The 72089-nt window shown below is 35.7% G+C and overlaps 1 protein-coding gene and 2 pseudogenes across 1 annotated transcript; 1 reads left to right on the forward strand and 2 right to left on the reverse strand.

Annotated features, from left to right (window-relative positions):
• Positions 1–8053: 8053 nt before the first annotated feature.
• LOC147908465 (uncharacterized) lies at positions 8054–9750 on the forward strand (annotated as a pseudogene).
• Positions 9751–9868: 118 nt separating this feature from the next.
• LOC147908466 (uncharacterized) lies at positions 9869–51260 on the reverse strand. Its single transcript, XM_087409281.1, has 3 exons — positions 50383–51260; positions 11544–11703; positions 9869–10540 (listed from the first exon to the last, which is right to left on the reverse strand). Exon 1 carries the CDS (start codon positions 50693–50695, stop codon positions 50387–50389), a length of 309 nt encoding a protein of 102 aa, XP_087265407.1. The 5' UTR covers positions 50696–51260; the 3' UTR covers positions 9869–10540; positions 11544–11703; positions 50383–50386.
• Positions 22451–23366, reverse strand: LOC147908467 (uncharacterized; annotated as a pseudogene).
• Positions 51261–72089: the final 20829 nt, after the last annotated feature.

The raw sequence follows: 72089 nt of genomic DNA on the forward strand, positions 1-72089 counted from the left end.
TAGCTCAGAGAAACAATTTCCGGTCGACCTCAGTTGTACAAACATTGGCATGCATTGGTAGAGGTAAGCAACTTTACCTCTAATGAATGCGGAGCAGCTGGGTTTTTCCATGAGAGAATAGGCGAATACTTCCATGCCCATAACATTACGATGCGCAGTTCTGCCTCTCTTCTCAAACATTTTTCAAACGCTGTTCGTTTATAAACATTATTCACATCGTCAAATCTATTCGCGATATAATAACGCGAGGATATAAAATTTACAATAGAATGTAACTTATCTAAATTAGGCAAGTTTCGCAAACAGTTATTCTTATAATCAAATTTCCTTATTATAATTCGAGAGTACTCAGTTTGATACAATATAATATCACAAGCGACGTGCTGTGTAAAGATGAAAAAAAAAATTGAACATCACTATGTGACAAAGAATAAACTCGGGTAAAATTCGGATATGAGATCTTGTTAGCAATGCTCCGATATAATACTGAATGCGGGTGTTTTTCACATCCATTGAAAAAAAAGAGGAGACCAAAAATTGTTTTGTCTGTATTCGTCCTTGCAGTGCACGGTATTTACAAGTAATACCGGAAGGCAAGAAAATCTTATCATCTAATGTACGAGGACAAGTCAATGTTTTTAGAAGACCATACTAAAACACATTTTTTTTGATCGATTCATTTTTATTTTTCAACATAATTCTATTCAGCTCGATACACTTGATTTCAACGATTTTTCAAGCCATCCGAATAATATGATTTGTCCAATCCTTCAAAATCAGCCTCTGTTTCGGCGATGAGCTGCTCTCTGATGGGGAATCTTTTTCCTCCGAACCATTTCTTCAGGTTTGGAAACAGGAAATAGGAATAAATCAAAGAACTAAATCTGGCGAATATGCTGGATGAGGAAGCAATTTGTAGCGGAATTCGTTGAATTTGATCATCAATGCCGGGCACGTGTGAATCCGTGCATTGTCTTGATGAAGAACACTTTGTTCTTCGCCAAATGGGGACGTTTTTTTCTTCAAAATGTTGTTGAAACGGTCCAATAAGGGTACGTAGTAATCGCCATTGATCGTTTGCTTCGACAGAAAGTAATCGATATGAATTATACCGCGTGTATCCCAAAAAACTGTGGCCATCACTTTTCCGGCCGACTTCACGGTTTTCTTCGGAACTGATTTACTCGGTGAAGTCCATTGTTTTGACTGTTCCTTCGTTTCGAGTGTGAAATAATGGATCCATGTTTCGTCCACAATAATGAATCGACGCAGAAATTCATCTGGATTACGTTGAAACATCTCCAAACATTGTTTTGAAATCGTCACACGGTCGCGCTTATGATCCACAATGAGCAAACGCGGCATCTTGCCGATAGTTTTTTCATATCCAATTGTTCGTGCAAAATTGGAATCACTGTGCCATGTGATATGCCTGTGGCCTCAACAAGCTCGCGCGCTTTCACTCGATCAGTCAAAACAATATCGTGGACTTTATCGATGATTTCTGGCGTAGCAGCCTCAATTGGACATCCCGAACGAAGTGCATCACATGTGGATGTACGACCACGTTTAAATTCATTCACCCAATTGTATACAGTCGCAAACGCTAGTGCAGATGTGCTATGAACATTATCCAACTTGGCTTTGATTTTTTTCGGCGTAAACCTTTCATATGTAGATGTTTGATCACTGCACGAAGCTCGTTTTTTTCCATTTTGTAAAAAATACAAAGGTTGTTCACTTTAATCATCTACAGAAATGAAACCACGCAATGAATTCCGCTCAAAATTTAATCAGTTGAAAGATGCTACTTGTCAAAAAGTAATGTGACATGACACTGTGAGTACGCTCTGACAGATTTTCTAAGAACTTATTGACTTGCCCTTAATACGATATCCTTAATTCTTAGATTCATTACTGTGAACGAAACATGGATCCATTATTTCACACTCGAAACGAAGGAATAGTCAAAACAATGGACTTCATCGAGTAAATCAGTTCCGAAGAAAACCGTGAAGTCGGCCGGAAAAGTGATGGCCACAGTTTTTTGGGATACACGCGGTATAATTCATATCGATTACTTTCTGTCGAAGCAAACGATCAATGGCGATTACTACGTAGCCTTATTGGACCGTTTCAACAACATTTTAAAGAAAAAAACGTCCCCATTTGGCGAAGAAGAAAGTGCTCTTCTATCAAGAAAATGCACGGGTTCACACGTGCCCGGCATTGATGACCAAATTCAACGAATTCTGCTACGAATTGCTTCCCCATCCAGCATATTCGCCAGATTTAATTTCCTACTACTATTTCCTGTTTCCAAACCTGAAGAAATGATTCGGAGGAAAGAGATTCACTACCAGAGAACAGCTTATCGCCGAAACAAAGGCTTATTTTGTAGGGTTGGACAAATCATATTATTCAGACGGCTTGAAAAAGTTGGAGAATCGTTGTATCGAGCTGAAAGGAGACTATGTTGAGAAAGAAAAATGAATCGATTTAAAAAAATGTGTTTTACTATGTTTCCCTAAACCCTTATTGACCTGCCCTGTTTATTGTATTAGTGACTAGAGAAATTGCTTTTTCCTTATTATAAGGAATTAGGGTGAGGAGTAGAAAATTGGAATTAGAATTAGTATTAGAAAGCTTAGAAGGATTATAAGAATTGGAAGGCCCTTCGAGGGGATAAGTACTTCCTGTATTAGAGGGGAGCCTCAACGAGGGATGTAAATTAGAAGAATTAGAAGTAATGAAGTTAGTAGGATTGGAAGAAGAAAGCGATTTTTGCTTATTATTTTTTTTAATCATGTTAGTATTTTCAATTGACATTATTAGAGAGTTTGACGTATTTTTTATTGATTGATTAATATTTCCTGGGAAATTTTTTTCAGGAGATCCTACGGAATGACAGGATTCTTTCTTGTTTTCATTAAATTCATAATAGAGAGATTCATGAAAGATTTTACTAACCTCTTGTAATTCAATTGTGGGTATTAGAAGCTCGACTTCCTGGTCGAGAGTATTAATTACTCTAACTTAAGCTTTATTATTAATACAAATAATGAGAGTATCTCCAACGAATACCCTTTCGCAAGAACGTAATAAAGGCAAATAGCCAGTTTTAATTTCTGGATTGGAAACGTATATAACGAAACCGGAATTACATTGTGGCGGAATGACTACAGTTTCTTGGGATTTGAACGGAAAGACGCAATTGCACCAAGCGATACTGTTATCAACATAATTGATACAGGCATTGTGCTCTGTGAAGAAAGTGGTACCTAATACCATATATCATTTTAACATAAGATATTTGTAATTATTTTTCTGATGCCATATAATTACAATAATCATGACATTTTTTTCAATATAAGTGACATCATTTTAACATAATATATTTGTAATTATTATGAAATGCATAAGTGAGAATTTTTAAGTATGGAATCTTTAAGTATGGAAATATTTGAAGTCTACAGAAATCCCATTATTAATTCTACACGTTTATATTAATTTTAAATTTTGCTTACATAAATGCTATATATTATTAACATCATATTTGCAGATTATTTTGAGAGTGATCACATCGTTAATTGGTCAATTTAATATAAAATATTCTCATTGATACACTAAATTTCCGGCTGATGTATGTGTGTTATCGGTATTTAAGTTAATGGGATTGTTTCGATATTTTAATCTTGCGTTAATGTTTACAACAAAGAAAATGCAAATTGTACGCGAATTATTGATGTTGAAAGTAACTTTTACTTTTTTGCAGAATTCATGCTCATTAAATATGGACAAATACATAAGATATATTTGAAAAACAAACTATTTCAAATTTCTGCGTTACGCCAATTACAATGTATTACCTGTCTACCGAACGTATTGTATCATATGGATTTAAAGTAAAAAATTTACCCGAATCCACATTCAATTCACAATTCACATCTTCACTAATTGAAATAAATAATTTAATAATTTATTAGGTGTTGGAATTAATTCGTAGCGTTTTACAAGTGATGGGAAGTACTTTCATTAATGTATTTTTTAATGCTCATGTGAAATAAATAACATTCTTTCATTAAAAAACGCTACGAATTAATTCCAACACCTAATATATAAATAATTCATAAATATACACACATGCCACACTTATAATTTACATACTTTATATTTTTTATTTATTATTTCCTGTAACACCCATGTAATACACATTTATGTATTACATTTATTTATCTGTTTCTCGATTTATTAAACTGTACATTATCTATAAATAGTTGTATTTCATAATAGTATTTTTTATTTTTGTTATATAGCGTTTAAATTCGTATAGTGAAATGGGACGATTTTGATTATTGAGTTTGATGGATTCAACTTGCTCTCACATCATAGATTCATGACGAAAATAATAAATGTTATTGGCTAAGTTACACAAAATAAACCAAGCTATTTATAATGAAGAAGATCTGGGCCTTTCTATGTGGCCATCATATAAGATATTACGAATTTTTAGTACAACAGGTACTATATTTAGATTCAGAATTTAACTTGTTCATTCTAATGCCGAGCATTATTTAAAGGATGAAGAAGCTTAATGTGTTTTAAAAATCAATTTGTCTCAACATTAAGACATGATATATAAATTTCATAGTTTTATATACAAATTTCAAGTTTCAGACAGAAATTTCAGTTTCAGTATTTTTTATGGCATCTTATTTTAGTTTTTTAAATGTACTGATTCCAGGTTAAATCTCTGGGCCAAATTTTAAACATTCGTCCGATAGATATATATATTTTTTTATTTTTATGGATACGTACACGCACTTGGTACATCAGATTGATTTTTTCAGCAAATTCTGAGTCGAAACAGTCTGCTTTCTAAATTCTTTGAAGTGTTATATTTTTTTTTATTTAAAAAGAAAGTAGAAACAATTATAAAATGTTATAAATTTTACTAAAGTTTTAAGTAATTTTTATCGAAACTAAAATTAATTTATTTTTTAATCGATTTCTTACAAAAAATCTTTCAGTACGATAAATAATATTCAATACAAGGAAGAAATTACGTGCTTTATTGAATATCATATTATTTCAGATACATATGCAGAGGGTATGCGAAAATTGAAATTCGCCGAACAATTTTCTGATATTGATAGCACTAAAAAAAAATGATTTTGATAAAAAAACCATCTAAACGTGAGCGAGCAAAAAAAAATATATATACTCTTCTTCAGATTCAAATTCGGATCAAGATTCATGTACAAAAAAGCAAAAAAAAAAACTTGTGAAGAAATACCAATTTTATCTACGGTAAATGAAAAATCTAAAACAATAAGATTGAAAACAAGACCGTTTATGTCAAATAACATTACTTTAAATACGAAGCGCTACTATGATCTGAGTGTTGAGATGTTGAACATTAGTTCAACATCTCAACATATATATATTCATATAAATGAATTAATTTCAGAAATGATAATTACGTGCCGATATGGTTGTCGGATTTTCAACGCAATCAATCTGAAATACTATATGGGCTGAAAAGTCCCGGGATTTTTAATGAAAACAAGCATTTTTTGGGTAAAGTTATATTTATTCCTTAACATAGTTGCCTTCGAGGGCGATACACTTGGTATAGCGATTTTCCAACATTTCGATGTCCTTTCTGTAGTACGAAACGTCCAGGCCTTCGAAATACGCCTCGGTTTCCGCGATGACTTCCTCATTCGATGTGAATCTCTTTCCCTGGAGCCACCGCTTGAGGTTTGGGAACAGATAATAGTCGCTGGGGGCCAAGTCTGGAGAATATGGTGGGTGAACAACTAATTCGAATCGTAATTGGTCCAATTTGACCATCGCTTTCAAGAACGTGTGTGATCGTGCGTTATCGTGATGGTACAGAACTTTTTTCTTCGTCATATGGGGCCGTTTTTTCTTTATTTCGTCGTTCAGTTTGTCCAATAACGCTGCATAATACTCTCCCGTAACTTGTTCTTCCCTTCTGCAGGTAATCGATGAAGATTATGCCATGCGCATCCCAAAAAAACGGAGGCCATAACCTTCCCGACCGAGCGTTGGTCTTTTGGGCGCTTTGGTCGGCTTTCGTGGCTTTTCAGCCACTCTGCAGACTGCCTATTGGACTCAGGCGTTATGGTAATGGACCCACGTCACAAAACGTCGAAAAAAGTCCGCTCGATTACGCTGCAACAACGCCAACCCGGCCGTTGAATCATCAATGCGCTGCTGTTTTTGGTCGATGGTCAGCAAACGCGGCCCATCGTGCCGATAGGTTTTTCATCTCAGTTAACTCGCGCAATTTCACTTTACGATCAAAACAATTCGATGCACTTGCTTTGCGATTTCCGCATTCGTAGCCTCTTTTGGCCTTCCAGAACGAGGTGCGTCTTCGGTGCTTGTACGACCCATTTTAAATTCACTAAACCACCGATAAACTGTTGTTCTCGAAGGAGCAGATGTGGGTTAACATTTCTGCAACCATTTCAATGATTGTTCAGAAGTTTTTCCCATCAAAAAACAATGTTTGATCAAGATACGATATTCCTGTTTTTCCATTTTTTTTACGAAGGCGAAAGTAACGCCACTTAAACGACTGTAGCTTGTAAACGAATGAACAAAATGTCATGAAACTTCATACATAAACTAGTGACAGATGAACCTCTCGAAATGAATCATGTACATTTTCTAGTGGCGCCACCTATTGAAAAATCCCGGGACTTTTCAGTCCATGTAGTACACAGTGCGACAAATATGTTCCCGGACAAGGCCTGAAAATCATAATTGAAACAACAATATGTATATTTTTTTGTTTTATTATTCAAAATATTCTCTTCTGGCTTCAATACACTTGTTACAGCGATTCAATAGTGATTCAAATGCATGTTCTAGCTCAGTTTGCGGAATTGCCTCTAATGCCTGTGTAGAAGCTGATTGGATGGTCGTCAAAAATGTCATCAAAAAAGCGTCCTTTCAATTTCAATTTCAATTTTGGGAATAATGAGAAGTCGCAGGGGGCCAAATCAGGTGAATACAGTGAATGGTTTAACACAGAGATACGATTTCGAGCCAAACATTGACCGACAATCAATGAAGTGTGACTCGGTGCATTATCAACAAAGACCAATTTTCTGGATCACGATATTCGGGGCGAATACGATGAATTCTGCCCATCAATCGCTTTAAAACTTCGAAATAATATTCACCAGTAATTGTTTGGCCAGTTGGAACAAACTCTTTGTGGATAATACTTTTGCTATCAAAGAATGTGATGAGCATTGTCTTGATTTTTGATGGAACTTTTCGTACTTTTTTTGCTTGTGGTGAATTTTTTGACTTCCATTCCGCACTTTGACGCTTAGTTTCTGGATCATATTGAAAGCACCATGTTTCATCACCCGTAACAATTGATTTTAGGAAGTTTGGATTATTTTCTGCGGCTGCAATGATGTCTCTGGAATAATTGATTCTCGCTGATTTTTGATCGCTTTTTAATGTGTGTGGAATAAACTTCGCACAAACCTTCGTTTTACCCAAATCTTCATGTAATATGTTCGAATCGTTTCTCTACTGATATTTAAAGCCTCCTCCATCATTTTTAGTGATTGCGATAGTTTGCAACAAAATCACATACTTTTTCGATCATTTCGGGTGTTCGAACCAAAATTGGCCGTCCTGATTTTTTGTCATCTTCAAGGGTCTCTCTGCCTTCAAAAAACGCTTATGCCACTCAAAAACAGTACGACCTAGATATTGACTGTCGTAAACTTGTTGTATCGATCGGAATGTTTCTGATGCACTTTTACCAAGTTTTGCGTTAAATTTAATCACTGCTCTTTGTTCCATATTAAAATTTCTACCTCGATCAAAATCTTGTTTAATGAACTGTCATATCTTCGTTATATGTCAACCGAAATGAATGAAACTTTGACAGATGATACCAAAATGTTCAACCTTTAAAATGCATGTTTGAACGCACAGATGTCGCCACTGCTGAGATGTGGTTCGTGTCCGGGAACATATTTGTCGCACTGTGTATATTAATTTATTCAGATATTTAGCCATGGGAGACTTAGCTTCCGCATTGCAGTATCATGTAGGTGAATCAATGGTGCATAAAATTGTCAATGAAACATGCTCTGTCCTAGTAGAAGTATTGTTTCCTATCTACCTAAAGCCATCAAGTGAAGTAAAGTGGTTGGAAATTATTAATGGATTTTATGAAACATGGAATATGCCAAATTGCATAGGAGCTACGGACGGGAAGCATATTCAAATTCAAGCCAAATTCTAGTTCTATTTGTTTCTATTTTAATTATAAAAAAATATTTAGAAAACAACAATTTAATGGCAGCTTGCGATCATGAATACAAATTTACTATTGTTAATATCGAAGCTTATGGAAGTGAAAGTGATGGTGGCATTTTCGCAAGATCATCTTTAGGAGAAGCAATAGACAATGATGACTTAAATCTACCTGCAAATTCTGCAATTCTTTCAAGTTCTAACCAGAAAATGCCTTATTTCTTTGCTGTTGGTACTTTTAAGATGTCACGTCATGTGATGCGCTCTTCCAGGCAGAAATCTAACTATAGAAAGAAAAATTCAATTACAGACTTTCTCGAGCTAGATAAGTTATTGAAAACGCATTCGGAATTTTAGTTACACGTTGGCGCATATTTACCAAACCCATCAAGATGAATCTTGAAAAAATAGAGATTTATAACTGCATGCGTGTGCCTTCATAATTTTATTATGATTGAAGAGAAACTACATCTAATTTTTAAACGGCGATATGCACCTCATCACTATATCGATACAGAAGATGATCAAGGAAATGTGATATTAGATCAATGGAAACGTTCCAATGATGATCGTAGACATCGTTTGCCAATACTAGTGCTCATCGAGCTAATGAAACCTATCATCAATGGAATATTTTATGGAAATGGATCTTGTCTGAAGGTCAAGTACCTTGACAACTTGAATACAGTTTTCAGAGGACGACATGGGGATGATCACAGCACAACTAAATAATTTTCATAAATAACTATATAATCTTCATTACTTTATCTTCAGTTAAGTTATTAAAACAAAAAAAAATTTTAATATTTTATTTATTGAATATTTAAAATAATATCTCATGATACAATTTAAATGGAAAAATTTGTCTTAAACAAAATTTAAGATATTCTACATACTTAATTTGTCGTTATTTTTTATTATGTTTAATGTAATGTTTATTGTATCTTTACCTTTTTTATTTTTCTAAAACGTTACTAGATTATTTTTATATTATGATGTCATTTTTTATATTTTCTAAAGTAATTAAATCCTTTTATATGTAGTATATCAATATAAATAAATATATACATATAAATACATACATTATATATTTTTTTATTGTTTTAATAAAAATAATTTATTATCTCTTTATAATTATATTAAAACATGTTCACATCATTCGTATAAACTTTATAAAAGTACTTTAAATCCGAAGCGCCACTACGGTCTAAGTATTAAGATGTTGAACTAATATATATATTTTAAAACAAATGAATTAATTTCAGAAATGATAATTACGTGCCGATATGGTTGTCGGCATTAACACAATTGATCTGAAATATTAATAATCCCCCCAAATTCCCTAAATTAATCTTAAAAAACTGTAATAAACTTATTGCGAGAAATCCTATTTCCTATCTTATTGTTTATAAAAGTATTTGTATAAAATATTAATGTTACATCTGACATTTTTTAATTATTTATTTATTTTTTTTATTATTATATATGCATATTAGTACATAATAATAAATTACAGTTTACTTAGTAGATAAAATAAAAGGATATAACATTTTTATATTTTTTGAAATGTAAACATGTATACTTGAGGAAAATATCATAAACAATACTATTTTCTAACATATTAGCTCATTAAATTGTTTGAACATTTGTTTTAACAAAAAAATAAAATATTTTTTGTTATAGAAATTTATTGTAGAAACTATAATAGAAATTTCTTAGATAACTAATTATCTATATATTAAAAGAAATTTAACTGCAACAAAAAAAATTAATATTTCTTTATCTAAGCTTTATTCTTATTTCTTAGTAGATAACACAGGCACATCAAAAAAATTTGTATCAGCGTCAAAAAAGAATATCATAGTTTAATCTCCGTATCAAGTATTGAATTTTGTCTTGTGTGCCTGTGCAATTAATCAGTTTACGAATTATTCATATGATTCATTAAAATTTCCATAATTTTCTTTCGCAACATTGATTTTTTGATTTTCCTCAGCATTTTGTAATTCCTTAAGAACCAAATTTGTTAAAGCATTATTGATGAAGAAACAGCTTCAAAAGAATCTATAAAGTAATCATCATTCATTTTTCCGCTAAGTACGTTACGTTTAAAAGTGCTTGATGTTGATTGGTGATGGCATTGATCTTGAAGATGTATTTGTGGAGAAATTGCTAGAGGTGATCTTTTCGTGTAGGAGTTTTCGTGTAGAAGTTGACGCAGCTGCAAATTATAAAGTTTATAAGTAATCAAATTGAAAAAAAAACATTCTTTTTGTATAAATAAAATATCAAAAAAACAATGCGGAATTACAAACAAGTTTTTCAATTTATAATACTGAAAAAAATCTACATCTCTTTTCTTAGAATTTCTCCTATTTGTGAATTCTGAAATATCCTTAGACTTTTCATTCTATAATTTTTGAAAAAAGTACGTACGACTTTTCCAAATTTTATAAGATTTTATCAGAAATTTTCGGATAAGAAATCTTAGAAATTTCAAAGTATTTCAATATAAATATGAAGAATTCTATAAAAATTGTCGACTTTCTTAACATTTTTTAAAAACATTTCAATTTGTATAAAAAAATATGAGACATTTTTTTAAGAGTTAGAAAATTATTTAGAAATTCTAAAAATTCTGAAAAATTATACTTATGAAAAATTCTGAGAAAGATTTTCTAGGAACTTATACTTTGGGAGTTATACTAGTACATAAATAAATGTCAAAATTCCGAATTTGTTAAATCCACAAATGGATCTCTGTTATTACAAGATGATGTTGAATTTGATAATGGTGTTCTTGATTTTGTAGATATATTCGTTGGTGAAGATCGTCTTTGTACTGAATCTGTAGTAAGTTTTGGCAATTGTGCTATTTTTAATGAATTCAGAGGTGGAACTGAGTTCTATGTATAATTAAAACAATTTTTTAATACAAGCACAACGTTATGAAACTAGTACAGAAATAAATAATGAATTGTGAAAACATACTGAATTTGTCAAAAATGGAGTTTCATTCCTATTAGCTAACGAAGGTGTACATGACTCAGGATTGACAGATTGAATCCTCGGATTATTATTAATAGATGAATTCTCAGATTTTTCAATAATCATAGATTTTTTTTAAATTAGTAAATGTTTTCAAATATTAAAAATACAGTAAATTCAATTATTTTAAAAATTAATGCTGACTATATAAAATGACTTATTAAAATCCTACACACCTTCTCTTGTATATATGACTAGCCAAGAAATTCATTGAACTGAATAAATACTAAGGCATTCGATTAACTGCTTGTGATCTGCTTATATTTTCCAATTTTTGCTTTTGTCGTTCTTTGGCATATTAGAGCCATCGTTGCCATCTAGATTGACAAGTACTTACTGAAAAAGTTAATGTTTGTTATATTTTTGTTACATTTAGCCAGAAATACAAAAACTGTTTTATATATATATATATATATATATGTATATGTGTGTGTGTGTGTGTGTGTGTAATGTATATATTAGGTGCGCAACTAAGTTCTCGCTGTTATTTTGATGAAAATGCATCAAAATAACAGCGAGAACTTAGTTGCGCATCTAATATATATATGTATATATATACATACTATATACATAGTTTTTAATTATTAAAATCAGGTATTTACTAGATTGATTCAGAATCAAGGAAATTTCTTCCCAAAAGGTTTCTTTTTTTGCTGTATCTTTAAAATCTTTTTTTGTTTATCCCACAAATGTGGATATAATCTTGCCAAATCAATTAATAATTGATCACCATCTTTGCTTTCAGTTAAATCACATATTTCACTGTCATTCTGGTCTATTGGGTTGTTGGAATATATGTTGTCACTATCATATGTATGATCACACATTTTTTATTATTTTTAATCGTATATATACGTCCAATAATGTGCATAAATTGCGTCACAATACACAAACAACATCAACGTATGCAATACAATGCGTTAACGCAGAATAGAGGAATAAGAAGAACAGTGCTATAAAATTTCATCACTATTCTTTAGCGCTGTTCCCTTATTCCTCTATTCTGCGTTGAATGCATTGTATTGCATACATTGATATGTTCCCTATTCCCTATTCCCTGTTCCCTGTTCCCTGTTCTCTATTCTCTGTTCTCTGTTCTCTGTTCCTTATTGTGCGGAACCCCTTACTCACTGCAATTTGCTATTGTGTTTTTTGAAAAACGAAGTGTCGGGACGAATTAGTTCCTTTTCTGGCGAAAAAATTTTTACTGTTGATGGCAAAATCAACCGAAGGAATGACCAATGGCTCGCTTACAAAGGGGATGTCCCTGTTGTTGCCAGAACGAAATTTTTGGTCAAGTTCACGTGCTAGGTGTTATGTCCAGTGAGGGTGATGTCATGCCACCACATTTCTTTAAAAAAAGGGAAATTGTCATAAAAGAAATATATTTGCGCCTTCTAATGGATGTAATGAAGCCGTGGATAGAAACTGTGGCGTCCGAAAGGCCATATGTTTTTCAGCAGGACGGTACTCATACAAGTCATTTGATTCAAAATTGGCTCTCAGACAACATCGATATGTTTTGGTTCAAAGAATTCTGGCTTCCCAACAGCCCAGATTTAAATCCTTTGGACTACTACATATGGAGTGTTGAAAGGGTCACAAACAAGCCTCGACATCCCAATGTGACGTCATTAAGAACCACTATTGAGGTAACGTTAGTCGGCTAATATTACAGCGTGCGTGCGAATCGAGAATAGAGGCCGTCATTCAAACTAGTAGGATATATCGAATAATTGTGCTCTAGGGATTCTCTAAGTGCCATGTAAAACGATTTTTTGTAATTTTAATTTTTCATTAAAAACATTGCGATGAAAGGATGAGTTTATAGGTACAATTGGAAAGTGGGGATTTCAGGTTTTAATTTTGTGTAAACTTCATATTTATAACTCAAAGAGTTTTTAAATAAACGTCTAAATATGATTCTGTTATATACCATATATACATATATAGAGGTTTATATAACTTATTGGGATTGTAACTTATTGGTTTTTAGTATTTATCACTTTTAGTTTGATAACTTTTAGGTAGTCACGGGAGTCTATTTATAATGATTACAATCTTGTCATGAAATTATAGAATTTCAATAGTGTCAGTTAATTTAAGAAAAAGGGCAAATTAGTTAGGTCATCAGGTTGTCCATGCTTTGACTAGGCAATATCTTTTTATCAATGAAAATTGCAATTGATATTGGTTTTCAAGGGATTTGTCATTTTTATTGATTTTAAGTGATTTTTAAGAATTTAGTTTTAAGTTTAGTGGTTGTCGGAATTAGGTTGTGTGATCTAGACTTAAGGTATTTTTAAAAGAGGCAAAAATTTTTGTATGATTTTTTTTATAACCTATTTTTTAATTTATTAATGTTTTTGAGATAATGAAAAGATAACTGTATTCCTTTCTCCTAGCTTTCTGATTGGTCGAAATCTTTCATGAGTCAAATCTTGTATTTCAGTTATTAAAACAGAACAGGCTATAAATAATTCTTGTGTAACAGAGTTCTAATAATCATTCTGAATTGTGCTTACAGGTTTTTGAAGAGTTATTAGGATAAAGTAATGAACTAATAGGATTGCTGCCTGAGAATTAGTTGTTCAAGACGGTGATGTACGGGATTTGTTTTAGAAGTGTAAGAGAGAGAGAGAGAGAAAGAGAGAGAGAAGAAGAAGGAAAGTTGATGTGATAATTTGTTTAGTACGAATAGAAGTAATAATAAAAAAAAAACAAAAGATTTCCAGTCTTGATGACGTGAAATACAAACGTCAGAGGAAACGTGATCAGTACAAAAAAGAAAATAAACGATACATCAAAAGAAAATATTATTTGAAAAATACTACCCGTGAAAGAGATCGCCAATGAAAATTCAAACAAAAATATCCCGACTCAAAAAAATTATACAACAAAAAATGCAACTTAAAACGTAGCAAGTCTATCATACAAAGATAGAAGACCGAGAGATTGAAGGAAAAATTCAATACTATTCGATCTTGGCAAAAGTGTTTTAACTTTCCAAAACGCTTAGAGTTATATATTCGACTGATGTCAAGGAAAGTTAATAAACCGTCGATATGTGCTCGATTGGAAGCCGAACAAATGTTCAAGTGGTGCGTAATAGCAAAAAAATCGTATGTCAGTACAGCAAAAAAAGTTTTCGTATTTAAAGAATGCTACTAAAGTTGCAATTCAATGAATGTAAAACTTTGAAATATTCAAAAAGCGATCGAATTAGAGCTCTTTGTGGTTCATCTAAACATACTTCGTTTTCCGAAGCATACTTTTATGAAACTGCTTATGAGCAAAAGGAAAAGTTTGAACAAACACTTATAACGGGATTATACTAGGTGGGGTGAAAAGTAACCTCCTTGGGAATGAAAAAAATTTTTTTCTTATGCAGAATCTCGCCCAAAATATGGCGTGTTCGCTCAGTACTAATCTTTGTAGCTCGCGCACCTTCACTTTCCGGTCAGCCAACACCATTTCATGTATTTTTTTGACATTTTCCTCGGTAACCGCATCGGAGGGCCTGCCGCTGCGGACTTCATCGGTAGTGGAGTTGCGGCCACCACGAAACTCTCGAAACCAATATTTGACGGTGTAATCTGACGGAGTATTAGCCACATAATATTTATCCAACTTTTCTTTTGTTTCCTTCGCCGTTTTGCCTCTCAAAAAATAATGTTTTATGAGAGAACGAAAATCGTTTTCGCAAATACGTCAACAACAATCAGCTCTCAAAACAAAACTAAGGGCAGTATCGCACTGCCACTTGGCATGTCTAAATATGAACGGACTACAAGGCACCATAAACTTTTTTGCAGTAGTGGCGCATTCTGGCGGTCAAGGAGGTTACTTTTCACCCCATCTAGTACTATTCTCACGCAGTGATTAACGCTTTGCCGTTAATGGTAAAAAATTAAAAATGTGGCACTGTGATGAGAATAAATGTCACATAAATATTTCCATGGAAAAGTTGTTTGTAAACAGTTCGAAGAAGGTACTTTTAAGAAGATAATGAATGCTAAATTCATGGTGCGGCTCAGAAATTGTTCCGTTTTATTAGGTGTACAACTTTGCTTCCGCCATTTTTCTATAGATGGCTTTAGCGGTAAGTGGTGGTCGAAATAAATAGATCATAGAAATAAATAGGTCATACAATAAACTTGGGCATCTTGGTCAACATAATCCTATAGAAACATTACTCGATTTATGTCTGCATCATAAAGTTATTCTCGATTGAAAATGTCAGTTTACGAGCCAAATTCTCGTCATTTGCGGGAGATTTTCTGCTTCAATATGAAGAAATCTGCGGCTATCTGAGGCTAATCGAATGCTCTCAAATACTTATGGTGAGGCCGCTATTAGTGAAAGAACATATCGTGAGTGATTTTAATGCTTCAAGAACGGTGATTTTGACGTCGAAGATCGGCATAGCGGTGGAAGAGAGAAGGTTTTCGAAGATGCAGAATTGGAGACATTACTTGATCAAGACTCGTGTCAAAATAAAAAAAAATTGGCACGATCAAGCCATTTTAAAACGCCTCAAAGTCATGGAAATGATTCAGAAGCAAGGAAATTGGATGCCGTACGAGTTGAAGCCGAAATCCGAAGCGCCACTACGGTCTAAGTATTAAGATGAACTAATATATATATATTATTCAAACGAATGAATTAATTTCAGAAATAATAATTACGTGTCGATATGGTTGTCGACATTAACGCAATTAATCTGAAATGTAATAATCCCCCCAAAATTCCCCAAATTAATCTTAAAAAACTGTAATAAACTTATTGCGAAAAAATATTGCCTCGGCCGGGAGTCGAACCCGGATCTCTTGCATTCCGTGCGAGCGTCCTGAGCCTTTAGACTACCGAGACCGGATTGTAATGTTATTTAATATAAACGGTCTTGTTTCCTATCTTATTGTTTATAAACGCGCGCTGAAATAATGCGTTATTCTCGACATATCGGTTATTGCGAAAAATTATTGAGATCCGGGTTCGACTCCCGGCCGAGGTAATATTTTTTCGCAATAAGTTTATTACAGTTTTTTAAGATTAATTTGGGGAATTTTGGGGGGATTGTTACATTTCAGATTAATTGCGTTAATGTCGACAACCATATCGACACGTAATTATTATTTCTGAAATTAATTCATTCGTTTGAATAATATATATTAGTTCAACATCATAATACTTAGACCGTAGTGGCGCTTCGGATTGTAATGTTATTTACTTGATTAATTTTTGAATAGAAAATAAATGTAATAGTTGCTCCACCAAACAAAAAGATAAAGAAAAAGTATTCGGAATGACACTTAAAACATATAGTTAATCAAGAAATCCAGTTCGATTGCAATATTTTAAGTATGTCAGGATGTTCACATTAGTCTTGATATGCCGAGAAGTAACTGGTGCCCCAGTATGTATTATATTTGTCATGATTGTTAGAGAGATCATTTTCTAGTTTTTTTTCGTCTAGTAACTTTTTTCATTTTTAATAGTTTTCTTAATTTTTTTCGTAATACCAAATAAAATAATATATAATCTTAAATAAATTGAAATTTATATGTGCTTAAAGAGATTTGATTAGATATATATGGCACACACATTTAATATTTATATTTTAAACAAATTATATACATGTAAAAGTTGTGTTCATATTAATACTCTGTTTCTATTGAACTTCAGAAATTTGCATTATATTTATTTTTATATTTACTTTTAAAGAAACCAGTAATGCTATGGGATTTTATTTGGAAGAAAAAATATTTAATAAATTAGTTCAATGCGATGGAAATAACGTAGTGATGATAATAATAATAATAACAATGATACAAGTTATAGCGAAGGCAGTGCAAACAGCTTTATTTCTTTGTCTTCTAACTCCGATAGAGGAACTCTTGTAGATAATGACATTGTATTCACACACAAAATTCGAGAATGGGCTATTAAATTTAAAGTTCACCGTAATACTCTCAATGCACTATCACTCATCTTAAATAAGCATACGAATTGCAGCTTTCTAAAAGATAGCAAAAGTTTATTACGAACACCTAGATCAACAAGTATTGTGTTTATAAGTGGAAACAATTATTATAATTTTAAAAAGAGCAGTCGAAGCATTGTTGAACCAGTGTAAAAACATTAGAAACGATGAAACTATCTTTTAATTAATATTGATTGTCGGATTATCATTGTTAAAAAATATTGAGGGTTTCTTGTGACCAATTTTATGCTCGGATAATGTTTCTAAACAAGTTTATATTGTTGAGTGTTTTTGTGAAATAGATAAATCAATGCTGAAGAAGTTTTACGACCATTTGTTGAAGAAATTATCGAGTTAAATAGAAATAGTTTTTTATATAATAACATACAAGTTAAAATCAATCTCTGCTTTAATTTGTGACGCTCCCGCAGCAGCATATGTTTTATCAATTAAACAGCATACGGGTTACAATTGTTGTCGGAAATGCACTACTGGAGAGTGGGTTCAGTCAAAGCTTTGTTTTTCAGGAGGAACAATGCAGAATGCTCTAAGAATCGATAACGAATTTGCGAACAAAGAATACAAAGATCATCAAATTAGTACATTTATTTGAAGTAAAATTTTGGATTAGTAACAGATGTATCATTAGTTTACATGCATTTGGTTTGCCTGGGGGTGATAAAAAAATTATTGTGGCTTTGGTTAAAAGGACCCAATAATGTGCGATTAGGTTCATGTACAATTGCAAAAATATCAGAAATATTATAATAAAATCGTTTAAAACAAGATGTCCGAATGATTTTGTTCAAAAACCACAAGGTCTTAAACATGCTCTACAATGAAAAATAGCTGAACACCGCCAATTTTTGCTATATTGGGCCAATTGTATTAAAAAAATCATTTATTACATAACATATACATTCATTTCTTTACATTACACGTAGCTATTACGATTCTTGTCAACCATACTTTGATTACGTAATATATAGATATGTAGATTATATAGATTATATACGAATAGATTATGCAATATATAGATTATGCTCAAAGTTTATTAGATTTTGTTACATCGTTTTGCTATTATCTATAGCAAAGAATACGTTGCATATAATGTACATAATTTGTTGTACATTTGTATGCGCATTTGTTAACAAATTCGATCCATTAAACATATTTAATGCATTTCGTTTCGAAAATTATCGAAACGATAAAACGAAATAATTATGTCCACTATAAAGAGACAATTAAGAAAACATGAAAAACCTCTAGAGCCTTAACACGAAGACATGAAGAAAATCTGGCAATAGGTTATGTATCAAATAAACGGTATTTACAAGGACATAAATTTTTATTTAGGAACGTGCATTTTGATGGACCACTTTCTGATGAAATTATAATAAAAGCTCAATATGAACGATGTTTTAATTATTTACCAGCTTGATCAAAAAGTTTCCAGAAGAGACCACCAGGTGATGCTCTGAGTCAGCTGATTTGAGTTCTTTTTTTTGGCTAGGTTGCCACATCTATCATTGACATTTCCATTAAATTTTATCGCCATAGCTTAACATTTGTAAAAATTACGCCGTCTTGAGTACATCTACCTCTGCGCGTGTTTTCGATTTTTTACAGTTTTAAAAATGGAGTTGAATTTGCAACAACGAGTTTGTATTAAATTTTGCGTTAAAAATGGATTCAATGGTGCGAAAACCTTGGAAATGTTGGGAAACTATTTCGGCAGTGATGTTCTAAAGAAAACAACCGTTTACAAGTGGCATGAACGCTTCAGAAGTGGTCGTGAATCCGTCGTGAATAACGAACGCAGTGGTAGGCCGTCGACATCGAAAACCGACGAAAACATCAATAAAGTGAGAGAAATGTTGGCCAATAACCGCAAATTAACTATCAGAGAGCTGGCAGAGGACTTAAACATTGCTTATGGATCCGTTCAGGACATTGTAGTTAATGATTTGGGTTTGCGCCATGTTGCTGCAAAGTTGGTCCCGAAGGAACTGAATTTTATGCAAAAAAGGGACCGCGTTGACATCGCCAAAGACATGATTTCCAAGACTGAATCCGACCCAACATTCATCAAACGCATCATTACTGGAGACGAGACGTGGGTTTATGAGTACGACACGCAATCCAGACATCAGGCGAGTGAATGGAGAGCTCCAAATGAGCCAAGACCAAAAAAACCACGTCGTTTTCAGTCGAAAAAGAAAGCGATGCTCACGGTTTTCATGGATTACAACGGTATTGTACATCACGAATTTTTGTCAGAAGGTCAGACAGTTAATAAGGAGTATTATTTGGGCGTTATGAGACGTTTGCGTGAAGCAATTCGCCAAAAAAGAAAGGATTTGTGGGTAAACAACTCATGGATTTTGCACCATGATAACGCACCGTCGCACAGTGCCATCATTATCCGTGAATTTTTGATCAAAAACAAAACGAATACCATCCAACAGCCATCGAATTCACCCGATATGGCTCCCTGCGATTTTTTTCTGTTCGATCGAGTCAAAAAACCACTGCGGGGAACGCGTTTTAACAGCCGAAAGGAGGTAATGGAAAAATCGAAGACGGCTCTGATGGCTATACCAATAATAGAGTTCCAGAAATGTTTCGAGAGCTGGATCAAGCGCTGGCATAAGTGCGTTGCAGTCGCTGGAGAGTACTTTGAAGGGGACAATATCACTTTTGAGGAATAAACTTGTATTTTGAATTTTCTGAATGAATTCCGGAAACTTTTTGATCAAGCTAGTATACCTATTATGTTATAGGAAAGTCATTTGAAATTATATGAAATACTAATGAAGTTTGTGTTACGTCCTACAGACGCCACGATTTTTTTTTCTCTTCGCCGCGACTATGGTTGGCGTTTACGAGACCCGAGCGGCGCCTTCTGATAACGGACTGACAGAATTGAAAAAGGGACCGGACAGGCGCCGCAAAAACTCGTAAATGTCAATCAACCTGGAAAGAATAATAACCTTAATGTAGGCCCGAAAAGAGACAAGATTGCAAAGACATTATAAATGTACTGAAGTCACGCAATAGTAAAAATCTAAGCTTTATCATCCGAGACTGACTAACAATTTTATCTTAGAAAACAGGCGCTATGTCGCACTTAAAAAAACGTAAACGCAATAAGAATAACTTCCAACAGGAGCGTTATCTGAAACCAGACTCGCAACAATGATAGCATAGTAACCATCTGCTTATCTAGCCATATTTTCTGCGAGAATAACAGAATCCGTCTCGGAGCAATCTTGGCTCTTTAAGGAAAATCACCATAAATCACTTTCTCTTCTTCTCAAAACTGCTCTATGTACTTTAGATCAACCACGATAAAACGTTATAAAAATCTCGCGTGACATTACAACTAACTTTAGCATCTTAGACAAAGGGCTCAACACTCTTTTTTCGGGGTATAAATAGAGATCCCGCGGAAGTACAGAACGTCAGTACCAAATTTTGAAGCACCCGGTTCACGTCAGTACCAAATTTTGAAGCACCCGGTTCGCGTCAGTACGAAATCTTGAAGCACCCGGTTCGCGTCAGTACCAAATTTTGAAGCACCCGGTTCGCGTCAGTACGAAATCTTGAAGCACCCGATTCATGTCAGTACCAAATTTTGAAGCACCCGGTTTACGTCAGTACAGAATTTTAAACCATTCAGTCCACGTCAGTGGAGTTCGCGTTTAGTTACTTATTGTCTCGCACAGTCCGAAAATCATTATAACCCGCGCTAATCACGCCAGTTCGCGATTCCGTCCGAGTGTGAACTTGTAATCAAATCGCAACTGAAGTTAGCCATATTCCACGGCGACTGCCCTTCAGACGCTCTTCGCTGACGACGGATCTCCTTGCCCACTCGCCTAGAACCTACCCGATATCTTGGGGACAGCTACTAGTAAGTAAGTGATAATTATTTACTCCATCCCCGCGTTTCGCATGGAAAAACACATTCATTGTACACACACACACACACACACACACACACACACACACACACGCACGCACGCGCACACGCACACACACACACGCACGCGCACACGCACACGCATACGCACACGCACACGCACATGCATACGCACGCACACGCACGCACACGCACACGCACACGCACACGCACACGCACACGCACACGCACGCGCACGCACACGCACACGCACACACATCACGCATTCATCCACAAGATAGTATATATTTTTTATGTAAAGAGAAGTTATAATGTACAAAACCCTTTGTTTATTATTTTATTAATAAATATAACTTAAGGTATTCCTCTGTCTTTTATTGACATCACCTCTCGCATTCATTTCTCTGAGATTGCACGAGGTCCAGTCCCGGATCAAAGGGATTAAGTTCCTTGACTGAAAAAGTAGGACCGACGTCCGCACTGTCCAGCGGAACAGGTCATAGCGTCCCTTCGGACGTTGACCCACATTCCGGGACTTAAAAGGTGCGTACGACTCACAGATGTTCGCCTCCGCGCGTATACCTGTGAGATTGAGTCTGACCGTCCTTCCATACCCTCTCCATTCTCCCTCATTGTCTCCTTGACCAAATTTTCAAGGGTTTGGACGTAACATTTGTAAAATGTGGGTTCTATTATCTCTATTTACGACATCTTCTCTATTGCCGGTCAATTAAAGAATCTCATTTTTGTCAATAGGGTTGTCTTTGTTTATGCATTCTAACTATATAACTTTATTATTTGGTTATGCTCCGGTATTGAGCATGAAGGTGGTTGGAAAGGTGACTAGAATTTAACGGAGGGTATGCCTCTGGCGACTTCAAAGACGTTGGATTGGTTTTGAACCCAATTCATCAGATGAATGGGACAAGCATTTCCTAGACCCTGGGGCGTCCCTTTTGCCAAAGCCTCCGGCAGGTTTCCCTGGCGACTCGCTCCGCTCGTTGAAGTAGGGTCATTCGGATTTATATTGCTACCCCGAGAATATGCATTATTATTATTATTATTATTAAAATTTTCCCGATATTGATGCTTGCGACTCATTGATTAGATGTCCAAAGGCTTTACAAGCAAATCTTTTGCTCGTACTGGCTGGCTAAGAATTATTCACAGCTGCCTCAGCGGGGGAATCGCGTGAGAGTACACGAGGAGATGAGAAGTCTGTGCGTGGAGCGCGAAAATGTTCTTTCTCTATTTTCCTCCTTCTCTAATCGCTTACTAATTGTAATTATTTTGGAGCAGGCGTCCCTAAAATTGATGTAAAATTAAAATTGCCTTCTGCTTTGAGTTCAACGCGGTATTCGCGTTGCAATTCTTCATAAAACGCTTCTAACGCGAAAGAGTCGATTGACGAGATTTCATTTTCGTTCGAAGACCGATTGAGATTAAGTTGATCGCTCTCGATTATAGCGGTTCTGAGGTTCTTAATCCGTCCTATGTAGTCTAAGACATGCTCATTCGGTTTTTTTATACGCGATACTAAGTTGGTTGCGATAATAATTCGTGCTTCTTCCCGGCCCGAAAGTTCGTTTAAGCGTGTCGAGAAATTTATCAACAGTGGAGTGGTTCTCATCCTCCATTGTCAGATAAACGTGATGCGTTAATTTATTACGCAACGATCGAACAAGGTGAGCTTTGTCGATTAAGAGAACCGTTTCCTTAGCCTTCTTACAAGCACGACCAAATTGCTAAACAGATATGTTATGCCCGTCCTATTATAGATACGAGTTCGAGAGCGTCTCGAACGTACGATTTCGGGTAGGACTTGGCCCCGGATGAAAACGTCGCGTTTGCTGAAGGCCGCGAGCTTTGAAAATTAAATGGTGCTGATGGGCCTTCATTGATAGACGTCGACACGGGAAGTGTTAATATTGAGAAATATTTTAAATAAGCTACTGAACTGCTCGGACTAATCCTTTCCAGACTACTGATCCGGACTAATTGACGGGCTCGGTTTTCGCCCTGTTTATACAGGCGCCAGTCGGTGGCGCTCGCGAGAAAGGGGGAGCTCGAATTTTTCAGAATTGGCAATACGTGCCGAATTCAGAAAATGAATTTTCATGTGGAAATATTGGTCACATCGGGCTGAAATTCGTCACGGTTGTCTATCTAAGATATTTCTAATATTCCTAGCGAGAAATTTATCAAGCGTAGTATGATTCTGTCATGCCTACACCGCGTGAAACTCGCGTCGCGTGAGGCAATCGAAGCACCCGTGAAGTGCGTGTCGCGAGCCGCTGTATTGCGATGAAATTCCAAGCAGGATAATTCTACATGGAGTTAAGAAATCCCATATGTTGGGACTCTCATGTCATCCTACACAAGATTTAAGAAAAACGAATCCGATCAAAACACTTCAACGTCTGTAATCTCTCAGAATAAGTATAAGCTGTCGCGCACCAATCACGGCTTACGACGCGCGTATCGCTCGTCGCTCCAAATCCTTAATAGGATTTCAGTCGTTCTGGCCAATAATATTGTAAATTTCGAAATATAGCGTTATGTTTAATACATTTTTGGTTTAATTTACTATCTTTTGGCCTTAATTAGCTGAAACAGATAAATAAACACGAATTTGTCACGTTAGAGAGTGCCGACCAATCGTAAGTCGGGGAAGGAGCAGACCACGAAGAAAAGTCCAAAATTTAATTTGCTAATTACTTTAAAATTCCATCAATTAACGCGAAACTAATTTGATCTGTCTAAGTTCTAAATTGAATTTATGGCAACCGACAGTGAAACAACGATCTGGTGTCAGGTCGCGGTTATTCTTTAATCACTCGCCCCGCTTCTTTGACTCCTATGCGAGCATCGATTCTCGATCTTCAAGCTACTCGCTTATGTAGCATCTACCTTCCTGTGTTCGTTACGTTCATAGTAGAATAGTAGGTGCGCAACTAAGTTCCCGCTGTTTGTCAACAGATGGCTCCAGCAGTAAGTGAACAATTTTATCGTGATGGTATACGAGCTCTGCCAGAAAGATGGGAAAAAGTAATAGCTAGCGATGGGCAATACTTTCAATGATTCATTTGTAACCATTTTTTCACAATAAAGTTGCATTTTCATCAAAATAACAGCGAGAACTTAGTTGCACCTAAAAATATATTATTTTTTTAATATAAAAAAATGTATTTTGCTATAAAACATCACGTATTATGCGAATATATTGTATATGGAATAATCCGAATAAAGTTATAAATAAAATAGATATATAATTTTAAACAATTTAAAAAGTGAGAAAGAAAAAGAAGATCAAAATTTTAATGAAAACTAATTAAAATATATAGAAATTAAATTACGTGAAAACTTTATCCCTTTATATAATTGAAAATGGAAAACTGTTTCTCGTAACAAAGAACTGTTAAAAACGTACGCAACCTTTTTAAATAAAGACTTTATCGTAAAATTCGATATTGATTTAGATCAATCATTTCAGAATATTTCACAGTCTTCGTCAACTCTTTTATCACAAGTTTCTACACCAGAAGGCAAAATGAAAACAATAAAGAAAAAAGGTCGTTCGTGTTTATCATATGACGAAGCTTCTGGAAAAACAAAAAAATATTGAAAATTTGCTTTCAAAGTATACTGCCAAAAAATTATTAAAACTGCCAAATACTCGCAAAATCAATCTGATATCGATTCGGATATGGAAGAAAGTGGTACTAAAAATATTGAAAATAACGTTAATGATATTTTAGCTATATACGAGGTCTGTTCAAAAAGTATCGCGAATTTTGAATTTCCGCGGGTTACATACATATTCGATTGTACTTGTATATTCGATTTTCGATTTTTTTGTGGCGTTATGTTGGTACTCATGTCTCTCACTTATGCCGACAAGTTCGGCCATTTTTGAATGTTCAGTTAATTTTTGACAGCTGCTTTGCTTGCACGTGTTTTGGCTCGTCTTCGATTTTTGCCTATTCCAAAAAATGGATCAAAGATAACGTCCCTGCTCACACATCGTTGCGCGAATTTTTGGCCAAAAACAACACACTAATGATGCCGCAGCCACCGTATTTCCCAGATCTGGCCCCCTGTGACTTTTTCTTGTTCCCGAAACTGAAGAGGTTCATGAAAGGACGACGCTATGCTACGATTGAGGAGATAAAGACGGCATCGAAGGAGGAGTTGAACAAGATCACAAAAAATGATTTTTTGAAGTGCTTCGAGGATTGGAAAAAACGTTGGCACAAGTGTATAATATCTGATGGGGATTACTTTGAAGGGGACAAAATAGATATTCATGAATAAATAAATAATTTTTGAAAAAATTTAATTTTTGAAGACACAAAATTCGCGATAGTTTTTGAACAGACCTCGTACTTTAACTTAGAACTTACGAAAGCTAAGTATGAAAAACTAAGGGCATATAATAAGAAACTACATGGAAGTAAATTGTATCCTCCGCAATAACATTATTAAGATTGCAAAAGAAAAGTACTGTCCAACAGGATTAAGCTTTAATGACTTAGGTGCAAGTGTTAATGTCGAGTCGTAATTAAATCATACTACCGAAAGAATACTTTTAACATTGAGTAACGAAGAGCTCCATAAATTACACGATAAAAAATTGATTTTATATGGAAAATGGGATATAGATGGCGCTTCTGGACAACAGACAAAAATGATCAATTTCCGGAAATTTAAAATAATATAGCAATCCACTAATGACGAAGTTGCGAAAGGTTTTTTTTGTGATGGCGCAGTGTTTATAATTTCTTTTGTTCCAATTCAATTGGAGTCCGATAATAATATTATATGGGAAAATGAAAGATCTTCGTCAGTCAATTATTGTCGACCAATTAAGTTTGTGTGAATTTATAAAAGAAAATTATTCTAATACAATTAAAGGATATAAATTTTATTCAGGCATATTTAACAAATTTGATTTTTATATCACAGTGAAAAATATATTATTTAACATAAGTTTCAACATGCAGTGCACAATGATAGATGATAAAACATGCAACATTTTAACAGATCAGAAATCTTCTAATTGTTGTAATATTTGTGGAGTAGGTCTGAAGAATATAAATAATTTAAAGTACATTAAAAGTCTTTCATGTAGTAATGATAATTATAAATACGGGCTTTCTACGTTACATTGTTGGATACGTTTCATGGAGTATTTATTGCATATTTCATCTAACTTGAATCTTAAAAAAGGCTGTGCAAAGGGTGATGATAAAATTTTAAAAGTAAAAAAAAAAGAAATAGTCAAAAAAGATTAAGAAGTAAACTATCATTAACTGTAAATGTTGTGTATCATTAACTGTAAAACAAGATTTAGAGACAACAAGTACAGTGTTGCCCGTTGCTTTTTTTGCACAAGCTGTAGCTTGTAGCCGAAATTGTAGGAGTAAATAAAAATTTGGTAATACGATTAAGTATTAGTATATATTGCAGGTATTAATATGTGAAAAAGAAATAGATTATGAGAAGTTTAAAAAATATTTAGATACTGCTGAACTTTGTATTAATTTATAGCGCAAGGGGCAATCAAATTTTTCGAAAAACACGAGCTCAAAATAGTAGAATGAAGTCCCGAATATGTACAAATGAAGACATTATGCATTACCTTTTCATTGCATCAGATCCTTTAATTAGTAGTATAAGGATAAAACAAGAAGAAATAACTGAGGATTTATCTACTGAAACTAAAGAGCTCTTAATTAATTAAAATAAAGTTACCTTTATCAGTAAAATAATGACTATTTTAATAAACTATTTTAATATTATTTTAATATTATTTTAATAAACTATTAACGTAAAAGTATTAAACACATAAAATATAAAGAAGTTTAAAGAGTTAAATAAAAAAGTGTAAAAAAATATAATCGAAAATTAAGTAAAAGAATAAAAAAAAATATAAAACAAAAAACGAAAAATAATAAAAAGGAAAGACAAAAAAGACAAAAAACAAGGAAATTAAAAAAATAGATAAAAAACGAAACTCTTTTAATGACTGATGACGAGGTAAAAGGACTTCAATATTGCATTATTAGTAAGGCAATATTGAATAAGGCAATATTATTAAATTCAGTGATTTTGAAAAATGAAATAAATTTAAAATAAGTTTTTATTGCATATTTCTGTACCCACGATTGATAAAGACTAATGCTTTTTTTTTTAAATATTATATATTTTTTTAAATATGTTTTTAATGCTTGAAGCTCGAGCCTTTTTTCCTAATGTGCGCCGAAGGAACTTGAACGGTATCTGGCAAACGGTGTAATCGAATACAATCGCACGGCTCATCAACGTTATAGTCAGAACAATTGCGAACAGTTTTGTCTATAGTTTCTACCAACGATTGACAAGCAATTTAAAGACCGACAGTGGGCTGTTTAATTCAGTGCTCGTTTGAAACATGTCGCTGACGTTTACGCTGATCGGCGAGAGTAGCGTCCTCGCCGTGAGCTACTTTCCAGCTGTAGATTTAGGTGATGGCGATTACAAGCTCGGTTTGACGGACTTTGAAACGTATTGTACTCTAGTCAATGTGTACTATTATATTCAACAAAAAAAAGTTTACTATGGCAACGAGAAAATTGTCATTCCCAAAGGATCGTAGGAATTGCATGATATAGAGCGGTATCTGAAGCGTGAAATTTTACATTTTCACGATGCGAAGGGCAAGGATGAAAAATTCCTACTGATTCTTCGCGCAAACAACAATACGATAAGAAGTGAGATTAAATGTGCCTATCCGATAAATATTGCAAAACATTGGCTCGCTATTGGGATATTCATCGAATCGCGTGCTGGAGCTGTGACAGTGGCATGAATCGGACATGCCAATAAATATTATTAACCTGAATATCATACGTATCGAGTGTAACATGATCGCGAGTGCGTACAGCAACGACAGATGCGTGCATACGATACATGAATTTTTGCCGAGCGTGCCGCCGAGATATAAGATATCGGAAAGGCCGACGCAGGTCATTTACCTTCCAATCGTTGTATGGAGCATTACGGATCTGACGATTTGCGTAGTGAGTCCAAAATGGTCGATTGCTTGATTTTCGCGGAGAAGAGATCACAGTTAGGTTGCATGTACGACGGTGCTAATATGAGATGCTTGTGTTGAACGAACAGCCAAAACACACGAGAGATACGCCTTTTACTGGAAAGACTACACTTGGAAAGAAATTGACTGCGTCCAAAGTCTTGTTGCATTCTTAAAGTCGTTGGATTTCATCGTACAAAATGGCTGATATCCTGAATATTATCAGTTAGCCGATCTTTGACGACCGCATCGTCAAGATCAAAACTCACACGTACAATCCTTATGCTAACACTACGTTTGGACATAGCGACGAGATACGGATATCCATACAGCAGTAGGATTTATACACGTTGCCGTGCGACAGTTTTCTTTACATCGAAGGAAGCTTGACGGTGAAGAAGAAGAACAATCAGATGTCGACGACGTTTGGAAATAATTGCGTGGCGTTCATGTTTAATGAAATTCGATATGAACTCAATGATGTGGAGATTGACCGCAACAGAAACGTTGAAATTATCAGTACCTTCAAGAATTATCTGTCAATGATGTATGACAAAGCTTCGATTGCCTGAACGAGGATGAAACTCTAGATCCGACATGGAGGAAGGGCACTAATTTTTGCCGCTCAACATGCTACTGGGCTTTTGCGAGGGTTACAAACGCGTGGTCGTCAACGTGCGTTGCTTTTGATACGATTGCGCAACGATTACAATTGCTTAGTGGGAAATCCTGTGACGGAGCTTGAGATTGAGTTATTCAAAATGCGGTGGCGGATGCCTCACGTTGCGTTAAAAGAGATCAATAAATTATCAATGCTGCTAGTTCTATCTGAGCATGAGTTTTCGTTGGAATCTGTACGAGTATCTTCTGTTACAGAATACGACCAAGCATTCATGGGCTGTCAAAATGGCTACTCAATTTGAGAAATCGCGATGTTATTTTTGGTCTGCAGATCGGTCAAAAGAATGTCATGTCACAAGATGTTAACGTGTTCGACAATGTAATTTGATTGTAATTTGAGTTACGTGAAAGTATATCTAAATTCAAAATTTTATCCGTACAACGATTTCAATCTGGATTTTGGCAAAAAGAGATACGCTGTCCTATTTGATATGTACGCACATATTGTAAAGCATATTATAGAATCAACTGCTTCGAAGCGCTGCTCAACATGCTCTCATTTATCGAGAAAGGGCCTTTTGCGGTCATTGATTGCTCGCGACAAAACGAATCTGTCAAGAGCACCACTATGGACGTACGCATAGAATTTGACTGCAAGGAGAATGTGCTCGCCAATACTACCGCCTATTGTCTTATCGTACACGATCGTGTAATCAAGTACTGTCCGTTGTCTAACGTAGTGCGCAAGATTATGTAAATTGCAAGATCAGCAAGTACTTAGAACTTTAAAAGGGAGCGAAAAACCGGGGTGAAGCACAATCTTGAAGAATTGTTCGTCATAGTCATACCAACGTTGGTGCATCTACAAGGGGATTCGTCGTTAACAAGAAATTTATCGTCAAAGAAGTAGCGATGCTGAAACAGAAAACCGTTCTCACATTTTCCCATGGAAATTTTTGACAAGATCCGACAAGTCTTCCTGGTTGAGTGCTTATCAGCATGGATTGCGATGAGAGGACGGAATGGTCCCTTACAGTGAGATGAAACGCCTGATCACTGCGGCTGTATTTGAAGATGATGCTATTGTGTACAGACGCGAGAAACGAACATAGCTGTAGGAATTGCTTTTGGACGATGAGCGAGAACTCATATACATCGAGATCTTGGATGCAGTTTTCGAAGACATGGAATTTTTAATTAATCTGGATGATTGTAATACTATTCGATGTGGAAAACATGCAAAGAATTGCAAAATGCATTTAAAATATTTAACTGGTAGTTGTGACGCTAGGAAAAATTGTAAGATTTTTTAATTAAAATATATCTCACATTAAGAGGATGCTGGAGTGTTCTGTTTTACCATTAATTATTAAAGACTCTTTTCTCTTAATTGTGTTTATGGATTGAAAAATTCTTCTCCACAATTAAAGTATCGACAACAACGCAATTCACCAGCTACAATTGAATACGAAAAACGAAAATTGAAGACTTACAGTTTGTTATCGACTTCTAGTCAACACATCACAATATGTGCTGCACATAAGAGTTTCAGAACTTGCACGTTCGTAAAAAGTAACTGGCGAATTGTAGAAAACCTGAAAGAACAATCCTATGTTTTTAGAAACGAGGTAAAGGCTTTAGTATAAGAGAAAAGAGTCGCCGAAAATTTCGTTTGTTTACGAGTGAAATTGACGTGAAGCCATGAAACCAAGCAGTATTTCAGTTCCGCGATATTCCGACAGTCGCGCTATCAAGAAAAGTGCGTCGCTGAATCACAGAAATGATCTGAATTATCGACCTACTCAGGCTCAACTAAAAAACGTTCTTACGTTTTTGGCCCTGGCCAAAGTTCTTTTTTTTGAGAAGAAAAATAATAATAAAATAAATATGATATTAGTTATTTCAATTTTGTTGAAATCATTTCTTCATAAACAAGAAACGTACCATTTTATTTACATATGCATACAAATGAAGATCTTTTACATACATTTTATTTAATAAATTATTGATGCATATATATATATAAAATACATATATGTATATGTATGTATATATACATATATATTGTGTGTGTATATATATATATTGTAACCACACTCACGAGCGTGGCGCAACTTCGTCGCGCATTCACAGCTGAGGTTTTCCTATGCAATCGGGTGACGGGTGGCGTTACGAGACGCAGCAGAAATGTGTCTTCGCGCGGTCGCTCTTAGGGGCGATATACAATCGCAAAACGATAGTTGGGCGCCAGGCACGAGCGAGCGTGCCACTCTTTCTCAAAATTACACGATACTTTCTTCATGCAATATTCAGACGAGCTGTGAACTCGATGGGCTCTCAACCGGTAGTTCAGCCTCGGAAATGGCAGAGGGAGCGGTTCGTAATCGAGGTTAGCAAATCGTTTGGAGGAGCGAATAGGGACAGCAATAAAACACACTAGAATTAACAATAACAAAGTTAACACATATATTAAATAAGTCTTCGACTTGCGTTTACATCTGTCGGCAATTTTGCAGCGATAAGTTCGGATTAAGCGTGATAACGGCTTCACGAGGGCTCCAGCTGCACGCTAGACGTATACACTTCGTTAGATTCCCGCGACACGAGCTCACGCCATCTAGGGATACTCTCGTGAATTATACGAACAAGACTTCGCTGCTTCGAAAATACTACAGAATTCGGCAATGATTGTAGCGCGGGCACGGCATGACCTCGTGCGCTCTTGCGCTTCGCTAATCGCGGGAACCTCATGCCCGTGTCGCATGTTCTGGCGCGCAAAATTCGAAAGGCCGCAGGATCCTTTTCGAGCCGCCTCGTGGTCTCGAGGTATCTATTCGGGGCCGTCCTTGGGACGTAGAGTGGCCACCCCCGTCATGCCATTCCGACTCTCGCTTTGCGCCTGGAAGAGGGTGCGATAGGAAAGACCTTGCAACAATAAAAAGGGCGTAATAATGAATGATAACATCTGCGTGCGACCTGGAATCAGGTGCGCCCCGGCGGGTCCGTCAGCAGCGGTCGTCTCTCGACTCCCATTCCTGGTCGTTCTTTTTCTTCTCCTCTCCGGTGAGGTGGCGTCAGTCTGCCAAGATCGTGGGAGTCGCCGGGCCCTATGACTCTCAGTACGGGAAATACACAGAAAAGGGAAAACGAAAATGGCGACGCCGAACGCGCAAGGCACGCAAAACAACGTCGCGGAAAAAGCACAGGTACGTCCGCTCCTCAAAATGTGAGAGGACTCAGGACGATAGATTGTTCGGTCAGGCCATGCGGCCCTTGTGACGGATGGAAAACGTCACGTCGCAACATATATATATATATGTATGTTATTATATATATATATAATAACATACATATACACGTGCGTGCGTGCGTGCGTGCGTGCGAGCGTGCGTGCGCCAGCTACTTATGAACGCGCAAGGTTTGATATTATTTTATGCAGCATATTTTTGACTCGACTCAGATGTCGACTTAGTAAGAAGCGCCATTCCTCTTGTCGGTCGGGTGCAAACGAAATACCGCTATTCAACTACAGAAATGGATTAAATCATTGTTTAAACCAGCAATATATTATCAGCTAGAAACGCCATAATAATAATATATTTTTGTATTATATATATAGAAATATATATACGTATCAGGATCGTTGTTTAGAAAAGGAATCGTGCGTCTTTGCCGCATCGGCGATGATGCCAAACTAGAATCGATAGAAATCACATTCTTGAATTGCAGAACGAATGATCGAAACAGAAATACGACAGAGTGAGACAGAGAAATAACAAAAAAGAATAGAAGCTCCGATTGTAATTGATGAGGCTCCGCACGCCGAGCTGGGCTCGTCGAGCGAAACAGCGAATCCTTCAGAGTCTGTGTTTCTCTTTCTTTCTATAGTCGCTTGTTTCTAGGGATCGAAAATATTTTCTGGGAAATTTCGGCCGCTCAACGTGTATCATTAAGAGGAACATTATAAATAACGTAAAAGTTTTAATAAATTATACTAATCCTATATCCCTCCAATTTATGTATAGTAGTAAAAATCATTTCAAAACAAGATAATTTACGAAATATTGACATTTCCATGATTTTTCATGGAATTTTCATGGAGCGTTATATACTACGTTCATATAAGTGGTTTATAAAACCTCGGCGTGGTCTTGCGCGTAGGATGTGAGATCTGAATGTTAGAGATTCCACGATCGATTCTTTTTTTCATTTTTCGTAATTTTTTTTTAAATAAGTGATATTGTTAATAAACACATATTACAGATCAAATATATTTTTATTTAATTATTGAAATTATATGTGTATTTCTAAAAGTTTTAAACCGACAATTGTAGCAAAAATAATTGACGTAGTATGCGTTGAATAAATAGAAAACTAGTATTTTTATATGTAAATAAAATCTGTTTATCTTTAGAAAAAATCCGAAAAGAAATCATGTTCTTGGAACAATGTTAAGTTTTATGCCGATCAATACTTTTTTTTATAACTATCACCCGAATGTATGAAAATTCTGAGAATAAATCAAATTGCAAAAATGCGATTTATATAATTACTATAGAGACGAAGTGTTTGATGAAGTGAAAGTAGACTTTGAGAATATAATGGACCAAGAGTCATCCGACAAAGAAATGCTATCTGACGATAGCGGATATGTTAGTGATATGAGCGAGTATGAAATGGATCGCGTAGAAAAATTCGTGTCATCTCCAGAAATTGAATATTCGTATTAAGCACTGTGTGATCCACAATTATTATACAACGGGTGGTTCTTTAACTGTATGTACATCATGCATGATTCGTATAACTGACATTAACATGGAGAAATGTCAGGCATGAGACCCGTTCTTTTGGTAAGCTAGACGGCAAGTCGTGCACGAATTGCAGACTGCCTTTGTACATTATATTCTCGTATAGCATGTGCCCACTTTGCACACATTAAAAGAAAAAAAAACATGGAAAACCACGAGCGGAACGCGAACTGCTGGAATAGTGCGGCCAGGTCGCTACTTTGGTGAAGTGTTTCTCGTGGCAGCGATGCGACGAATGCATCGAGCAGCTCGAACAGCTTTCTCGTGCCAAGCGTCCCTGCCTCGCTATTGGATACAAACAATCCGCGGTGGCGAGGATGTGTCGCGTGACTCGCGGGTGCAAAGTTGGAATTGGAGCGATGTTTCGTGCACATTGGTGCACATTGGCGAGTACGCGAGTGGCGAATACTCGAGTGGTAATGAACGATCTCTTGTCTGGCGAAAGATCGACGCTGCGTTTGAGAGTCGTATATTGACAAGTGCGGTGATAAACTGTAATCACATCGAGCCGCGGCGGTTTTTAGAAGACGCTGGCGATGTAGTATTCGAGCGAGTGCGAGACGCTGTAGAAAGAGACACGGCAGTGTAAAAGTGAATACCGCGTTCAACGGTGAATTTGCGACGAAGGATAAACGTGCTAATAAGAGCGTAAATACAAAGAACAGCGAGATATATCGTTGCACCGATATGCGCAAGCGGTATGACACGTCGTCGAGCCTATCCTAGCATCGCTCGAAGAATCCTCAATTTGATAGTGAATAAGCATAATCCAATGCACGCGGGATGTCACATCAAAGTGTCGCGAGAAATAACGACGAAATGAGCGATGATCAGTATTTGTTCGACGGACAATGCATGTTTCGCATAGTCAGTGATCGCCGCTCTGTACCCCGCAGAAAGACATGTAAATCGGGAATCATCATACCCGCATTACACCGCAGTTTTATTAAATCTCGCGGATATCGAATTTCCAATGACATTAAAAGACATTCCGAAATTCGAACGGTTGAATGCGGTGTCGATCAACGTCTACAGCATCGAAAATAGACAGGTCTTTCCTCTGCGGCTCATCAATGACAAGAAGGAGAAGCATGTCAATCTCCTGTACTTACAACATTCACGCAACGACAACATTAGACACTTTGCGTGGATAAAAAATCTATCCTGCGTTGTAAGATCACAAATTACTGGGAACGAGAGCAGGAAATATTTTTGTGATCGGTAAGTATAATAAAAATAGTCAATAAAAACAGTAAAAAGGAATAGAAAAATGATATCTTTATTATTTGCAGGTGCCTTCATTACTTCAGTTCGTGCGAAAAATTGCAGTCGCACGAAGTAGACTGCCAGAAAATCAACGACTGCGCCATCCGATTGCAGAGCGAGGACGACAGATGGCTCGAATTCGATAACTATAACAATCGAGAACGAGTGCCGTTCATCGTCTACGCTATCGATCTGGAATGCGTCTAACGCAAGACGAAATCTGACAAGGAAGACGCGTCGTCGTACGTATTAACAGCATGACACGTTTAGCATAGGCTATTACGTGCGATGTGCGTACGATGACGCGTTATCGTCGTATCACTTCCATCGCGATGAAGGCTGTATAGCGTGGTTCGCGCGACAACTGAACGATTTGGCGCATCGCGTGAAAAATATCGTATCTGACAACGTGCCCATGGAAACATTATCTAAACAGTAATGGGAGGCGTACCATAGCGCGACGCGTTGTCACATCTGCGAGAAATCGTTCGCGCCGGACGACATGCGGGTCCGCGATTATTGTTATCTACCGGTAGATACCGTGATCCAGCGTATTCGAATTGTAATTTAAATTACAAAAATTCGTTTTATATTCCAGTCGTATTTCACAATTTATCAGGCTACGACGCGCAATTTTATAATTAAGGAAATTGCTACCGCATACGATGGACATGTAGATATACCGATAATTAAAGAAAAATATATTTCATTCATTAAACATGTCAATAGCACCAAAGATAAAAATGAAAAGAATTTTCAGAAAAATTGCGTAAAATTAAGATTCATTAATATTTTCAAATTTTTAAATGCAAATCTTGATAAATTGGCGTCGTATCTCGAAAAAGATAAATTAAAAATTGTACGTTCCGAATTTCCAACATTATCAAACGAAGAATTTGAATTACTCACACGAAAAGATGTCTTTCCGTACGAGTACATTGATTACGTCGAAAAATTGCAGGACACGCCTTACCACCGCGCGAAATATTTTTCAGTTCGTTGAGAGGCGATACAGTATCCGAGAGCGATTACGCTCATCTGCCGCGAACATCTGAAAGCGATTCTCCATCTGAACGCTCGGCGAGTACAGTGATCTGTATTTGATGTCTTGTTATTAGCAGACATTTTCGAAAATTTCTGCAATAGTTGCATTGCGAGTTACTGTCTCTCATTATTATACATTGCCAGGTTTCACGTGGGACGCCATGCTGAAATATACAATATAAGATTCGAATTGACATTGATATGGTCATGTTCATCGAACGCGATATACGCGGCGGCATTGACTCAGTCAATGCTCCGACAGATACGCGCAGGCTAATAACATAATAACAAGTACATGTGTTCATTCGATCCATCGAAACCGTCGTCATACTTGATGTACTACGATGTGAATAATCTGTACGGATGGGCAATGTGTCAACTTTTATCATACATCGAATTTCGTAGTGGGTTGAAGATGTTACGAATTTTGACATGAGCGCGATCGTTCCGGATTCACCTATCGGTTATATTCTCGAGATCGATCTCGAGTATCCGCAGCATCTACATGACCGACATACTGACCTACCTTTCTGCCCAACGCGCGATAAACCGCTTGGCAAGCACGAAAATAAACTTCTAGCGACATTGTACGATAAGCAACGTTACGTCATCCATTACCGCAACCTGCAGCAATGTACTCGTCACGGTCTTCGCGTAATAAAGATTCATCGGGTGCTACAATTCGCTCAATCTCCATGGCTCTGCGATTACATTGAACTCAATACACAATTTAGAACGCTCGCGAAAAACGATTTCGAAAAAAATTTGTATAAACTAATGAACAACGCGGTATTCGGTAAGACCATGGAGAATGTGCGCACGTTGATGTAAAATTAATAACAAAATGGGATGGACGGTACAGCGCGGAGGCATGATCGCGAAATCGAATTTTCACAGCCGCAGCGTCTTTGCGGAAAATTTTATCACCGTCGAAATGCGCAAACTCGAGGCGAAGTTCAACAAGCCGATTTACGTGGGTATGTGCATACTTGACATATCGAAAGTCTGCTTGTACGAATTTCACCACGATGTCACCGATGTATCGCGACAAATGCAAGATCATGTACACCGACACGGACAGTCTCATTTACTATATAGAATGCGACGTTTACGAGACTATGAAACGCGATATCGCTAGATTCGACACGAGCGATCCGGCAGACAACGTGTGCGATATACCTCTCGCGAACAAAAAAGTACTCAGCCTGATGAAGGATGAGAACAACGGTGTATTAATGTTGGACTTAGAGCGAAGAGAGTGGATGGCAAGAAGGACATTAAAAAGGCGAAAGGCGTAAAGAATAACATCGTAGCGTGAACGATAATGTTCGACGATTACACGCGGTGTTTGAACGAAGAGATTGAAATGACTCGCCGTCAATCGTGTATACGATCTAAATTACACGAGGTGTACACGATATCCGAATCGAAAATCGCTCTGAGTCCATACGACGACAAACGATACGTTGTACCAGACTCGACGGAGACGTTACCGTGGGGGCATTGGCGGATACCTTTGTAATACAATATATGTATTATATGTAGCATATATTGCTATTATGTATTACTATTGTAATTTACACTTTTTTTACATTTATACAAGTATTATTACTATTTTTTATATATTACAGTTATTGTACTTTCATATAATGTTTTTAATATTTATATACGTATTAATTATATACTACTATTCTAATTTACACTTTATGTGTCTCATGTTTTTATCATTTATGCATATTACTATTGTGTATTTCTATTCTTTTAATTTATACTTTACGTATGTTTTTTTTTACATGTATATAAGTATTACTATTATGTATTACTACATATGTATGTATTCTGCTCTATAAATTGTTACAAATAATTATACATTTTGTATACTTCAAAACAAAGATGATGATGATGATTGGGGAGTAATAAAAAAAAAGAAATATATACTTTATTTATTTATATTTATATTACTTATATTGATATATTTATATATTTTTATACGTAGAAAAAAAATACACGAAAAATTTTATCAAATGACATTGTTTTTGTGTATCCATGAATTGTGCGATCCATTGAATCCCAGCCACCTTGACGTACACCTTGTCTCCCTTCCTGCGCAGTACTTTCTCCATGAGATACACGTCCGGATGAGTAGCGCGATGCAACTCGTGCTCATAGAACGCACCAGCGACGGATTTTCCGTAATAGTCTTCGAGTAGATAGGTTACGGGATTGGTACGCTGTACCTTAACAATCATAAACACTTCGGTGGTTCAATTTGGCGTGTAACTCTTCTCAAAAATCGTCTTGTACTTGCTCACGCGTACCGAATCGCCCACTTTGAATTTTGCTGGACCAGCGATTTTTATCACGTACACATTGTACACCGTGTCGAAGAGTCTTTCGGCGATCGCGGGAGTTACGTTGGCGGGCCGCATCCCGATAGTGTGATGCTTGCGTGCGTTGTAATTTGATACGAGACACGGCAGCTCGTCGATCCACTTGTAATTGCCGTTGAGTGTAAACATCTTCCACATGTCGCTTTTGACGATTGAACCGCTTGATTACTGACGCTTTAACGTCGAATACCTGGAATAGTGATTAACATCGTGTTTTTTTAAGATTTTCTGCACATCGGCATTGTAAAACTCCTTGCCCATATCCGTTTGTAAATTTTTAGGACATCTTCCACTTGCTCGAATTATCTCAACAATAGCATCAGTTTCGCTTCCCTTGCTCTTGAGCGGTACGGCTCACGCGTACTTGCTCAACACATCGATGATTTCACCGAGCGTGCCGTCAGGATATAAAATATCGGAGAGGCTGACGTAAATCATTTACCTGATCATCGCACGGAGTATTACAGATTTAACGATACGCATCGTCGATCAGAACGGACGATTATTCGATTTTCGAGGAGAAGAGATCACCGTTAGATTGCACGTACGGCGGCGATAGTGATAACGTGCGCGTAAGATGCTCGTGCTGAACGGAACGGAGTGTACTCAAAGAGATAACACATTCTTTACAAAGTCGGTGATGCCACAGCTCGACAACACTCGTTCAGCTGCATCAGGAAGAAGAAGAAACTTAGCATGTTACATTTTTAGTCTTTGGGATTCGCGGTGTACAACATTTGAGATGACTGATATCTTAAACATTAAAGACGAGTTGATCTTCGACGATCGCATCGTCAAGATTGAGACTCACACGTACAGCCCGTTCGCCAACACAACGTTTGAGTACAGCGACGAAATAAGAATACCTATACAGCAACAGAATCTGTACACACTGCCGTACGAAAGCTTTCTATATGTCAAGGGAAAACTGACGAAGAACAAAGTGGTCCAGGGTGCTCATGTGGCATTGGGAAATAATTGCGTCGCGTTCATATTCGATGAGATTCGATATGAACTCAATGGTGTGGAGATTGATCGTAACAGAAATGTGGGCATAACTAGCACGCTCAAAAACTATGTAACAGTGTCATCCGACAGAAGCGTGATTCTACGGAATGCCGGCTGGGATGCGCAGATTACTGCAGCCGGATACTTTAATTTCTGTGTACCGCTCTACGTACTGCTTGGATTTTGCGAAGATTACAAACGCGTGGTGATCAATGCTTGAGTTGATTTTAATACGAGCGCGCAACGATAATAATTATCTGACGGGAGATAGAACCAACGCTCGAATTATTCAAAGTACAGGCGAATGCCGCATGTGTTATTGAGCGAGATAAATAAGCTGTCGATGCTGCGCGCTTTGGAGAGCGGACGATATCTGAGCATGGCTTTTCGCTCGTGGGATCTGTACGAGTTTCCGCTCTTGCAGAGCACAACCAAACATTCGTGGTCCATCAAGACGGTTACTCAGCTCGAGAAGCCGCGCTACGTTATTTTCGCTATACAAACAGGTCGAAAAAACATCCGAGGATGTAAGTCGATTCGATGACTGCAAATTAAGCAATGCGAAACTTTACCTGAATTCGGAATGTTATCCGTACGATGACTGAATCTGGTTTGATAAAAACAGATGTGCGATTCTGTACGACTTGTACGCGCGTTTCTGCAAGGGCTACTACGGATACAAATATCTCGAGCCGAGTCTCACTTTTGCAATTTTTTTATGTAATAGCCCATTCGTGATTATCGATTGCTCTCGACAGAACGAATCAGTCCGAATGGCACCGTGGACGTGCGATTAAAGTTTGAATGTAAAGAAGACGTACCCGCAAATACAACAGCCTATTGTCTCATCATACACAATTGCGTGGTTCAGTATAATCCATTGACCAACGCAAAATCATCTAAATGCACCTCTATATAAAATCTACGATACGTTGCAATCGACCGCAATCGACCGCAATCTTCTAGAACATGTTCGTGCCAACGTTTGTGGATCTGCAAGGATTCATCATTAACAAGAAATTTATCGTGAAGGAAGTGGCGGTGCTGAAACAGGGGATCGTTCTCACATATTACATTTTTACGAGTTCCATACCATAGAAATTTTTGACAAGATCCAACATGTCTTGCGCTTTCTGGTTGACTGCTTATCACCATGGATTGCGATGGGAGGACGAGATGGTCCCGTACAACGAGGCGAAACGTCTGATCACAGCAGCTGTGTTTGAAGATGATGTTATCGTGTACGTTAAGGGACGCGAGAAACGAACGTGACTGTGGAACTTGTTTTTGGACGATGAGCGAGAATGCATGTGCATCAAGACCTTGGATGTAGTTTATGAAGACATGGAATCTTTAATCAAGCTGGATGTTACTAATATTATGCGATATGGACAACATATTCAGAATTGCGCGTTACAAAATGTATTGAACATATATAACTAGTGGTTGCAAAAGAATTTTTTAAATAAAAATACGTTAACGTATTTATTACTTATTTCTTTTTTTCCTTTGTAATACATGTACTCGTATGTATGAATGTGTATGTATGAATGTATGTTCGCAATTCTTAGAAAGAGAGGAGAGTTATCCCCTCTTCGATTCTAGAAGTTTTATATATCGCAATTTACGCGAGTGCAATTAGTCTTGCGATACTCGCTTGTACGGTTGAAAAAAAATGTACTTCGCTAAAGAGCAACGCATCGTACGAAACGAAGAAGGACTGCAGTAACATGTAAGTTTTAACATTCTATACACAAAAGAAATGTTTTTAACATTATGTATGTACACAGCATGGAGCATCGCAAGGTGCGTTTATTGAGCAGACGTTACGATCTGACGACTACAGGTTACAAATTTTTGGAAATTGGAATCAACGTTGGTCCACCGAGTTACGTGGAGATCGCCCTGGGAGATCATCGCGGACATGAACTGCTGCTGTCTCTCGAAACGTGGAAGGGTCTCTACGAGCAGCGATGGAATATTTACAAGAATATTTATTGCGAAACGACAAGACGTACAAAGACAATTTTATAAGCGTTGGACCTCTAACTGTCAGCGTTTACATGCTACGCTCGTACGTCTCAATTCTTCGTCCGTATGCATGATGATGATCGAAACGACGCTATGATGTATGTTTGAGTTTGACGGATGTATCGATGTAATGTTCGAACGATTAGTCCGACTCGTCGATACGATTGATGTTAAGTATACGTTATTCTCCGATATCGCATCCAAAAACGCTATACGCGATAGTGACATCTTTAACAAACATCAGTTCGTTGATTGCGAGCTATTGGCTTTAATTTTTAATACGTACAAAAAAAGAAATGATGTAATAATATGTAAATTAAAAAAATTTTTTTTTGTTCATATCATTATATATGTAGTTTTCTTTATTTCCCATCAAATCTATCGTATCCATTGTAATACAAAGAAGAATGATTAACAAATATGAAAATAAATGTGCGCAATTCGGAGATTAAAACTGATCTTCTCATTTTATACCATTTACTTGGTTGCATGAAATTTGTGTCACATTACATTGATGATGATGTCACCTTTCGAACATGTTGTGACATGTCAAATGGTTTTGGGTATGAAAAGAAAAAAGGGAAATAGGAGAAGACGGCAACGCATCGAGAGAAAGATGGTAAGTATATAAAATAGCGCGCACGGCGGCGGTGGCCCGAAACGCACTTTGGGGTGGACGTGGGGTCCGCAGCGGCGGCAGTGGCGGCAGCGTCTGCGCCGGTGAAATGTGGGGTAGCGGCGGTGGCGGCGGTTCCCAATGATACGTGACGTCACAACATGGTGGCATGTATCATCATATCGATAAACACTGATAGCGCCGAGACTTCCCGCGCCTCCCCTCCCTTTCCCGCGCCTACCAGTACCCTCCACGCTTACGAGTACTCCCCGCGCCCCGCGCCCCCCTCAGAGGACTTGGGTTAGAACCGCCATTATTATACTACTCATTCCGAGACAAGATGTTTGTTATAACACGATTCCTCGTCAAAAATTTGAATATTGTTTTAATCAAAATCATATCTATGTTGTAATCGATGATCTATTATTAACGATTATGTGCTAATATTCCATCGTATATGGTTTTGATGTTCAGAAATCCGTGCTGATAATCTTCTTCTTATAAATTGCAACGATTGTGATGCATCTTACGTGGGACGAACAGGAAGAAGACTAAAAAAAAAGTTACATAATTGATACCCATAATTGATAATTTATGATTGTTAAGAATCTGTGCATTCTATTGCGCAGTATAATCAAATTAAAATAAGGTACAGTGTTCTGATAGTTCGAAACTGGTTCGATTGTATTGTATAACAAATCCTTAATCTGAAATAATAAAAAATAAAAACTTTATAATTTGAATAAAATTAATTAAATGATTCTATTTGAATAAATTTAAAAAATTAAGAAACATATATAAATATGATAGAGAACGCCAATAGTCAGTCAAAATTAAATGTTACAATATATATTCTTAATTTAAATTTAATTATCTCAGATGTGATCTTGCGCCGAAACGTTCGGACATTAACCACAATCAATCTAAGGTAATATAAATGTGATAAGGCACCAAGACATTCGCAGACATTCCTATATATGAAATAATCCCCCTAAATTTGAAAAAGAACTTATTAAGTTCTTTATCGAGTAAAAAAATATTAAGTTCTTTATCGATAAGAAAAATATTACCGGAATGTCCAAATATTTTGGCGCCTTATCATATTTATATTATTATTAGCGTCTCAGATCGATTGTGGTTAATGTTCGAATGTTTCAGCGCAAGATTACATCTGAGATAATTAAATTTAAATTAAGAATATATATTGTATTCATAACATCTAACTTTGACAGACTATTAGTGTTCTCTATCATATTTATATATATCATTTACATGGTACTTATTCTTAAGAAATATAATTAACAAAAAAAACAAATTGTATTTATATGCATGAAATTATAAAATATTATGAATAAAAATTTACTTATTAATGTAACATTAGATATTAGAACGTTAATTAAAAAAAAAAATTTTCCCGTAATGTTAAAATAAAGGATAGTAAAGGACAATAATATTGAAAAATAAAGAACAAAATTAAGTTTTGAAAAAACAAATAAATTTAAAGGACAGCTACCTAAAATAAAGGACTGTCTTTTACAATAAAGGGCATATGGTCATCGTAATTATAATAATTGTACCGTGATAAATATAAATTTATTTTATAGGCAAAAGGTAGTGGCGTAAACGAAATTGAAAAAAAATTTACTTTGGCCGCGAAAAAATGATAGAATGGATGACCAAAAATACTAATTTTGGCGCATTTAACCTCAATTTTCTCGGAAACCTAACGTGTTAGGCCAATTCTGCGACCGGATTTGTTTTCAATGAACAAAAATCCATTAGAGAATATTTCATTAATTCAGGTCTTAAAAAAGGTTCATTTTTGTATAACTGAGTAATAAATTGTAGTAGAAATTACAGATTCGAAAACTATAGATTCGAATGATTTCGATTTGTAATGCGATTTCAATACACAGCGATTCAGCATCGTAAAAGCGCATCGTATCACATCAACGTATCGCATCGCATCGTTGTTATTTCCGCATTAATGAATGCTATTCGTTTCTCACGGAATGTTAGCGGAAGAAACGGATGCAGGAAGAGCCTCATTTTTTTCTACTCTCGGTGGGGAAGACGCCAGGTAGTTGGAGAGTAGAGGAGTGGCGAACCAATAGTCGTTTTGTTTAGCGAATCGCTGCGATATCCGAAACACAATACGCGATATCCAAGCCGTTTGTTCCGAGAATACATTGTTTCCATTCTTCAGCATTCTGCCCGCGTATGGAAATGTAGTAATCACTTAAAGCGGATATGTACTACTACGTCTATCGTCATCGGCGTAAGCGTGACAGGAAAAGGCCCGCGCATTGTATACAATCTCATAGGGATCCTCGTAGCTTATCACGATTCTTCGCAATTTATTTTTTTTTAGGAATTAGTTTAATTACTTTCGCTAACAATTGAATTTCATTTACAAGCTGAAATTTGTTAGATAAGTCTTAAATTTAAATCTTAAATCTAAAAATTTGATTTTTAAATTATTAATATATTTACTTATCTTTATTATCTGTAAGGTAATGATGTTCTGAAATTGTTAATGAAAATTACACGCGATTTTATTCAGAAATAAGTACGTTCTGGAAATATTAATTCAATAATTTGAAGCAAAATTAACATTACAGTTTTATGATTTATAAGTAAAACAATAGTTTGTTTATTATTAATAATCATTTATGTCGATGAATAATGTTCTGCAATTTCTCAAATAATTGAAACAACTTAAGTTAATAATTAACAATCGCAATACTCTTCTTGATGATTCAATTATAATATCTCAGTAATTATATTTCTTACATTTACTAATTTGTATAAATTATTTCTTAAATCTTTATTTTGAATATTACTTTGAATAGCAGCAAAAATATAATATAGAAATACATAAATAACAAAAGACGATTTTTTAATGTAGTTTTCGCAGAAAACTGAGAATAAACGCTTGAAATCTGAGAATAAACTGAAATCATAATAAATATCAAGAGAGGAAAGAGATGTGAATAAGGGAAGCAAAAGGATTGAGTTTGAGGAGAAAAAAGGAGAAACAGGGAAAGGCGGAGATCGATCGAGATGTTGAGGGGAATGGAGATTAAAATATTAGATAGGCAACGGCTGTGTGTGTCGGCTAGCCTAATGAATAAGAAATTTGGTATAACTACATTGAAATATCTGTAGAGATATTTCAATTGAAATAAATTTAATTCGACAAAAAGAGATCTCTTCATAAATTATTTTGGATATTTTGTGTTCGATATAATCGCGAAATATGGGTCGTGTTATACCAAAAAGTTAGGTAGGGTAAAACCACTAGTTGTGGATCACTCTTTAAAAAAAATTTATATTTTTTTATCCAAAATAATATCAAATAATTAATAAAATATTTAATAGTTATAATTGATCATAAAGATTACATTAGGGATGATTTTATTCTATTTTATTACCGTTTTATATATTTTAATTAGAGATGTAAAAATACCGTCAAATTCAATTTTACAATTATTTACGACAAAATTGCAATAAAATAGTAATTTATTGGTAATTTTGATTATATTGTCTTTATAGTTATGTATTGTACAATTAGTATTTCCCTACTTATGTATAAAAAAAAACAACATTCTTCTAATATTCCTAATAGGAATCGCTGATTGTATAACAGAGTTATTGACGAAATTTAAATATATTTAATTGTAACAAAACATATCTGTATGACACATTGATTCATGCTTATGTAAGTGTGTGGCTACTTGTCGCACTAGGTCGACTGATGCTGTTGATCGCGATATCGTAAACGAGTGTTATATTAATTATCTACATCACTAATTAATTAATTAAAAATAATATAATTTCATTCGTGAAGGAGTGAAAAATTATGAACAGGCCGATGTGAGTGGTGCAATTGAACTGTATACAAGTACGCCACTCCCGTCGTAAATCGTCCCTGATTTGTACCTGCCTTAAATGTCAGTTAGTTGTTTAATTACATCAATATATAGTATCATAAAAATTTTAGTTAACAAAGCGTTTTTAACTTCCCTGATGAAAATAAAAATCGGAGCGTAAATCGGATGTAATGAGAGAGTAACAAAAACGAAACTTCTATAGAAGGCGAAAATTGAAACATCAAAATGTGGAAAAAGCGTAAATGCTTCTTTTACATTTCATTGTTCGAATTTTCGCCTTCTAGAAGTTTCGTTCACGCTTTTGTTACTCTTCCATTACATCCGATTTACGCTCCGATTTTTATTTTCATAAGGATTAATGACTAAATGCTCTTATATCAAATTACTTTATTTTCTTAATTCTTTTAAATTACTATTTTACCAGCCTTAAAAAATTATGTAATTATGAGTAATTTACTATAATTTACCGGGTAAGTTATTGTCAAATTGGGTTATTTTCATGTCTAATTTGAATTAAACAAAATAATGGCAATTATACACAATTAGATCCCATGTACAATACTAATTGCGGATCAATTCATCAAACGCTTTATCCTTTCTGACTCGTTATTACATAAGAATAATAAAAATGATTTGCGCATGCACATTTTAATGTATAAAATAAAAATTATAATTGATACTCCACATTCTAGGGTCTAATTGTGGATCATGATGTAATTTTAACACATTCAAGTTTATTTAAAATTAGTGACAGTTTAAAATTAATGATAATTTAAAAAATTAATAAAAATTAAATGTTTAGCAACATTTGCTAGTTTTGAAAAACAATTAAATTGTGAATAATAATACTTTTTGCATATAGACATATATACTATTTTATATTATATTTTGATACTTAAAACAAATAAATATTTTCGGGATGACATCATTTATAAGATCTGACAAGCTTTTAAACATTTTTATAATAAATTACACAATAAAAGTAACGTTATAACATAATGATTAAACAACACCTACGGACACATTTAATCTCAACTGAGCATAACATCAATTTTTTGAAACATAATGTTATTTACTATTTACTATAAAACTTATAAGGCAATTCTTATGATATTACACTTTGAATAAATTTTTAAAGATACATACGTTAGTTAATTTCGCACATTTAATTAATTAACGACATCAATAAAATAGCACTGTTTCTAATAAATTAAAATCAATTGGGGCTTGAAACAGATAAAACAAATGCTAAAAAATCTTGTGATATGTATCATTTAATGAAAAATACTATAATTATTTAATGAAAAATACTATATAGTAATTATTTAAATATAAAAAATGATCTAGAACTAACGTCTACATTTAGTGCTTTTACCCTAAAATTTCTATATCAGTCTCTACTTTTTACAAGAAATATTGTACTTTCAATTCTTAAAAAAATTAATGATTACTTTCAAACAGCACAAATTATATTTATTTATAATTTAAATATAAAACGTATGAAAAGAAGAGTATAAAAAATCATTGTACAAGTTTGTGATATTTAATTATCATTACATTAATAAAAACATTAGACGTTTCGATCACAATCTGGCCATCCTCAGTAAATTCACAATATTCTTAAAACGCAGAATTACATATAGCTGACATTAAATTCAACCGTCGTATGATGTAATTATATATAAACGTGTTCTTTCATATGTGAAGGCCTTGTACAATAAACTTACATTGTCATATCCCAATTGTCATATCACAAAAAGTGTAGAACGAGAAGATTCCAGATTCTAATTTAATAAATTTACGTATCATTAATATCTTTTAATCGAAATGTGTGAGAATAGAATTGTTACCTGTTTTACCGCAAAAAAATAATGATGAATCTCAAGTACATCCTTTGCACAGATGGAAATTTGTCGTGAAATTGTATAATATGTTATTATTTGTCATATCATATATGTTACCACTATTTATATGTATAAGTCAAAAGTTTAGAAAGTTCTAGAATTATTTATTAAGTGTGAGAGAGATCTTCCTTAAGAAGAGGCAGATAAACATCAAGCAAAACTTCAGTGTCACTTTGCTTATTGATACCACTTATTTGGCCTTTAATGTATATCATTTCAGAAATTCTTCTTTTCATTAATGATTGTTCTGTGTCTAAAATTCTTATGTTATCCCAATCCAATTCATGCAACTCAAAAAATTTTTTAGAAAAATTTTTACGTAAAATTAATGAGACAAGAAGGAAGAATCATCTTCGATATTTACAAAAAACCTACTAATTCTGGGAGATATTTAAATTATTTTTTGAAACATCCATTAATACATAAAAGGGGCGTAATCATCGGGCAATTAGATAGAATTTTGCTTTTATCTCATCCAAAATTTCAAGAAAAAAACATCTCTGATTTAATTCATACTCTTTTAATGAATGGTTATCCTCTTAAATTCATATTTTCAATAATAAAAAATAGAATAAAAACCTTGGAAAGTAGAACTAATTTAGATCAAAATCGTGAGGACAATAATAACGAAAGTGATTCTAATTTTAATTCAAAGAAAAAGTTTTTCACAATACCATATTTAAGCAAAGTATCTGAAAAATTTAAAAAAACTTTCACGTATTCATGGCTTTAATATCGCTTATAAACCCATGAATAAAATGAATATATTTATAAAAACTGGAAAAGCTCCTTTGCTTAAGGATGACCATCGTGGAGTAGTCTACAAAATAAATTGTTTAAATTGTGAATGTTCTTATGTTGGCTAAACAAAAAGAAAATTAAAAACTCGTATAAAAGAACATAAGGCTGACATAAGAAGATCCACTTCCGAGATGTCAGTGGTTTCACGTCACCAGTTGAATGAGATGCATGAATTGGATTGGGATAACATAAGAATTTTAGACACAGAACAATCATTAATGAAAAAAAGAATTTCTGAAATGATATACATTAAAGGCCAAATAAGTGGTATCGATAAACAAAGTGACACTGAAGTTTTGTCTGATGTTTATCTGCCTCTTCTTAAGAAAGATCTCTCTCACACTTAATAAATAATTCTAGAACTTTCTAAACTTTTGATTCATATATATAAATAGTGGTAAAATATATGATATGACAAATAACAACATACAATGTCACAACAAATTTCCATCTGTGCAAAGGATGTACTTGAGATTCATCATTATTTTTTTGCGGTAAAACAGGTAATGATTCTATTCTCACACATTTCGATTAGAAGATATTAATGATACGTAAATTTGTTAAATTAGAATCTGAAAATTCTCGTTCTACACTTTTTGTGATATGACAATTGGCAGTGTAACTTTATTGTACGAGGCACCTTCACATATGAAAGAACACGTTTATATATAATTATATCATACGACGGTTGAATATAATGTCAGTTATATGTAATTTTGCGTTTTAATATTGTGAATTTACTGAGGATGGCCAGATTGTGGCCGAAATATCTAATGTTTTTATTAATGTAATGATAATTAAATATCACAAACTATAACTTGTGCGATGGTTTTTTATGCTCTTCTTTTCATACGTTTTGAATTATAAACCACGTTCGTTTTTATGATGTAATTTAACGAATTATATATATATTAGGTGTTGGAATTAATTCGTAGCGTTTTTTAATGAAAGAATGTTATTTATTTCACATGAGCATTAAAAAATACATTAATGAAAGTACTTCCCATCACTTGTAAAACGCTACGAATTAATTCCAACACCTAATATATATATATATATATATATATATATATCTTATACAATTATGAATATAATTTGTATTTGAAAATAATAAATATAATTTATTAAATTATATTTATTATTTTCAAATACAAATTATATTTATTTTAGTGTTTTAAAAATCTCTCGACACTAACTATTAAATTCTGGAATCAAAAATAAGGTGTTTCGTTCAAAAAAATCGATAACCTTGATCTCACCTTCAACGTTATTCAAGGTCAAATTGATAAGAACATAAATAGATTTTTTTGAACTCTACAATTTTTGTCTGAAACACTTTTCTGTAAAACTTATATTTTCCGAAATATTTAGGTGCCCCAACTTTTTTTGGGACACCCTTATACATATATAGATATACATATTATGCTTAAAAGGAAATAAATAATAAAATAAAGTAAACTTTTTAATATCATTGGACGTATCTCGCATATTTAAATCTTTCTTCAAATGCAAACAATTCTATAACTTTTTAAGATGAAAATATTCCGTTTCGAGCAATTAAAAAAAGAAGATTTGCTCTAACAAAATTAAAGAAAAGAATTAACAAAGGGTTTCGGTAATGGTCCCTTTAAATGGCGCGGAAGAGTTCACCTCTTTACGTCCGCGGCGGTACGCTGTGACGCGCGCTACCACCCCGTTTCTCCTCCCTGTACCGATTTTCTGCATTCCTTTCCGTCCCCCTCGCCATCGCTACATCTCCTTCCGCGGGATGTAATGAATCCAGTTTGTCGAACTCCACTGCTTCACCGCTGCTGACGGCTTTTCCCGACCTAACCATCCTAACCATCCATCTCAACCACACTCTATCCGTTCGTCCGTTTTCGTCCACACCAGTAACTGCGCTACGTGAACTACTGTGCTTTTCGGTGCCACCCTCGCAGCAGCGACCAACCCGCGCAGTCATTTCGTATTTCTCCTCCTCTCACATCCCCCTGCTCATTCACCCCCTCCGCAACCGCGAAGCTACGCCGCGCGCGCCCGATGCTCGTAATTACATCGAGTTCTCTTGACGATGGGAGAACCAGAAGGGAGTGTGTAAAGGTAGAGGTTCTAATTAATCAGCTAGCCGCAACGCGCGCAAATCGCTCTCGGTACACAGTGCGGCACGCCTATAGGTTGACCGTCGACTAAAGTACCGTGAGCCCTTGTGCACGAGGTAGGGTAATATGGCCTTTCTCCCAATTCTCTGTCTCCGACTTGTTTGGTTGGCGTTGTTAACTCTTAGATACGTTCACTCGCGTATCATAATTAGTAGGGGTGTGCGGGTACCCGAGTCTCGGGTTTGGGTCGGGAATTTGTTTCGGGATCGGGTCGGGACCCGAATGTTTGTGATATTTGGGTACCAGTAAATTATCGCATCGGTATCGGAATTTAAAATAGGGTAGTGATCACAGATCTAAAAACTTTTGAACGGCATAAATGTAATGCTTCTTCATGATTTTTCAATCGGGTTTTCCACTTAAACTATAACATAATTAATTAAAAAAGGAGTAATTAAAAAGGATATAAGCCAACTCCATTATTATTTGCGAATAATATTTTCAATAATTTATTTATTGCATTACAATATAAATAATTAATAAATATTTCGACCTTTATTAGGTCATCTTCAATATCTTAAACTGTTAATTTTAAAAAATTTCGCTCGCATCATTATTATACTAGAAAAAGTTTTTACATTAAAATGTTCCGTTATTCTTAAAATTCCTTTTAAAAGTTTGCTTAAAATACTTTCATTTAATTGATAAGTTAATAGTATGAAAAAATTAAATTAACAGCTGAAGAAGAATTCAACAAGAATTTATATAATTAGTAGAATTATATATGAAATTAGTGAATTCGTGAGATTAAATTAATTCAATTTTTAAAAAAGTCAATTTTGAAAATCATTATTTAATTTGAATTAGAATATCATAATTTTTTAAAATCAGTTTTCTAACAAAACGATTGTAATATGCATATCGAATAAATTTTATATTTTATTTATAAATTAAGTTTATATATAATATAAAATAAAAAATATTGTTTTCATATAGACATTATCTTTTTTTTTCCAATTTACATTTTATAATGTAAACCTATAAATATAAATCAATATTTAAATATGACTACTCTTTGCATTTTTATCGGCCATATTGGATCCGCCATTTTAAATTTTCTAATTCTGATCTTGGATTCGGAATTAACAACATAAAAAATTTATAAATATAACTTTTAGTATAATCAAATTTTTAAATTTTAGCCATTTTTTCGGTAATTTAATCCTACTGTGCATAATCACACACACACTGTGTGTCAACTTAATTTACTTATTTCTTTATCAAAGGTGGCAAAAGGTGATAAATAATCTTACAGTTCACATCACAAGAAACATAATGACAATTTCCAACTTTAATTATAAGGTGGAACTTTGGGGGACTTTTGATTTAAAGAATATTTATTGTCATAATTTTTTTAAACATACGAGAAGAAAATGATGGGCTTTAAAATCGTGCGAATATTCAAACTTATTTCATACACAATATCAATTTTATACTAATTCTGATAAGAAAAAAAACACCATAACATTTAAATTATAACATTAGGGACAAGTTTCCTAAGATTCTTATTCAAAAAGTTTTTATTAAATAATAACATATTTGAAATTCTCTATAATTGGAGGAAATCATTAAAACATTTTGTTTTTACAAAATTTTGTGAATCACTTCTCCAAATAATCTTATTTCTGAAAAAAATTGTAGTATTTAATTGTGTCGCTTGTTTTTGACCGCTTTTACTTACCTTTCAGCCGATTGTGCGGTTCATTTACATCTTCTTTATTCCCTTCGCCACATCCTTTCCTGCTTTCAAAAACTCCTCACTTCTCAATTACTTGTTATTTCTCTATTATGCTGATGTCGTTCCTGCTCTTAACCAACATTTGCTAAATCGTGTACAGCATATCCAAAATTCTTCTCCGCTTCTCCTATTGTGTTCGTAAATACGACCACATATCTCTGTATTATCAGAGATCTGACTGGCTTAAAATTTGGCAACGTTTTATTCTCCATCTGTCCTGTCTTGTATTTTCCCTCCTTCGCTCCAATACTCCTCTATATCTGCGACGTCTCCTTCAGTTAAACTCTGAGCATCATTCCTCTGTTAATCTTCTTGTCACCAGATACCAAGATTATCCTTTCCCATATATTGATTCGTGCTGCTTTCTCCTACACCTCTGTCAAACATTTTAATTCCCTTCCTGATTCAATAAAAACCTCTCCCTCTCTATCTTCCTTTCGTTCCGCTGTCTCGCATTTCATTGCGTCACTCACAGTATTCAAACGAGACTGATGTGATTGGTGTGTGTGCGGATGTATGCGCGTGTATGTATGTCAGTGAGTGTATATGTGTGTATGTATGTATGTGTGTGTGTGTGTGTGTGTGTGTGTGTGTGTGTGTTTTCAGCTATTAGTTTACCTCTTATTCTTATTGTCTTATTCTGGTTTTGTTACTAGTAGGTTTTGTAACAGCAATTTTGCTGATGCCTAATCATTTGCAAGTTACTATTGTCTATTGTATTTATGTTTATATTAATTATAGTTTATTGTTTCATATTTTATGTCTATTACTCTGTTAACATGTAGTCTTTTTCTTATAGCTTTGCAATAAACTAAATTAAGTTAAATTAAATAAAATATTAAATCAGCTATTTTTAATTTTGAAATTCTGATCTTGGATTTGTATTCAGCAACTCAAAAAATTTAAATATAACTTTGGTTAATATAATTTGACTTTGAATTTTGGCCACTTCTTCGGCAATCCCATTATCGAGCATACGTACACACAGCACGCACTCGTTCTATTTGTTCTAAGAATAACAATTATATCAAAATTTTCTGAAAAGTGCAAAAAGACGTATATGTAGATTGTTGTACACATCGGGTACAATGCATTGACATTTCATTTTTATAAGTTGGAGATGGGACGTAGGAGGATATTGAATCGAAAATAACATAATTTTATCGGCATGATCTGCGCAAAATTATGTGCAAATATAGATATTGAAGTCAGATATTTCAATTTATAGTTACAATATCAATATAAATTGTTTGCTTTAATATATATAGATATTGACAAGAAAATTCACTAATATGAATAGTGTAATAGAGGAATTCTAACTCGGGAGTTCCAAGGGGAATGCGGGGCGCGGGGGATTCTTCGGAGATGGGGATACGACGTCATTGCACATAATGGTAATAAGATATCACAGATTTTAGAGATTGCTATCACGTACAAGACAACAAAAAACATCACAAAAAGAGAATATTGCTATGAACGAAAACAATACAAAAAACAAATGATTATAAAATAAAAAGTGTTTCAAAAAGTATTCGCCAGTATATGCTTCAACCGTTTTTCGGCCAAAATATGACATAATGTAATTTTTCTGGAAACATTTATTAATTATTTTAAATACGACCAAGTTTCATAATTAATTGATTGAATGCCAATATCTGACTGCTATTGGAATCGATGATATTAGAACGCAATGTCTTCCTCCCTTGATAAAAGAGTCTTTATCATTTATTTTTGTTTAGGGAGGGGATATGACAATTGAATATGTTTTTTGCAATATGTTTCAAGGTTAGTAGAAGTGTAAATGTAAGTGAAACTCGATAGAATTGTATTTTCATAAATTTTTTTATGAAGGTAGAAGCATGTCTAAGATAAGTACGTAAAGATTGATCGCGATAGAAATGATTGATTCGAGCGCTGACATCTGGCTGCTATTAAAAATTAGTAATTGAGTTTTTATACATATATGAGATAAATTGAAACATTTTTTTTAAGTGAAACACTTTAAGTGAAATTCTAGAATTTTAAAATTTCTTAGTTTATGAGAACATAATTTTGAAGCATTCCTAAAAAAAAAAAAAAATTAGAAAAAACGATTAAAGAGATCCACTACTCCGGTTAAAGAGAAGGATTACAGTATAAATTTGGATCTAGAAGCGAGCTTTCTTATTGTATAGTACACTGAATAATTGATGGAAAATATAATGCATATTGTTCATAATATACCAGAAGAAGACCTGATGGACATCATCGAAGTATTCGAGAATGTGAATGAATTTTGAGGTAATAATGGACAATGATGAGGACGCATCAGCATTATCGGAAGATAACGACTAGAGTAATAGTGATTAGAGTAAGGATCAGAGTGAAAACACTAAGAGCAAAGTAGTGTATCCTCAGGAAATAATCGCGCTGAAATAATGTGCTGACAAAACAGTGCGATATATTTTTATTATACAACGGTTAGTTCGTCAATTCTGTGCACATCATGTAGATTAGCGGACATCGAACACATGTACACCATTCATAAACATGTTATCAAATTGCATGCAGCCATAGATGACAAATACTGCAATTCGGAGTGCAGAAATCCATGTTATTTAATATTTCCATGTAATATATGCCCTATTTGTACAAATTGAGATAAGTCAAAACGGTGCATATCTTCTTTACAAATGCGTTTATGGTGACTAGTGTTAATGCATTTTATTCTCTGCTAAAAGCGAACGGTAGTCAACGAGTTTTTTTGTTTTCTTTTTCCAGAAAACGCTGCTACTAATGCTCAAACGTCACTGATTTTAACCGATGTCCGAGCAACGTCGCTGATGTTGGAGCCATCGATGCTCATGTCCGATTGCATTTTTTCAAATATTTTTAATACTACTATTACATATAAACCAATGTAATAATAAAATAATCGTTTTGTATTTTTTAATTCCCCGTTTGTTTCTTTCATTCTTCTATGTACCTGATCTATCACATCGATTCTATGTTCTTGAATATTATTTTACTCTATTGTTCTTGAATATTATAGCTATTTTCTATTCGGTAATTTTTTATATAATACATGTACTATCATAAAAGATCCTTTTTGTCACAAAAAAAAATAGAAAAGACACGAGCTGCATATTCCAGCCCCCTATTTTATACATGTGTGAAAAAATTATATCATAATTTTTAAATTAAAAATTTTTTTATTTATATTTCTTTTACATAATTTTTTTTTTTACGTATAAAAATCTAAAGCTAACAGTTCGCAATCAAGGAGTTGATTTTTATTAAAGTAATCGCTAGCGCATATTACATTTGGTACATCTTTAACATCCGTCAGTAGAGATATTTAAGAATTGTATTATATAAACTTTGTATCAACTTTCTCGATGATACCAACCAATTGACCAAATGCTAATTCAATGCATTGAGTTGAACATAAACAATATTATTGTGATTCAGTCAACATACATCGGATAATTTCAAGCATACAATTTTAGCATTTTCAATCGCATTGAATCGCACAGTCAGTAGTCCAACGCTAATAGAATTACCCTTGTGATGATTCCGAAGACAGTTTTGAATATTTTCAACGTTGTTCATAGAGTCCTTTCTATGTTTCGATAGATAGTATTGTTACACCCATGCCGTGCCGACACAGATCGCCATTCGTGAAGTCCTGAAGATCGTGTTGCCCAGCGGCACGTGGCTCTGTTATTTAACAAGATCGGCAGATTTGGACGTGAATTGTTGCTGCGCTCGGATGTATCTCTCAATCCTCTTATTCTCTCATTGATTGTGTGCTCTGAGCTTCACGTATATATATATATGTGTGTGTGTGTGTGTGTGTGTGTGTGTGTGTGTGTCCTGTGTTCATTTCATAATAAACTTTTCTTGTTCTTTTTATAACATCCGTGTTGTTCATTTCTGCGGGCCGGGAGTGCGTGAACGCGTTTGCGAGAACGCCTCCGCGAGCCGGACGTTCGGACGTAACATTTTGGGGGCTCGTCTAGAATCGTGTAATGATTCGCTAATCATTACGAGGGAAAGAGCTCAAATGGAGAGTCCGCAGAAAACGTCAGCACAGCGAGAATTGGAGCGAACGACGGAAGCGATAGTTTAGCGAGCCTCTTCAGAAGAAGCTTTTCCCGTCGCATCGACTCTTCAAGTTCTACAAGAGGTATGACAGTCTGAGAAATAACATCATACAAGAGTCGAATTTACGGAGATGTTGCGACAGCGGGATACGAAGATTGCGCAGCTTCAGGAAAACTTGCGAGGGATTCCTGCAAGCCAGCTAAGTCTCTCTAATAATGTTTACAATAATAATTCACCCTCCCGCGTCGATGGTCATTCCGTTGTTGCCGCGAATGACTTTGTTCATGCCAATCCTGATGCGATGGTCAATTTCTCATCCTGTCGCGAGTGTTGTCAATCACATGAATCCTATCGCGAGCGCTGCCAACTTAATTAACTCCGATGTAAACGACGCCGGTTGCACAAATATTGTGAATCATCGTGAATTGTCCGCGCATTCAATCGGGAGTGTTGATCGTTTTGATCCGTCTGCGCTGTTTCGGAAGGGGGAGGCGGCATGCATAAAACTGAAACCAGACATTTACGATGGAAGTGCGAGTTTTTCAATTCAATCTTATCGCCCTCGCGAACTGTTGGGAAGAGGAAACAAAGATCATTGGTTTGGTTTGCGAGGCAAAGCGCGTGCAGTATTGGAAAGCATGCAAAATTTAGAGAACTTACAATTCGAAGAGTTAAAGTCGAAATTGGAAATGCGTTTCGGAGAGACGCCATTCGTTATAAAACTATTATTCGCAATTTACTAATGAAAAACAGAAATTCGGAAAAAATATCGCTTCTTTGGGTTTTGATATAGAAAGATTATCATAATGTGTCCCGATTCGGTTCGCGATAAAATCGTATACGCACAATTTATTTCCACTCTTTCCGACGGATTCGTAAAAAGGACTCTCCAAATGGAGGGGATAATGTCGTTAAAGATAACAATCGAAAGAGGGAAGGCAATTAAATTGATTCAAGAAAATTTTCAACATAAAAAAGAAAATAATTTTAATTACGAAAAAAAACAAGAAAATGATTTTACTAAAAAGGGAAAGAGTCAAACTGAAGAAAAAACTGAAGAGAGAGAAGGAAATAAATCTTATGGAAATAAATTTAAAAGATTTCTAAAAAATTTTGAGGGAAATAGAAATAATAAAGAATGTTGGGAATGTGGAAAGGAAGGGCATTTCCATTCTGAGTGTCCTGGTGTTCCGGAATGATCGTTAATTTAAATATTTTCTCGGGGCTGGTAAGCAAACAGCTGATAGGCACCGAGTCGTTACCGTTCAAAACATGAGTATATCTCGCTCTTGTTCTATTTACACTATCTATCTCAGATGGCACGCGACTACCCTTTGCGCGATACTCGAAAAGTTATCGCACACACGTTCCGCGTGTGAAAGTTCAGTTCGCTTCTCGATCCCGATCAATACGCATCATTTATCGCTATTCATTCGTAACGCTTCTTATCCCGAATCTGAAGTGCGAACCACACCGAAGTTCCATCGCGTATTACTGCATTTTTGTCACTTAACGTTCTTGGTATACGCGTACGCGTTAAGTACTTGAATCTCCGGCGAGATTTGCCGGTCTCGTTGCTGCTCGCAATACACTTTCTTCCGAACGGCTGTGAGAAAATACTCGACGTCGTACCAAGTGCGAATTACCTGTACACACATTTAACCAAACGCATCAATTATCGGATTACGAGTATCGCTTACCGCCCGCTTCGAACCTATCTTAATTCGACTCAACAATAAATTTTGAATTTTTACAACAAAGAGAGTCGTCGTTAATACACGTCGCCTTGGCGAGCGAGCCTTCCATACAAGGTGATACCAGCGTCACAAATACAAACACCTGGCAAAGCGGGAAACAAAGAATAGTCGAGTTTTACAGGGAAGTGAAATAAAAGAATTCCCGAAAAATATTTATCACTTGAATGGCTTATGCTTTAATGACACTAAAGATAAGCCATGTATTTGTTATGATAATTGTGCTAATCAACATTCTTTCAGAAAATATTTTTATTCCACTAAAAATAAACAATGTTTTAATAACCGATATATTAATTATTGTTCTTATAACTGTTATATTAACCAATGTTTTTTCAGGAAAAATAAAATTAAAAATAACGTGAAAGATTTTTGTTACAAAGGCAAAGTTAATGATAAATCTTGTCTTCTTAGAATTGATGTGGGCTCCGATATTTCAATTATAAATATTAATTTTGTTGAATCGTGTAAACCGAAAATTATAATTGACAATTGTAAATATCCCACGAGGGAACAAGTTCCAATCAGATATAAAACCATAGTAAAAGTTTGATTTGCAAAATATTCTGTTGAGATACCAATAATAATAGTCGAAATAAATGATGATTGTATTTTGGGTGTTGATTTTCTTAAATTACTTAATTTGCAAAATATTTTTGATTCATTTTTTTCGGATCAGTTTCTGATATTGACACTGATTTCAAATGTGCTCGCGTAGAAAGTAATGCAGTTGCTGGAGTTCGAATTTGGTAATACTTTTTGAGGAGAGCTCGTGCTGTTTGGGGAACCTCGAAAAGGAAAACTTTGCCAATTTTCTGAACGAATTTTATGATGTATTTTCTCATGATGTTATTCCGGAGAATTGTAAATTTGGGGAACATGTTATTAATGTGAAAATTCTTCTCCCATTAAGCAGGTACCTCGTAGTATCCCTTTGCAAATGAGAAAAGAGGTGGATAAAATTATTGTGGAAATGGAAAGACAAAGAGTAATTGAGGAATCCACCAGTCCATGGACCTCACTAGTTAAAAAGAAGGATGCAATAAGATTTTATGTGGATTATCGCAAAATTAACGTAATTACGATAAAAGACTCTTATCTCTTACTAAGGATTGATGATATTCTCGACCAACTATCAGGTAATTGGTTTTCTATCTTGAATTTGAAAAGTTTGATACTGGCAAATTAAAATTTGTTCAGAGGACAAAGAAAAGATGGCTTTTTCAATTAATGGATTGTGGCAGTTTAAAGTTATGTCCTTTGTCTTTGCCCCAGTTACATTTGAACTTACAATGGAGCAGATTTTGAAAGGTCACCTTTTCAAAATTTGCTTAGTATATCTTGATGATGTGATTATTTTTGGTTTTGAAGAAATATTGTTAAACCTAAAAAAGATTTTCCATCGTTTGAGGGAAGCAAACTTAAAAATTAATCCACAAAAATGTGTTTTCTTTAAGAAAAAAATTAAATATTTATTTAGGTTATATCATAATAGGTTACATCATATCAGCGGAAGGTTGTTACAGATTCGAAAAAAATAAGTGCTATGAAGGACTGACTGATCTCTCAAAATAAAAAACATTTAGGAAGTTTCCTTGGATTTTGCTCATATTATCGCAAATTCGTAAAAGGATTCTCTTTGTTGGCAAAGCCGCTTTATGTACTAACAGAAAATCAAACTAAGTTCGTTTGGGAAAAGAAACACCAAGATTCTTTTAACGACTTAAAACGAGCTTTAATTTCTTCATCGATATTAGCATTCCCTGGGACGGAGAGGGAATTTATTCTAGATACAGACGCGTCAAATGAAGGAATTGGCGCGATCCTATCACAGAAGCAGGACGGTATAGAAAGAATGATTGCATATTTCAGTTAAACATTAAGTTAAGCTGAAAGATTCTTGCGTCACGCGGCGTGAACTTTTAGCCATTGTATGATCAGTGAAATCTTTCCATTATTATTTGTATGGATGTAAGTTTCTAATTCGGACGGATCACATTTCGCTTAAATGGCTGCTGTCGTTTAAAGACCTAGAGGAACAGTTAGCACGTTGGATGGAAAGAATACGATTTCGAGGTTGTTTATCGTAAAAGTCTTTCTCATAAAAATGCGGACGGATTGTCGAGGTGGCCGTGCGCGAGTGATCAGTGTTACTATTGTGCTAATGTGAAAATAAAAGAAGCCGCAAAGCAGGAAAGTTATGTTAGAAGAATGGTTTTTGCAGACAGCTGCGAAAATTGGCGTAAGGAGCAAATAGAAGATTCCTGCATTTGCTTATTTTTATCAAAAAAAGAAGCGGTCGTGGGACGTCCTTCATGGCAAAAAGTGGCGGCAAGTGTATTGATCCTATTGGGGGATTCTATTGAACTTAAGGACGGTGTACTCTATAAGAAATGGGAAGTTCTAATCTGAAGAAAACGATCTTCCAGTTAATTGTGCCTAGGAAGCTTATAGCACAAATTTTGGAAGAGCTACATAATTCTCCTGAAAGTGGACACTTTGACATCAATAAAACGCTCAACAAAGTACGAAGGCGATTTTATTGGGCGACATATAAACTGGATGTGGAAAAATGGTGCAAAACGTGCAAGACCATTTATCTAAAAAAGTCTTACTGATAAAGGAAAATCTCCTTTATAGATATATAATATGGGAGCCCCATTGAAAAAGTTTTAATTGGACGTTCTCAGTCCTCTATCAATAACTTCTGCTAGAAATACGTATGCTCGTCGCTGTTGACTGTTTTACTAAGTGGATAGAAGCTTTTCCACTAAAGAATGTCAGATTCTATCGATCTAAAACTATAACAGAAACCTTTCTAAATCAAATTATTTCCAGGTACGGAGTATCTCTAGAAGTCTATACTGATCAGGGAAAGAACTTCGAATCGAGAATTTTTCGCGTACTGTACGCTTACTAGGGATGAAGAAAATGAGGACAACTGCTTTGCACAGTCGGACGAACAGGTAGAACGTCAGCATCAACCATCTTGAACTATTGGGTCATCTAAAAAATATCCGCGGTTTTTTGTTCAATTTTTGAATGAAATTTTTCTTTATTGAAAATCAATTTTAATCAAATATATATTGGCCATTATTATCTATAACCTTTTGCCATTTTTCGGGTAATTTCATAATTCCATCCGTGAGAACTTTTGTGGTTTATCAGCGAAAAACTTTTTCAAGTGATTTTCGGCAGCTCTTTTGTCAGCCAAGAGAGTTTTTCCATCAAGAGAGTTCTGCAGAGATCGAAACAAATAGTAGTCAGACGGTGCAAGGTCCGGGCTATACGGTGGATGCATCAAAACTTCCCAATCAAGCTCCCTCAATTTTTGGCACGTCATCAAAGATGTGTGTGGTCTGGCGTTGTTATGATGGAAGACAACATCTTTTCTGTTGATCAATTCTGGTCGTTTTTCCTTAATCGCTTCCTGTAATCTATCCAGTTGTGAACAGTAGAGCTCTGAATTAAGTTAGGTCATGTGGTAACATCTCATGATGGACGACTCCCTTCCAATCCCACCATACACACAGCATCACCTTATTTGCCATCAATCCAGACTTTGAAGTCGTTTGTGGTGGTTCGCTTATTCTTTTACGAACAATATTCTTGTATTTCACCCATTTTTCATCGCCTGTGATGATTTGCTTCAGAAATGGGTCGATTTCGTTGCGTTTTAGTAGCTGATGGAAATTCGATCAATCAAATTTCTTTGCGTTAATTCATGTGGCACCCAAACATCGAGTTTTTTTGCGTAGCCAGCCTTTTTCAAATGATTCCAAACTGTCATATGGTTGATTCTTAGTGCATTGGCTATCTCTTGACAGCTCACATGCCGGTCTTGCTTGACCAGTTGCAAAATTTCATCGACTTTTTCAGTAACTGGCCGACCAGAGCGAGGTCGATCTTTGACATCAAAATTTCCAGAACGAAGTCGAACAAATCACTCCTACGTCCTGCGTTCACTTACAGCATCCGCGCCGTAAACTTCACAAATTTGTCTGCATGTTTGTGCTGCGTTTTTGCCTTTTTTGTAAAAAAGCATCACATAGCGTATTTCTTCAGATATTTCATTCATTTTCAAACCAATATAACTTTTGACACGATTGATGAATCACCAAACTTTGTTTACAAAAAATGTAACCTAAAATGTCATCTTTCAGACGCCCGTTCGTTTGACACAATCGGATTAGTGTTGCCCGATATATGACCATCAACACGATCTAGTGACAAAAAACCGCGGATACTTTTTAGATGATCCAATATTTAGCAAAATTCATCTCCGAAAATCAAAAAGAGTCGGATCGATAGATTCCATTATATCTGTTGACGTACAGATCATCCAAACATGAAACTACTGGAATGACTCCAGTGGAGGTTTATTTTGCCTAAGATCTCCGTCTACCAACTGATTTGTTACGTGGTAATCCATTAAAAACCGAGGAGGTTGGTTCTCCGGAAAATTACTTGAGAAAAGTGAAAAGAAAGTTAGAAGAAATTCATAAAGAAGTAAGGAATAGATATCAAATCTTCACGAACAAAAACCTGATACGATTTTAAAGTACCCTCCGGGTATTCCCCCCAGAAACTGAAGAGGGGTCCTGTCCGGAAGGGAAGAAGGTCTCAAAAATAAACCTCGAGAGGAAAGTTGGACTTCAACGATACCAAAGATCAGGAAAACTGTTGCAGCAGCACAGTAGAGAGCAGGAAATTGATCAGGAAGGAACTTTCGAATTGAGAGGCCAATGTTCTTGGAAGAACATTGACAACTATAATTGTCGGGATGACAATTTAAGAGAAGGGGGCGCCCATGCCGTGCCGACACTATAGATTGCCACTCGTGGAAGCGTTGCCCAGCGATACGTAGCTCTGTTTTAATGAATTCGGCAGATTTGGACGTGAGCCATCGCTGCGTATCTCTTCGGACGTGTCTCTCGATCCTCTTATTCTCTCATCGATTGTGTGCTCTGCTTTATATGTGTGTGTGTGTGTGTGTGTATGTGTGTGTGTATGTGTGCGTGCGTGCGTGCGTGCGTGCAAATGAACACAGGACATACACACACGCACGCACGCACGCGCGCGCGCGCGCGTGTGTGTATGCCTGTGTTCATTTCATAAACTCTTCTTTTTATAACATCCATGTTATTCATTTTTGTTGAGAGTGCGTGAATGCACGTTCGCGAGAACGTCTCCGCGACTCGGACGTAACAGTATTAATTCGTTTTCTACATTTATCTCCTATCGCAATTTCCACGTAATTCGGTGGGTCAATATTGATATCAATTTCTAAAAATTTGTATCCCATACGTGTCAATGCATATTTCCTGCCTAGTATACGAACCGCACGATGCACGGGCGCATTATGGAAAAATATAAAAGAAACATTAAATAGTTAATTAAATAGTTAATTTGAAAAACTATAAAAATGGCAGATTCTTAAACTTACTTGGCACATCTTTTCGTAAATGAGTTTCATCATTATTTTTAAGTGGAACGTAATAATTTTTTCGTGTGTTGCTTCCTACAACAGAATACATTGCTGCTGCTGCTGTTGGACTTTTCGTACAAGCGACTGAAGCAATATTGAACGTGTAAAGATTACATACAGCTCTAATCACAAACAAATTGCGAAGGAGGGGATAGTTTTTGCAAGAAAGTAAAATAGATAGGTTCTAAATAAAAATGTGTTAGTGCGTATATGCGGTGTGTGTGTGTGTGTGTGTGTGTGTGCGTGCGCAGCGCGTGCGGGGGATGTCATAGAGTCTGAGAGAGGGGAGTGCGTCACCGGAAACCGAGATAGAGGGTTTTGTTCTTTCTCTCCGTTACAATCTTATACTTATCATATTATTCTTTCTTCCGTTGCGCTCTCTCCACGTTTTCTTCTCGCACACGATTTAATTAAATAGATATTTAATGATATGATTTAGTAACTAATTATGATAATATTTGTTATGAATATAATATAACATAATAGCTAATTATGATAATATTTTTATTAATGTAACAAATGGCTAAGCGCACTTTCTTATTGACGAATTCAATACTTATTAAATTGTACTACTACTACTATTACTAAACAGCTATTACTAACTAATTCTTAACTACAAGAAAAGGAAAGGAGAAAGAAATTTAAAAAAAAATATCACATTTTATTTTAAAATTGATACATTTTTTTTGGTGTTGCGACCATGAATTGTATATTTTAAATCCATTCTGTAACTCAGAATTCTTAACATGTTTACACATTGCGATGTTTACACATCGCTTAGTATTAGTAACATTTAAATTATTCAAAGAATCTATATTTTCGTAATCAGCATCTAGGATCTCAATGGTTAAATCGTCGTTATCGAATATATCCACCAACCATTCGCCGTTTTTCACGTCCTTTAACGTATATGAGAGCTATATTGTTGTCATCTTCTTCCGCATCAATTATAGATCATAATCAGACGTTTTACCATGCTGTACGGGATCCTCCCATCTTCCCATCCATGGTGATAAGTACTCAGTCAGGAAGCTCAATACTTTTTGAATTTTGTCAAAAAATTCCATGATATATGTAAAAATATAGTGAGAGAGAATAGTTCCTTTTCACCGTCACTTCCTTCACAATAAATTTCTTTTCAACGATAAATGCAGATCTACAAACGTTGGTACAGTATAACAACGATTTTTCGAGACTGCGATCGATGAATTGTACATTTTATAGCGTATCGGAGAATGCACTTAGGTGATTTTGCGCATAACGTTGGTTAATGGATTGTACTGAACCACGCGATCGTGTATAATGAGACAATAGGCTGTAGTATTTGCAGGCACATTCTTCCTGCAGTCAAATTCTATGCGTAATTCACAATGGCGCTCTTGACGAATTCTGTCGCGGCAGTCAATAACCGCAAAAGATTTTTTTTCTCGACAAAACGAGAGCATATTTTGTCGTAATATGTTTTACGAAAACGCGCATACATATCGAACATGGCGTTATCTCTTTTTATCAAAATCCAAATTCAAATCATCGTACAAATAAAAAACTGAATTTAGATAAAGATTTCACGTTACTCAAATTACAAGCGTCGAACACGCTTACATCTTAAAATGTTATTTTTTCCGGTGTGTAGAGCAAAGGTAATATATCGCGACTTCTCGAGCTGAGTAACCGTTTTGACGGCCCATGAATGGTCGAATTTGTAACAGAGGATACTCGTACAAATCCCAGGAGCAAAAACTCATGCTCAGATAACGACCCCTTTCCAATGCTTGACAGCCTATTTATCTCGCTCAATAACACATGCGGCATTCGTCATTGTATTTTGAATAATTCAAGCGTCGGGTCTTTCGTCGAATCTCCAATCAGACAATTGTTGTCGTTGCGCGATCTTAAATCAACTCATAGTGAGCGTTGACGACCACGCGTTTGTAATCCGCAAAACAGCATGCTGAGCGGTACGCAAAAATTAAAGTGTTTTTCCTTTGTATCGGATCTAGTATTCCATCCAACGTTCGGCGCAATCAAGGATTTGTTATATTGTTGATTGTCAGCGACACGTAGTTCTTGATAGTACTGGTAATTTCGACGTTTCTGTTGCGATCAATCTCCATATCGTTGAGTTTGTATTGAATTTCATCGAACATGAACGTGACAATTATTTGTCAACATCGCGGAAACATTCTAGACCTCTCTATTCCTCATTAATTTTTTTCCCTCAACAGAAAGCTTTCGCACGGTAACGTATATAAATCCTGTTGCTGTATGGGTATTCTTATCTCGTTGCTATATCCAAACATTATGTTGGCAAATGGAATGTATGTGTGAATCTCAAACTCTATGATGCGATCGTCAAAGATCGGATTATCCTTGATGTTTAGGATATCAGTCATCTCGAAAGTTGCGTATCGTGAACCCCAAAGATTTAAAAAATTTAACGTTCGACACGTTGAGCTTCTTCTTCCTAATGTAGCTGGACGAGCAAACGTTGTTGAGCCTTATAAAGAATGTGTTATCTCTCTGCGTGCGCTCCGCTTCATTCAATACGAGCATCTCACGCTCGCGCTATTGCTGTCATTGTCGCATGTGCAATCCGACGGTGATTTTTTCTTCTCGAAAATCGAGCAATCATCCGTTTTAGTTGACAATGGATATCGTTATATTCGCTCCGTGCGATGATTGGCAGATAAATGACTTGCGCAGGCCTTTCCGATATCTTATATCTCGACAGTACGCTCGGCGAAAATTTATGTATGTGTGCGCGTTTTTACCGTTGCAATAAGCGTCCGCGGTTACGTTACACTCTAACATTTATTTACACTTTACGTTCATTATGTCGATCGATACGTCCGATTTGTGCTATCTTCGCGGTTGCAGTGTATGCTTCGACTAGAATCCCAGCGGCAATCCGACGCTGTTAGGCTTGCCAAAGTTCATTCTGTAGGCGCATCTAATCTCGCATTTTATCATGTTGTAATTTGCGCGAATCGTTATTGGATATTCTCCACTTTCGCCATCTTCATCAATGTTATTGTTGCTATTGTTGTTACCACGCACTACGTTAAAGGTTTCAAGTGCGTCGCGATGCTAACGTTTCCGTAAAATCACACGTTTCAAAAATTCGTTTATGTCTCACACTTCGTACGAATTCTTGGGAATTGTAATTTCCGCATCGTCTTTACCGAAATAAAATTTATTGTTCGATTCGTTCACATTCAATATCGTGTGTTAGTCTCATAGATCATTAGATCAATTAGTTGTCGTCACACAGCTTTATGGCAGAAAAATAGTTTGCGTGTGGACATTGCTCTTCCTGCTCAGCGTAAGTGTCAACGACATTACGAAAAAAGCGTTTGATGAATACTGAGATTTTGCGGCACCTCGTTGGGTTTTTTAAATTCGCGCACGTCGACCGTTCATGAAACCGCAAGTACATCTGTCCGCAGAAGTTTTGGTAACGTACCTTTGATAAAACGTGTGATTGTACTCTATCGCTCCCGAAATATCGCACCAGTTCCTTAGGCGATCGAAGATTATCGAAATTGTCAAAGTACACTACGCGGTTGTTCCTTTTCGCATAGGCTATCCAATGAGTACTTGATCCCATCGCGTCGTCCTGATTCATGATACCGCTTTCGTTTCGGCGCGCGTCGCTCGTCGATAAGATATTACGCATGAAAAGGCCTCTAAAGTATGATACGCGCATACGTCTCACGAGCTTGTTCAATTGCATATTGATAGTTGTGCCAGACGGCATTTCATCTCTTTGTCGTTTTTTTTTCTTCGCTGCTAATCTTTGTTCGCGTTTGTAGGGGCTGAGATACAATCCACATATTTGCGGAGCGAGGTACAGTCCGCGGCCTTGTTCCATCGCGCGATCATGACGTTGCAACTTCTCGAGCTGACGTTGCGCGGTGATTTTTTGTCGTTTACCGCTTTTGCCGCCACACTGGCCGCTCCGCTAAGGAGCGCGCCCAACATTAGCAGAAACGGTAACGCGTCGCCTCGTTTCGCCATCGATAATATCCGCTTTTTCGTTGTCTTTTTAATTGTCGTTTTTTTTTTCAGTTTTATGCTCATGCCGATCATGGTCTTGGTTTTCATCGCTGCCTAGACAGTAGCAGCGGTGGCTCTCTCGCTCAGAGCCGAATCTCTCGCGGTGACGCAACCTAGCGCTTTATCTGCGAGCCTTGTCCGTTATCTATCAGTAAAATCGTTGCTCCGAGAATACGCAATGTCATATTCTCGGCACGCCGCGTTCAACGGATTTATGCCTGTCATCTCTGGCTAATCGTTTTGTAAGCTGAGTGCCTGGATCGCAAAACTGATAGCCCGAGATATGTAACTCAAAAGGAAGTTTATCATTCGATTCAGTAGATCGCCGCGCGACGCCGACATTCGATACAGTCCATTATCTTTGATGTCAGACCGTCGATGTGCGTCCGCTATCACGACTTGCAGTGCTTTCGAACCTCCGGATCCGCTTTCACGTATTCCGGAAGCTTATCCCACATACGGTCGATATAATCACTATACATGCATAAGAGTATTACCTTCGATATAAACTGCAACTGCTCAGGAGCTGTCCTGAGTCAAGTCTTGAATGTCGAAAGGATGATGGAGCGCCAGACACACATTTTGTCACTGCGTGACTTGCGGATTCGCACGTCTTTAAACAGACGATCGAGGGCACATATCCTGTAGTGTAAGCAATGTCATGCTAATGAGTACATATGAAATATTGATAACACTCTTTATTGTATTTAGTGCTCTCGGCCGCACAGATCGTGGAACGCACTCTCATCATTTTGCCTAACTTAACTCCTTAGAATCTTACCACAGTGCCACCATGCACCACGACATCCTACTTTCTTTACAACGAAGTTAATCCTTCTGCTATCTTTATGAAATTAATCCTTCACTTGTCTCTGACTGTCTACTGATCTGGCCATGCAAATATAAATAATTCTGATTTGATTTCAATACTGTGTGATTATACTTATATCTCTTATTGACTCAATTCTCCTAACTTCGCGCACATCAACCTTTGCGGCGACTTCTTTTGACGTTCACTGCATCTTAATATCGGTTGATGCCGCTGTTCCTCTGCTCCGCCCGTTGATAATTCCATCTCATTTGATCGTTCCATTGTTGTCTTTCTGCCTGGATTGCTTTTAGTTTCCATTTCATCTTCCTCCTCTTCCTCATTTGTTCTCTCGTTCCGGCGTACCAGTTTCCACGTAGTATCCCTCCATAATATTTGATTTCGTGATGATTTGGGTTCTTTTCTACATTTTACCACGATTCCATATTCTTTTTGATCTCTTATCCATACTAGCGCTCTTGGAATTAGATTGTGTAGCTCTCTTGCTTTTGTCATGATTTCTTTTATCCTTTCTTTTATATGATCATAACCGATTGCGATGCTACGTTATGTTTGGCTGCCTTGGCTTGAGTGTTTCCGACGCATATGGAATAGTCGCCTGTCCATAATCTATCTCACATGGACTGTATCCAGTGGTGTCATACGCTAATAAGCCCAGAGTTGATTCCTGTTCCTTCTCCAGGGTGTTCTTCATGCATGGGTGTTTTAACTGCCGCCTCCAAAGAATGGAGGTTTGAAACTAGTAGTTCAAGATATCCAAATTCTTTCGCAAAGCTCCGATATTCTTGATTATCGAACTGTTGTCTGATCGAACTCTCTCCGGTATTCCGTGTCGTTCAAAAATTTCTTTGAGTTTCTTGATGCTAGCTGCTCATCGTATATAGCCTAATGACCTCCGGGTATCTGGATAAACAGTCCAATGCCGCCATATAATGCCGACCCTGTCACTTGCATAAATCTACTGCCACCTGTTGCCATGGTCATTCGGGAAGTAAAACTACTATCAGAGATTCCGTTGGCTACGCACGGTGCTCTAAACAAATTCTACAATTGATGCATCTTTCCTTAATGTCCATTCCTGGTCATATCGCTTGCCTGGTCCTATCTTGACATTTTTTTTCTTTTAAGTGTCCTCGGTGCACTTGCCGCAGTACTCCTTTCCTCATATCAACCGTATGTGGACCCTTGTGCCGTATATCAGAATGCTTTCAGATGACACCGACAGCACGCCTCTCTTCGTAGTAAGACTAATTCTATTGGCACTTTTTTCTTGTAACATGGCCAACCTTTTCTCACAAACTTGAGAATTAATTTGGTAACTGTATCTCGACTGTGCTTCTACCAACCTGTTCTTGAATTCCTCTGACATCTGCGCTTTTACTACTGTTTAGATGTAACTATCCACTTCATTCTGCAGCCCATTATCGCAGTTAATGGCTTGTAGTCAGTCCTCAGCACCAGTTCTGAGGCTCCTATTATGAACATGGAAAACAATGTCAATGCTAGCGCCTCTTTCTCTATTTGTGCGTTTTTTTGTATCCGACAATGCTCTAGACGCATAATATACAGGTTTCCATTGTTTTAATATAATTGCATCATATGCAATTGCGTTTGCTGATACCCTCGTCTTCTTTTTTGAATCAAAAAATGCTAATGCTGGCACCTTTATCAATTTCCTTTTTGTTTTTATGAAAATTTTCTCCTGAGCATCGCCCCATTCGAATTTTACGCCTACTTTTAATAATTTTCGGAAGGGTCTGATAATATCGGTAAGTTGTTTACCAAATTTGAGTTGAAAATGAATCATTCCTAAAAATCTTTGAATATCTGTTACATTCAGGCCTCTACATCTCGGTTATCGCCTTTATTTTACTTGAATCAGGTTCTATTCCTTGCTCCGCTAATATCATATATCGTAGGAATTGTATTCGTCATTGTCTAAAAACACACTTTTCTTTATTTAGTGTCACACCTATCCCTTTTAACTTTTCTAGGACAGCTCGTAACCTCTCATTCTTGTTCTTTCAATGTTTGTTCATAAACCAGTATATCATCTATCAAATTTATCTCCCTTCAGACCTCTCAGCGCTTGGACATACTAATTTAAAAGTATTCCACGCTTGGACACATTCCTATTGGCAGACATTAAAACGCAAAACATCCAAAAGGAGTAACGAATGTAGTTAGTAAGCTGCTTTTCTCATCCAGTTTTATTTGATAGTAGCCTTTATTCGCATCCAATACGGAAAACTATTTAGCTCCTGAGAGCTAAATTTTTTCTGCAGGCATTATATGTCGATTTCATATTATTTTTTTGTTTAACTCTGTGTAATCTACATAGATTCTAACTGCTCTGTTGGGCTTCATCACTACCATCATTGGCACACATCATTCTGTAGGTTTCTGTACTTTCTTTATTATATGCATCGTCACCACATGTTTCAATTCTTTATTTATTTTCTGCGAGAGATTTATCGGAATATATCTGGGTGCTGCAACAGCATATGGTTGCCTTTCTTTAATTTAATTTCATAAGGCTTACAATTTTTTGAAGCTGCTTAATCTTTTGAATATTTCTTTAAATTTTTCTTCTGGTCTCAATCCGTTAATTTCCGCGATGATGTTATCGATCACTCAGTTTAGCATGCCTTAATCGCCGGTTGATCCAGAAGCGGCTGAATGTCATTTTTCACCATATAATTCTCTATCGTCTTTTTATTTTCCCAACTAATTGTTGCGCGTTCTTAACTAACCCCTCACCTTAAGAGAGATGTAGTCTCCTACTTTTCCTACTGCTAACAGGTTTTTGCCTGGGAATGTCTTCTGGAATGTACTGCTTGTGACTGTTATGTCCATGCCTGTGTTTACTTTCATGCTTAACTTTTTCGTTGATTTGTATGCGAGCCAACTATCCAGTTCCGACTGCGTTTCTAGCACGTGTATTGTATGAACTTGTTTTGCATCATCTTTTTCACTCGAGCCTTGCGAATTCTGCTCTCGTGCCTGACCCTTCTGCTATTGCTTGTACACTTTCTAAGAAAAGATCTTCTTCTTCCTCTTCTTCCTTTTCAGAGTTGTCTTTGTATGTCGTAGACGTTGTTTCATGTATAGGCTTTCTACATACTATCGCCCAATGTCCTTTTAATTTACATTTATTGCATATTGATTTCTTTGCCAGACATACTGCGAATGCATGCAGTGGTGTCATGCCACAACGCTCTGTCGTCTTTTCCGAAGATTGCTGCCG

The sequence above is a fragment of the Acromyrmex echinatior genome, chromosome 9 (genome assembly GCF_024713525.1).
Source record: "Acromyrmex echinatior isolate Ae372 chromosome 9, ASM2471352v2, whole genome shotgun sequence".
Classification (NCBI taxonomy): Eukaryota; Metazoa; Arthropoda; class Insecta; order Hymenoptera; family Formicidae; genus Acromyrmex; species Acromyrmex echinatior.

Coding starts and splice junctions, on each gene's coding strand:
- LOC147908466 (XM_087409281.1), bottom strand. CDS start 50,695: ATGACTGCGCGGGTTGGTCGCTGCTGCGAGGGTGGCACCGAAAAGCAC.